At 35.5% G+C, this 72,089-nt stretch overlaps 1 protein-coding gene across 1 annotated transcript; it reads right to left on the bottom strand.

Moving 5' to 3' along the window:
- Window positions 1–4,062: 4,062 nt before the first annotated feature.
- Window positions 4,063–14,381, bottom strand: DMRTA1 (DMRT like family A1). The gene is made up of 2 exons (XM_043977153.1): window positions 13,374–14,381; window positions 4,063–5,302 (listed from the first exon to the last, which is right to left on the bottom strand). The coding sequence occupies exons 1-2, from the start codon at window positions 14,008–14,010 to the stop codon at window positions 4,461–4,463; spliced, it is 1,479 nt and encodes a 492-aa protein (XP_043833088.1). The 5' UTR covers window positions 14,011–14,381; the 3' UTR covers window positions 4,063–4,460.
- Between the last annotated feature and the right edge of the window lie 57,708 nt (window positions 14,382–72,089).

Raw genomic sequence — 72,089 nt, forward strand, 5'->3', positions numbered from 1 at the left:
GTTTTTTTGCATTTTTTGTTTTTTGCAGGGCAATGAGGGTTAAGTAACTTGCTCAGGGTCACAGAGATAATAAGTGTTGAGTGTCTGAGGCCAGATTTGAACACATAGAAGGATTTTAATAAACACTACTTGGTTGGTTAGATAGTTTAATTTATTAATTTATTTAATTTCTAAGTTATTATTTTAAAGGGTTAAAATAATTATAATACATGCAATTACATACAAACTTTACAAAAAAGTTTTCACAACAACAACAAAAAAATAGCAGACCCGAAATAGTTATAGATTTGTAGAGTTGGTTGGGAAGGGAGCCAGGTAATATGTTGGATATATCATTGGTCCAAGAGTCAGGATAGACCTGAGTTCAAATTTGAACTCATACACTTACTTGCTATGTGACACTGAACAAGTCACCTCTGCTTACCTCAGTTTCCTCAACCATAAAAACTTTCCAGGGTTGGTTGTGAAGATCAAGTGATATAATATTTGTAAAGCACTTAGCACAGTGCCCAGTATGTGTTTAATAAATGCTTATTTGCTTCCTTTTCTACAAGAACTAGAAAGCAAAAGGTTAGATTGTATTTTAATCTTTTCACTGTTTCATTAGCATTAAACAAAGTATTTCCAAAGAGAGAAAGAGAGAGAGAAAGAGAGAGAGAGAGAGAGAGAGAGAGAGAGAGAGAATCATTATAATCCAAATACTAAAACCATTGAGATAAACAGTAGTATCTACTTTTATTTGGGAATTTTTAAAGCAAAAATTAGAAACTCAAAATGTATGTAAGCAGGTGGCAGTAATTAAAATAATTTAATTTGACTTTTATTGTACCCAGCTGACCTATCTCTAATGCGTGTTAAGATTTTGAATATGAATATAAGGAAATGTTGCATTAGCTATCTATAAAGCAATAAATAACAATTCTTGGGGGGAAATGATGTAACTACCATATGTTCTTGTAGGTAACTGATTATATATGTGAGCTTCAGGTGCAATGTTATGTTATCCCAGTGCCATGTGCAAAGTAGCATTTCTTATATATCTAGAACTAAACTGAAAAATTAATATTTATAATTTGGAAGGAGCTGGAGCTTCCCAAGAGACCTTAGATGTCCTCTAAAAGTCTCTTGCTATTCTAAGTTCTCTGCTAGAACTTGTCTTGTATGCATCTTAAATGATGACTACTTCTGAAGGATTGAAACTTAGTTGGAAGTACCTGGTATAATGGAATAATTATTTGATTGAGAATAAGAAGGGCTGGGTTCCATTCTCAGCTCAGTCACGTGCTCTGAGTCTTCATTTCCTCCTTCTCTGAGTACTCACTCACTCTTTTCTATCCTATGCTTCTTCTATCATCCACTCAAGCCACTTGAGATCTGCTTTGCTCTACCTCATCTAGACTAGCACCCATAGCAATGTACATCCAAAATCCATGCTCCAGTCTATGGAGAAAGTAACCCACTCATCTTTGTAACTCCCTAAAGCCTTGGCATTTTGAATGAGGACTTAGTGAGTGCAAACACACCTAAGTCACCATATCTAGTCAGTTGGGCCTGGCAGATGATACTTCACATTGCATGCTGCCATCTATCCAGGCTCTCCAGCCATCTGCAAAGACTTCAAAGAGATAGATTTCTCCTCAGAATTCACTAACTGTACATATGTTATTACTAAGCTGTATCTTGAAACTAAAATATATTTGAATTTTTATTTTGCAAGATAATTTTTATATAATTATTTTTAACATTTTTTTCAGAATGAAAACAGAGAATGATTAATTTTAGGTGTACTTCTGCCAACAACTAGCAGTGTTACCTAGTTCAAGCCATTTCACTCTCATGGTCCTTTGTTTCCTCATCAAAAACCATATGGATATTGGATTAGGTGATCTCTAAGGTCCTTTTTAGGGATAGCTTAATATTAAATATTAACATAATTCTACCTAGAAGAGGTTAAAATATTGAAATTCTAGAAATCAACCTTCAAAGTTATAACACTGCTCATATGGTCAGTGTTTACAAATCAGGAAGATCTTAGTTAGAAACTGGAACCAAACAGTTACTAGTTATGTGACCGTTGGGCACACCACTTAACCTTCAAGTTTCAGTTTTTTCATCTGTAAAATGGGAAAAATATCACCTACCTCTCAGAGTATTAAAAATGAAATAATATTTGCAACATGCTTAGGATTGTTCCTGACACAAGGTAAGTACTATACTAATGTCAGCCATCATTACTATTATTATCTATATTGAATACATGGTGATAATTATAAGGATGGGATTCATTAACTCCCTCCTTATAATAGGAGCATTATTACTCTAAACTTTGTTGACTTATTCAAAGATTTAACAAGGATGAAAGTTTCTAAATCAATTGTAACAAATTAATATTAAAAGATTTGAATTCCTTTTGCCTAAGATTAACATTCCCAAATACTTTTTGCATATAAGCATATATAAAATCTTATATAAAAACATCAATGGATATAAAGAATACAGTCATTCAACCAGCTACTTGCCAATCAAATGCATTAGAAATATACTTCTCAGGGGGCAGCTAGGTGGCACAGTGGATAGAGTACTGGCCCTGGATTCAGTAGGACCTGAGTTCAAATCCAGCCTCTTATACTTGACGCATACTAGCTGTATGACCCATGGTAAGTCACTTAACCCCAACTGCCTCACTAAAAAAGAAAGGAAGGAAGGAAGAAAGAAAGAAAGAAAAAAAGAAATATACTTCTCACTGAATTCTGTAGAACATCAGTTCCTTGATATCAGGGTGTGTGCTATTTTTTTAACTTTCCATCCTCAGTGCCTAACACAATATCTAGCAAATTATAAATGCTTAATGTGTTTATTTGGGGTTTTTGTGCTAAAAATAACAAATAAATTCTCAATTCTGCGACACCTAACTGGGTTAAGACCATACTTGGGAAATACTCATTTAGTCTTTTGGCTCAGTTCTCATTCAACAAATGAAGATCAGAGGATGAAACAGTTATCTGTTAAAACCAATTAACAAGATATGAAAAAACATAAAATCACTGAAACAAAATCCTTTTTACAAATAAATGACTAGCAGAGAACACACAAGATTTTTCAAAAATCTGTTGGGGTGGAAGAATCTCCTGCACAAATTAGAGAAAGTTATGTTATAGAGTTTTATGTGTATTTTATATGTGTGTATGTATTTTAATTTCTTCAGAGGAGGGTTTCTTAACCTGCAATTTGTGAATAGATTTCAGAGGGTCTATGAATTTAGATGTGAAAAAAGTCATGTCTTAATTTTGACTAACCTATAAGTGAAATTTAATGTTTCCTTCAATTATGGATGTGGTACACAAAACATTCTGAGAAGAGATCCATTGGCTTCATCAGACTGCCAAAGAGGTTCATGAAACAAACAACCAAAAAAAAAGGTTAAGAACCCTATTCTTTTATTCTTATTCTCAATGGTTATGTCTACTGTTAAACAAAAGTAGCCCTGAGAAGTCATTCTTAATGTTTTCAATAGTCAGTTCTATTTTTCCATTATATGGAATCATTCCTGTCAAAAGTAAAGTGATTCTGTCAGCCTTAACACATACTTTAGTTACAAATAAAAAAAAATACAAATTAAAGTTCTAAGTAACTTGCCATAAAGTAGTTTTCTTGTAAAATGGATAAGTTTTTAAACTCCTGATTTCATAAAGCTATTTTTTGTCTAATACCAGAGTTGTAATAAAGGATAGTGGCCAGGAGATGGTGCCCTCTTACCTGTCATGATCAACCTTGGGTCTTGAAACCTGGAAAGCTTAAATTGAAAGAGAAGTATAAAAAAGTACATGAAAAATTATGCCTCTAATGTCCCAAATAAATTGTTGGTATGAATGGAAAATAATCAACTTATAAACTATTGATGCTGAGAGAATTAATTTTTTTCTCATGGTCCTGAATAAATTACTTTTTAGCATGGAAATAGAACTTTTGAAACACTAAAGTATACCACTTAGTAGAAAAAATGAAAGAGAGGTAAAAAAGTTAAAAAATAGTTATAATTCCTTAGAATAACCTTAACAATTATCGATCTCACAGTGAACATTTAACTTGCAACAATTTACCATACACTGGATAGATTTTCAACTACAAAAGTTTTTTAAAGACAAATAAAACTACCTTTCACCAAAATAAATTTCAGTTTTACAGTTGTTATTTTTGTCAAAGCAACTTTTTAACAGAAAATCATTTAGAAAGTAAGATAAACAGCTTTACATAGTTATTGCTAATAGGTGGTTTTCAATATTTCACTTTAGAAATATAACATTTCTTAATACAGGTTCATTCAAGGCACACATCATTGTCAAATGCTTCTTTAGGGAAGTAATTTAATGTTTGAAGAAAAAAATATTTTTGAGGACAGATGTCACAACACTGGCAACACTTGCATGATCCCCAAAATATTCCATGAAAAGGGACAAAAATTACTGATTTTCCTGATTTAATCTGGAATATAGTCCACTACTGGTCACTGAGTCTTTGCTGGTAAAGTAAGAAGCATCCCTGATCATTCCTGAAAATGAATAGTCTATAGTTGGCCGGAAAGGCAAAGCTGGAACCAGCCCAGTTGTTAGGTAGGGTGACATAAAACTAGACAGTGCTCTTCCTGGAGAGGAATATGATAGACGTAATGGACTGATACCTAGCCTAGGATTTAGGCTATAGAGATTTGGATCACCCCCAAATGGAGTGGAACTAGTATGCAAAGGAGAAAAGGCTGATTTATTCCCTAGCGTTCCTTTCCCTAGCCCAGCTAAGCTAAAATTAGTTCTTTGCAAAGCTGTCAATTCGGCTCCCACTGAGTTTACAAAGTCTGCAGTGTCTTGTTTGTGTTCTTTTCCATTCAGGACTTCTTCTATGGCTTGGACTACATCTCCTTTGCAGTACTGCAGAATACTTTCTAGTCGGCTGCGTTTGTAACTTGGGAAAACCTTAGTAAGAATATCAAGTGGGTCTCTTGATCTGGAGGAAACTGTGGGAAGATTGGACCTAGGAGCAGCAAAGTCTTTGGCCAATTCACTTTCATTTCCTGATTCCATATCAGAGGATGACAAAGATCTAGGACTCTCTGTACCTTCTGACTGCTCCTCAGGGTGAGGGGATTGAATGCTCTCTTCCTTGTCTGAGTTTTCTGACCCAGATGGCTTCTCTTCATCATCTCCATTAGCACCAATAGACTCAGGAGATCTCAAGGAAAGCTGAAGTGAGGTGGTTATTGGACTATCTAGACTACTGTGGTATGAGCCAACTTTCTGAACCTTTGAATCTGAAAGAAAGGAAAAAAAGCAATTAAGTGTAAACTATTCCAGTCAGTATTCAAACTAGCTAGTTAGTAATAATCATACTTAAACCAACATATATCCATACATTGCATATTTGCAGTATTTCTTTACTGTAAGTAGTTTCATTCATATCTCACTTTAATGGACTTTTTGAAGGGAAAAAAAGGAAAAGAAAACTATTTTTAAAAACTTCTTAAGTTTTTTTGGCTTATAAGATCAAACGTTTCATAATTCACATTAACAAAATGATTATTTATGATTCAAAATGTATAAAGTTTGCTATGACTTGAGATATTTTTCTTCTATTTATGGTTTTGAATAGTAATAAAAAATCATTGAAGTTGGCAGAGAAAGATTCTTTATTATCACAAAATGAAATTATTAAAATTGGTCACAAGCAAGAAGAAGCTACTTTTTTTGGCTTGAGAAAAACTGCCTACTAAATTTAAAATTTCAATAATTAGTGCGTATCCTCAAATTTCAGTTTGTATTTATTTTTATAAGACTTGGAATTTCATTAGTGTGGGAAACTCCTGGCAAGGGAGGGCCTATGCTAATGCAGCTCTGTACCTTCTCTTCAATTTATAATCTTGGAAAGTTCACTTGAACACAAAGAGTTTGAATAAATTGCCCAAGGTTACATAGTATGTGGAAGAGACAAAACCTACACCCAAATAAGAACAGCTCTCTATCCTCCATGCCATGCTTCCCTTCATGCAATGTACATGGGAATAAACAAGAAAATGATGTGGGAAAATGGGAATATACAACTACACTTGAGCAATGAACTTTTAAGACATTGATCAAAGATGTAATGGATCTTGAGTACTAGAAATATTGATGAGTATGTACAATCTATTTTTCTAAGAGCTAATTTTCTCTAATATATTTTTGAAACATAAATAAGTTTACAAATATCATCCAAGAAATTTATAACAAAATGGCACCACTGATTTTAAATGGCAGTACCCTGAGCCTTCAAAGCTTTTTTTTTTTTTTAGATCAAAACACATTACCTAGGTGTTTGTTTTACAAAACAAAACAAAACAAAAACATTCATTTGGTTAATAATAAAACGTGGTGTTTTTTTTCTGCCACAAGTTGAAAGTTAATACCATGAATACTTAGAAATTAATAGTACCAAAATAATTCTATGAATGCAGAAATAATTGAGAAACAGCAACAAAAAACTGTATTATTTAGCTATATTAAATTATTGTTTTAATTTTTAATTAATCTAAAAATGTATCAGTCATATTTTCATGCAAAAGGACAAAATAATAGAATTATTTAGGATGCATATTTGGTGTGCTGCCCTGAAAATTATATGATTTAATCTTGCCTGGCTTATGAATACTATGTACAGAAATTCCATCACTGTCTAAAGCTATGATTCCTAGTCTTAGTTTTGAAACAGCCCAAATGACTCAAATTTATTCAGAGACATTCCCAATTTATATATATATATATATATATATATGTACATATGTAAATACACAGATATACACAGATATATGTGTATACATATATATATATAATTAAAAGTTTTTAAAATGTCTAGGATATGGGTGAAGTTTAACAAGCAATTGAAAAAAAGACTATATGGTATTTTGACTCCAAAAATATCTCAGAACTGCATTGAATACAATACCTACAATTTTACTTAAAATAATAAGCTTTTAAAGTGATTCATATGGTGAAATGTTAACATTATTCTGTGCTGCATACTTTGTATAATGAGATTGACCAAATATGCATCCAATAAAAAAATTGAAAATGTTAATATCTTATGCTTATAATAATTGATTTTGTATAAAAATATCTTAAAGTAATTGTTTTCAGCCATTTATGAAATATATTTCTTTTAAATTACAGGTGAAGGGGCAGCTAGGTGGCACAGTGGATAGAGCACCGGCCCTGGAGTCAGGAGTACCTGAGTTCAAATCCGGCCTCAGACACTTAACACTTACTAGCTGTGTGACCCTGGGCAAGTCACTTAACCCCAATTGCCTCACTAAAAAAACCCCACAAAAAAACCCACAAAAATAAATTACAGGTGAAAATTGGTACGGGTTTGTTTACATTTTATAATTATGATTAGTAGGCCTTACTCCTTTGAATGTTTTCACTCTTCTAATAATAAGTACCATGTGTTACCTTGTATTAGTTATTTGTATATGTGTCCTCTTGCCTATTTCATTATAAAATTGAGAGCAAATGTAATATTTTATTCATCTTTTTTACTTTCCCAGAGCACCTAGTTCAGTACATTGTACTGAGTACTTTGTAGGTCCTCAATAATAGATAACTAATATAAAGTACCTGGACAAAAGAAAAGTAGTTAACCAATACAAAAACCCTCATAGCTTATTCTTTTCTTTAAAAGTTGGCTTTTAAAAGCAAATTGAGGTTGCACCAAATATCTAATTACATAGAACAACCAAACACAACTCTGGTTCATTAAAGCATTGGTCTATAAAGTAGGAGCCCCTTGTAGGTTTTCTGTAATCCTATGGACTTTGTTATACATTTTAAAAACTTTATCCTTAGAAGGGATCTATAGGTGTCACTAGACTGCCAAAAGAGTCCAAAGTAAGGGGGGGGGGAGAGACAGACAGACAGACAGACAGAAAGAAAGAAAGAAAGGAAGGAAGGAAGGAAGGAAGGAAGGAAGGAAGGAAGGAAGGAAGGAAGGAAGAAAGAAAGAAAGAAAGAAAGAAAGAAAGAAAGAAAGAAAGAAAGAAAGAAAGAAAGAAAGAAAGAAAGAAAGAAAGAAAGAAAGAAAGAAAAGAAAAGAAAAGAAAAGAAAAGAAAAGAAAAGAAAAGAAAAGAAAAGAAAAGAAAAGAAAGAGAAACCATGCTCTCAGTGATGGGTAAAATAATGAGCTAGAATATAATCCTAGGGCCTCACTCATCCCAACAAGGCTAGTTTCTAGGCAGGACCTCTCTCTGGCTATCAATTGTAGGAAAAGGATAGGCCATCTGTTTTTCCCTCTCCTCACCTCCCTCTAAGGGCTAGGAAGTGGTGGTAGTGAGGATAGATGCATGCTAAATAACAGGTGGGAGCCAGGCCAGGCAGCTGGGGATTGCAGCATCCCATCTGGAGAGAATTTGTTAGGCCTAGCCCTGGAGCCTGAACCAGTATTGGCAATAGCCAAAAGAAGCAGAGATGATAAGAGTCATAAGCAATACCCTTTAGAAGGCTGGCACCAGATTGGCTTTACAGGCCCAAGAGTTGGCAGGTGACCTTGGGGCCACTGGCCATTTCCCTTCTCCCTCCTCATGTTCCTCCAAGTTCTAGCCATTTATTGTGGCTAGGACAATTGAAAGCTGAGGAAAGGTGCTGTGTAGAATGTTGGCAGAAAGGAAAGCAGTAGTGGGCTGATAGGCAACAATCAGCAAGCATTTGCAAATTACCTACCAAGTCTCAGGCACTGAACTAGGTACAGAGGATACAATGACAAACCTGAAAAACCCATGCCCTCAAGGATCTAACTTTTTCACAGAGGAGATAATGGGTAAATATATAGGCATAGACAAAAAAATATATATGTAAGATAATTTGGGGAAAAAGCACTAGCATCTGGGTTGATCAAGAAAGGCCTCATATAGAAGTGGCTACTTAATCTAAATCTTGAAAGGAAACCAGAGATTCAAAGAAGAATTCCAGGCCTGAAGGATAGTCATTGAAAAGGACAAGAGATGGAAGATGGGTGTCCTGTTGAGGAAACAATTAGAAGTGTGGTGGGAAAAGTGTGTGAAAGTGAATAATAAGGCTAAAAAGATAAATTGGTTAAGACCAAGTTGGGAAGGGCTTTAAATACCAAAGAGAGGACAATGATGTAGATAGAACTTTATAAAGAAGGAAATAATGAAAGGAGAAACCCCCACAGAAAAATTATTGAAATTCATTATTAAGATTTTTTTAAAAATCAAACAATTCTTGCACGCCAAACCCAGCAATGTGCCAAAAGCCAAATAGAGATGACACAAATATAGGTCTTCCCTTTGACATATGGTGTTTATATCATGAAACCTGGTAATGGACTAGGAGAATACTAGAGCAATTCTTTTTTTCTAACTGTGTTGGGTATCAAGTTATTGAGAAAGAGAAAGAAGATGATGGTTTAAAAAATTAACCATTGAGGGGGCAGATATTAATGCCCTGCTTAGCTTTTCCAGTGACTCTTCAAAGTTGCATTTTGAGGAGAAAATGAATGGAATACTACAGATTCATCTCCTATGTTGATCTCAGCCCTCTGGACTATGAGTACTGGAATAAGCATAATTCGACTGCAGCAAACCAAAAAAAAAAAAAAATAGAAGTTATCAAGGAAATGGTTCCACAAATGACTGGAATATATGAGGAAGAATTAGTAGTAGGTCTGGTCTGAGGGCTTGCTGAACTCTGTTCAGGGCTGCTCATCTATCTCTGGTGTACATCTCTCACCTAACTCTCACTTATGGCATCAAAAAGCTGTAGCTTGTACAGCCTTTACACCTTCTCAACAAACAGGCTAAACAAGGTTGAGGTCTCAGAAGGTCTCAAACCCATTGGTAAGTGAGAGAGTGAGTGATCAAGCCCAAGCATGTGAAGACTTCTTCCCAGGCAGAATGGGCAAATGAGAAAATGTTCCAATGGCCTTGGCCATGAAAGCAGCAGAAGCAGATGCTGTGGAATGCTTAGAGCTTGATCAGACTACAAAAACTCCAAGATCATTCACTACATTCACCTTGACTTTTGTCTTTCCACTAGACTTTAATGATTCTGGAAGACAGAGTGTGGCTCATGACTTTGTGTAACTCTGCCTCACTTAAATCCAATTCCTGCACAAGTCAAGATGTAACCCCATGATGCTATTGGTTCTCTTTGAAAACAAAGAAAAAACAACAACAAACATGATCTGGTCCTTAGAGGGAAGGGGGAAGGGGGGCAGCATGGGGGAGTATATACTGAGTGATCATTATATTCTATTCACTGTACTAAGCACTTTACAAATACTATCTCATTTCCTTACAACCACCCTGGGAGGTAAGTGCTATTGTTATCCCCATTTTACAATTGAGGAAACTGAGGCAGACAGGGATTAAATAACTTGTCTAAGGTCACACAGCTAGTTAAGTGTTTGAAGTCAAATTTGAACTCAGGTTTTCTAACTCCAGGCCCAGTACTCTATCTACTGTACCAACTAGCTACCTAATCTCTAATGTAATACTTAATGCTGCCAGTTATGTAGTACCCCAATAAAGACAGACTTTGTAGCACTTTGTAGGCTTGTCAGAAAATGGCTCCTCCACTGCAGCCAACTGGGGACCATTTGGATGAAGAACTGCTATGAAATTTTGATACTTCATAAAGGAGGAAGGTTATAACACTCTGAGAACTTAGATATCTCAGGAACCCAAAACTAAGAAAGAGAGGAATGTGGTCCAACAGAAAACCATTCCTGGAAAAGTTTCTATGACTGATGCAAAGATTTAAAATCTAAACCACCATCAAGTACAGAGGAAGAGCTTGATGACTGGATGAATAGCTTGCTTTCCTAAAGGGGAAAAAAAATGTCTGAGTTATCACAACTGACTTGGTACTTATGGATTCATTAAAGAGGGAGATACAGTACAAGATGATTGTCTAGGAAGATCTATCTATAACCACAACAATGCTCCAGCATAGTTATTTCCATTTACTTACTTTGATATTACAGACAACAATGGATAGAATAAAATCAAGAGGCTCATTCCAATCAATCATTCTTTTTAGCCTAGAATTCTAATAATATGACTTTCTTAACAATGTTGGCCCCACACACTCTATACTCCCCACCTGTCAATAGTAAGATTCAGATTCCAGCCAGTCTTCAGTGTTTTATGGCAAATCAGGTGCTACAAAACGAGGTATAATTATTAAGGTATCCCTTGGGAAGGTGACTATAAATGATGGCAAAAATTAAATTAAAAATACAAAAATGAATTATGTAATATATCAATTGACACTGATTCTCTTACTTGAACCATATGCCATATGGTTAGTCAGCTCTAATATATAATGTACAAAGTAGCTTTAAGGAAAAGTGTGAGATTTTTAACACAAAAGAGTTAACAGAGGAGTTCTCAATTGATTATTGTGACACATTCCACATATTAAGACATATTCCTGTGTCAGAGCATATTATACCAATTTCTTTAAACACAATAAAGCTTATTCAATAACAGCTCTAGGATTGTTTTTGATAACATTTTACAGCAAAAAAGGATTTTGAACCATTAATAAATAAATTTTAAAATATGCTTATTTCAGTTTTAATCCTTAAAATATAAATTGCCCAGTTTAATAATATATGTAACAAAACAGCACAGTAGTACACTGAAGAAATTTTTTTCTCACAGATTATGCAATTATAAAAGTTTGGAAGTCACTGCACCAGAAAATTATTTAACAGGTTTTAGGTTAACACAATAGGTTAATGAAATTCAATTCATATGCCTCACATTGTTAACTTTCTCTAATAACTTCATTTGATAACCTTCCAAAAGAAAGGTAGTAAAGTCTCGATTGTATGTTTTAATTGAATAAACTTGGAATTTTGTAATGGATAACATATTTAAATACGTGTGTACATATACATAGATATACTTCATTTAATTCCCTTTTCATAAGTAGTAATTATTTGCCTATAAGGGTGTATGTCACCAAGGATTGTTGTATGTCACCAAGAATCCAAGAATTGCCCATAAGCAATTATAAGAACTGTAATTTTTCTGGTGAATAACATTAAATTGTTGTTGGTGGTGGGGTTTTTTTAGTTTGATATTATTTGTCTTTCTGCTATGTTAAAATACTAAAATATACATTTTCACCACTTCTAGGTCCTAGTTACAGAAAATTTCACTGAAAACAATTTTAATTTTAATAGCTTTCCATTTGTTTTAAGAGGTAATTGTAGATTTTTTTCAAAAATCATTATTTTGCCTACATATTAAAACTAACTAGATTATCAACTGCAAAGTGGTTTATTTACTATGCTATTGAAACAACAACATCTAGAAAACACTTTAGGGAAGAATTAATGTGGTTTTTTAAATGATTTCCAGAGTTCAGAGTGTCCTAAAGACTTAGTTGTATTATTATGGAGGAGTGGGGACTACTAAAACTTTTCACTCTTCAGAGGCAAACAACAAATACAGAGCTCAAAATCAAAAGAATGACCAAAAGACTTTACAAAGAAAGCAACATGATGTATCTCATAGTTTTTCCATGTACTTGCTAAATCCCCAAGTTAAGATCTGGTTTGCTTGCTAGGGTACTTAAATTTTGATGAGATGAGTTTGCACTCATTACTATGTATAATTCTGGGAAAGTCACTTCCACTTTCTGGATTAAGTTAATTCAACTATAAAATAAAAGGATTAAACAAAGTAATCTCTAAAGGCCCTATATATAAAAATATATATAAAGAAATATGAATAAAGATCCTGTCCATGAGTTGGATCCTGACATAGGATTACAATAGAATCAAAAAGGCAATTCTACAGTTTTCCAACTCGACAATATCAGAAAGAAGGATTTGATAGTTGATTCAAAACCTACTTTTTACTTAAATCAACCCTTCCGAACCCCATTGCACCCTTGACTTGCAGGTTTTGCTACCTCAGTGTGCCAAGATAATTATACATTCCTAAAAAAGATGCGAACCAATTAACGGTAGGAGAGTAACAATTCCTAAGGGGTCACTTTGGGCCCTCAGGTTTTAACGCCATTTTTTCGTCCCTTCAGTCTCTTATGGACAAATAAACATCCCACAAAACAAAGCTATCCCCCGGTAGATTAGCACTTTCTTTTCGAAACCTCACTACACTGTTGAGTTACCTAACAGTTGCTAAGTGATTTTTAACAATTTGTTGAAAAATTTTTTTTCACAGCAAATAACTCTTAATTTGCCCCCAAATCAGCATCTCATACCCCGAAAGAGGATATCCTTAAGTATACCTCTAGCTTTTGGTGTATGTCACATACATAGTTTCATCTGGTCGTGAAAAAGGAGGTAACCAACTCACCTCTTTTATCTTCCCGGTAATCTGGGTAGAAAATATCGAAAGGAGCAGCCCGCCGACTCCCTAGACACCCAGTTCCCAGGTTCAGCCCCTCTGCAACCCCCACTCCACCCCCTGCTGCTGGGGAAAGTTCTGAGTTCACGCAGCCTCCAGCTCCCCGACTACCAGCGGCCTGTCCCGGGTAGAGGAGTCTTTGCAGCCCGCGGACCTCGCTCTCCTCCTGAGCCTGTTGCCGTCGGAGTGCAACCTGCGCGGCCATCACTCGCTGGCGCTCGGCGATCAGGGTGCACTTGGCGCAGGCACAGTCCCGCCAGCGACAGAAACGCTTGTGGCCCTTGAGCGCGGACACCACCCCGTGGTTGCGGCAGCGGGCGCACTTGGGTGTCCGTGGGTAGCCCCCACAGCCCAAGGCGCCAACCCCCCTCTCCAGCCCTGCAGCAGAGGGACAAGCTCCATTCCCGGCGGCCGCCACTGCTGCTGCCCTCAAGAACAGGGTAGGGGGCCGAAGGAAAGCTGGAGGGATGGTTACCCCGGAGGTCGTAGACAATGAAGAGGAAGCGGCCGCTGTAGATGGGGCCGCCGGCCCTGAGGACGAGGCCTGTCTGCTCGAGTCACTACTGCTCCGGTTGGCAGCCTCCATCCCCGGGACGCTAAGGTGGGGCAGTTTACAAGAAGTCAGGAAGCTCAACCTTCTTTGTGCTGCCCACAACCAGCCGCTGCTAGAGTTGAAGAGGGGGATTAGGGTCAGGCACTTAGCAGGGTTATCCCTGATCCAGCCAGAAACAAAGTTGTCCGCTCTTTGCGTAATGAAGTCTGGGACAGCAGCTTCAGAAACTGGGAAGTGGAATAACTACAGCTTCCAGGGCCGCCTCCTTTTGCCTTGTGCGCTCTTTCGCCTTCTGGTGCACGCACTTAATGCCACAACGGACCCAAGTGGAAGCTACAGCCTCTGTGGATGAGGGCACCACGCCCACCAATCACCTGGAAAAGCTGAGACCAAAAGAGAGCTTAGGGCTGAAAGGGAAGACCAAAGTGGGTTGGGGGTGGTACTGGAGAGGGAACTGGAAGTGGGTATCTTGGTATCTTTGCTTTTGGTTGTCATTTCAGGAATGTCTAAAAGATTCTTTTGTAACATGACTACACGCCTGCCTACACTACCACCCCTAACTCACCCTAATGCATATATTCATATAGAGGCTCCTTTTTGTTGTGTAAGAGCTTCTCCAATCGCATGAGTTACCCAGAGCAAGTTTGCATGATTTCATTTTCTTTGATACTACTCTTTATTTCCATTACATTTGAGTATCTCCTTTGCTCAGGTTAAACAAGTACTATCCTTAATTGCTAGGTAAGAAAGATTATTTTGATCTTTAACTCCTGCCAAGATATGCATATACCCACACAAAAAGTTTAATAACAATGAAGTCATAGATATGGAGATAGGTAGATTGATAGATGGCAGATGAAAGATACAGATATTGATGCAAATATACATACAGATATTGATATATGTGTGTATATATATATATATACATATATATACACACATATATAATGATTTTAAAGTTTGAAAATTTCTTTACATTATCTCTTTTGAGCCCTGTATGGCAAGTCCAAGATACACCCATTTTACAGATAAGGAGAGCTATTAAGCTCATTACCCACAGTCATAAAACTTAGTTTCAAATGGGTGAATTCAAACCAAGACTTTTGATTTCAAGTCCACACGGTCTACTCTGCCACACTGCCTCTGAATTTGCCAGGAGTAGGGGAGGGAGTGAATATGTCTAGCTGGAACCTGAACATTCTAAAATGAGATGGAGTTTCCAAATGCATTAGTCTTGTTAAGGACAGGAGGCATTTGGTTTTAGTCCTGAATTTGCCACTAAATATGTGACTTTGGGCAAATCATCTCAGATAGGATCCTTTCATTTTCTTTATCTATGAAATAAGGAGATTGAACAGATCTCAGTTTTATTATTAGATGTAAATTGCTTTTGGAACGAATGTTTGGTAGTTATCATGAATTACTAATAAACAAATTGCAAAATTACTGATCTGGCATATTTATGCAAATTTCCATCTTTTTTATTACTAAAGTACAAGGGAACATGAAAAAGCTTGCCAGTTAATATTTTCTCTTTAAAATAAAATATTAATATTAAATAATGCATATGTCTAACATTCTTGTGGATTCAATCAGCTTTTTTTTAACAATAAAATGCTTATTTTGTTCCCAAGTTCTCCTAATCTTCCTTCATCCCTAGGGTATTCCAAAACCCCATATGGACCAATAAGAAAAGAATATGTTAATAAATACTAAGGCTAGAAGTGTCCCATGGTCAATAAGTGGAAAATGCTGATCTAGTCCAGTTCTCTCCTTAATATAGATTAAGAATTAAAGATGTGAAACAGAAAAGGGAAGAAGAATGTTAAAATGGGGACAGATATCTCATAAAGCGGAAGTTTTGTTTCCCTTATGTTAAATTTAATATATACTTTAAAAACACTCTACATAGAGGGCAGCTAGGTGGCTTAGTGGATAAAGCACCTGCCCTGGATTCAGGAGGACCTGAGTTCACACCCTGCCAGACATTGAACATTTACTAGCTGTGTGACCTTGGGCAAGTCACTTAACCCTCATTGCCCAGAAAAAATAAATTAAAAAAATAAAAACACTCTATGTAGTAATAATTCAATTTCATATGATGAAATCTTAACTTCTTTGTCTACTATTTTTATGCACAAAAATCTTTGCATTTGCTGATGTTTGTTAAATTAGTAGCAAAAATTAAAATTATTTTAAAAATGAAACTACATTCCTACGGTTACATTGATAGCTGGTATCAAAGTTAGGTCTCTCTCTCTCTCTCTCTCTCTCACACACACACACACACACACACACACACACATCTCCTGACTCACGGTAAAACCTTCTTTCCACAACATTACAATGTCATTAAAAAAAACTGATACAAACATGATTATTCTAACTACTTTTCTAATGGTTTAATCTCTTAAATTTAGTACAATATGGCTTATTCTCATGAGAATATTTAGTGCTGGCATGTTTTACCTAGCAATTAGTTATAACTTTCTCTTGTATGCAATATAGACTCCTTCCTTTTGAATTGAGGATGATTACAACAGGTTTATTTGGACAAGTTATGCTGTGGATTAGATTTAAACTGATAAAAGGATAACACATACCCTCTTTTTAAAAAAAAGACCTTCATATAGTATGGTTGGAGAGAGTTGAAACAAATCATTATAAATGTTTTAGTCACTGTAATACACTCTAATGACTTCTTGAGTAATTTACACAGTCTATTGTGTAACTGCTAATTTAAACAATTCTTTTTAAAGGAGTGGTGTTGATTTAAATGACCTTAAGGGGAGACCATGGTGCTATTGTGTTTAATTGCATAAATGTACTAGGTGCATTTAACACATTTACAAAAAAGCATATCTTTGGTTCATCTTACTTTAATGAATCATGGTAGAGTTACATCTGCATGTCAATATGCATTCAGTACATGCAAATTTTGTATTGTTATATTTAATCTGTTGTATAGTTAAGGTAAAGTTATGCTGTTGGACTGAGATAAATTTTTTGAGTTGTAGTTGTCCTGACAACTCTCCTCCTGAAATAATTGGACATTATATTTTAAAAAAAGAAAGAAATACAGGCCTATAAGAAACATATCTAAATATAGAGTGAGCATGAGTTATTATAATAAATTATTTCAGCCTGAATAAAATACGTCAAACTTTGAAGTTAAATTATTATTAATTAATTTTGTCCATAAATATTTTATTCATATAACTGTGGATATAAATGGAAAAAGAACAAGAACCAATTAATAAATGTTATTTAAAATGTCCTGATCACATTAAAAATATACAGTTACAGATACAGATATATGCATATAATGCATAAGGTAACATTGTTTATCACTATGTGTAAAGTACCTTCAACTACATAAATATAAGCACTAAAAAGCCTATGCCTGTAGAACAGGTAGGAAGCCCCACAATATGAAAACATAAGGAACACCTCTTTCAAATACATAGACACATATATATGAGTATGTATACAAATACTACCTTATATTAGTTTTTTGTAAAACATAATTTTTATATCAGAAAATCCCTCTCACCATAATATAAAACTGTTTATTTTGAGATCAGTCACCTTGTATATGTTGTTATAATGGGGACTTGGAGTGTGGGCAGCTAGGGAGCAGACTCTTTCAATGGACTTGCTCTTTTTTGTCTGCTGCATCCAGAGAGTAAAGATTACACACCATTCACTTACAGAGCTGGTAACAAGCTGAACTGGGAGGAGAGGTTCCTTTCCTCCTCTTATCTTTTTATTATATTTCTAAATATAATAATTCAATATAATAATGTTTAATATAAATATAAGATATCTTGTTATACTTAATATAGTATATAATACATTTAATAATATTTAATTTCTATTTCTTTTCTACTTCATTTGTCTTTCTCAGGAGTAATCCCCACCAAGCTCAAGCCATGTTACACTTGGAGGAGGATGCCAGGTACAATGTTGTAGTCCTGAGAACACAGGATACCTGGAACTTGAGTCCAACCAAGTTTTTGGACTTGGAACTTGAACTGAACTATATAGGATCCAAGGTAAATTGTGAATCTGATCCCCTTTCCCTCCCCAAAATCTAAAGTGGTATGACAGCAAGAAAGAAATTATACTGCTCATGTGTTGTACAGATAGACAGACAGACAGACAGACGTAGAAATATTCTCCTATATCTTTGAAGTAAAAGGTGTACTTTATAAAAGCTAGACAGACTTAGCAACTACATGGCACTGGAATGCAGGGGATCCATCCTATATTTGAGAAAATCATTAGTGGGGGCTGGAGCCATTAGTAGAAAACCTATTTAGCCCTATTCTCCTTTGAGAATACTAGAGAATCCTGGCAAAAGGGTGAAATATAAGATACCTGGTCAGCAGGCATTGAAGGCTGGTCTAGTGGGTGTTACATTTTAATAAAATTTCAAAGCTTCTAAATAGTACCGCAACCATATAATACCATCTGGACCTGAGGTGTTGATAATTGCAAGTGAGTGGAAGGAGTTTGTGACAGTTAACAAAAGTACAATTTTTTTGTATCTTGTCCAGAGTTCATATATGTCTTGATTTTCCTTGGATGTCCAAGTACATGCCTTAACCAGTATTTTCAATATTGTCTCCAAATTCTAGAACATCTTTATTTCATTGTCTACTCCCCAGCAGGCTCATGAAGAAGCATTATGGCTAAGCATATAGCACAGAGGTGTACCATAAAATCAGAAAGCAATATAATTGAGATAGTCTCAGCTCAAGATAGTAAACAGTAGTATGTGTAACGATTGGAATGACGCCACCTGCTGGATACTTACTGTAGAAGAGTTCTGCCCATGAAGGGAAGGTCTTTGAGGGCAAGACCAGGAGTCAGGAAGTGACGCGGGCTAGTGGGAGGAGGAAGGAAGAGACTGGCGTTCAGTCTCGCTCTCTTTCCTGAGGACGCTGGCGGAGAAGGGAGCTAGAAATGTGCTCTCCCTTTAATAGATAGGAATCTAGGCCTTTCTCTCTCTCTTTACCAAATTCTTATTCTCCTTAATAAATGCTTAAAGTCTAACTCTTGCTAAAGCTTGTAATTGATTGGCGACCACTCATTAGATATTTTAGACAGACTAGCTAGAATTTTAGCCCTTGACATATGATAGAATATGTTCAGGATAAAATTATTTACCATTATGCTACAGATATTTGAATAGTCATGGTACATCGAGAATAATAATGAAAAATGTGAGATTAGGGAGACTTTCAGGAAAATTATATGAGAAGTTAGAATTATGATCAGTCAAGACAATGATGAAGAGAATGGGACTGATCATCATATATAGAGGGCATTCTTGGCAGCACAATTACTTTTTGGGTATTTATAAGTGATACTTTTAGATTGGCATAGACAGTGAAGCTATTCATTTATTCATCTATTATTTGTCTAGTATATGCAATGCATTATGTTAGGCACTAGGAGAGAAACAAAAAGCAAAAACAATTTAGTAAGCACCTACTATGTATTAGGCACTGGGGTAAGCTCTGGAGATACAATTAGTAACAAAAAGCAAGTCCTTGCTTTCAAGTAGCTTATATTTTGGTGATGAAAAAAAAAAAACATACAAAAGGGATCTGAAAAGAGAAGGTGGAGGAGGAAGGTACCTGTAATAGAGACATGGATTTCAAGTCCTGAGGTCCAGAAAGTAAGATGCAGAACCAGGAGACAAATTAAGTCAGATTAAACTCCTCCCCAAAATGGAAACCCTGATAGGAATTCATCAATGAATGTTCCAGAGCTAGAACACTATAGGTCCTGAGTGAAGTTATAATGTGAGACAGCAGCTGAGAAGAGATTTGGCAAAGTCCAGAAAGTCAGAAGCATAACTGGGAGGTAAACCAACAAATGGAGGGAAAAAATGAAGTTAAGAATGACTGTAAAGATTCTAGGGCAACATTAAAGTTCTAGATTGGATAATAATTATTGGATAAGTAAGATGCCAGATCAAACACAACTAGAGAAGGGAATAAAATTATCTACTTTATCTATTTTTGCTTCATTGATTTTTATTGCTAATCAACATTTGACAAGTTCAAACTGGTCATTGATAGGTACTTCATTTCTTTCTCATTTCCCCCTCCTTAGCTTTTTTCCATGGTAGTGAGTTATTTCATGTGAATTAGAATTGTAGTCTTTCATTCTCAAACTACTTCTTAGCCAGAAGTAGTGAAGGCAGTGGGTGGGGAGAAGTTCCTATGCTTTCTCCTCTGATTTTCCTGTCCCTTTAAATTCCAACCATACCCCAAAACACTCTCTCCTCTTCACAGATTCTCTGTGGAGAAGTTCCCAGAGGATGTGTACAAGAGTCACAAGGGATGAAAAGTGCAGGTAGTTTGTAATCTGCATCATTATAGAAATTATACTCATTGATGAGATCACAAATACAACAAAGCATTTTTGATTTCTTCATTTGAACCTATATTGAAATTATTATAATTTTAATACTCAAAGAAGAGATGCTTTCTGCAACAGGTGGAAATCATCTGTGATATTTTGCAATAAGATGGCCAACTCTCTACAATTTAAATCATTTTAAAGGTTAAAACTAAACTAAAATAACATTTTGCACATACTTCTAAAGAAAATCTTGACTTCTACTTGCTACCAAAAATAATGCATCTTTTTGCAATGGTAAAAACTAGCAAATCGTTGCTCTTGGTAGCAATATCCAAACTGCACTAGTTTTCATTTTTTGAAGCACTCCATGTGAAATAACATTCATTTAGTAGTAGTGATGACTAGAATGCCATACAATTATATTTACAACACATTTCAGTGACATTATCTTTAAATGGAGTTTTTTATACACACATATAAAATTCAAATGAAATCACCACAAAGATGTTGACAAATATATCAATTTGTGCAAAATACAAAATGCAAAACTACTCCAAAAAGAAAAAGGCAAGGCAGCAAGTGTGGCTAGCTTATGAAATTGCAAAGACTAGTTTCTTACATAGGAGATGTTATGCACAAAAGCAAAAAGACAAGGGGCTTGGACTTTGATATAAACAGTAAATTGTGGTTCATAGTTAACAAAAATATACAATCTGATTTTTAAGCTACTGCTGAACATAAACTCTCATGTTATCTGTTCCTCTTTATGCCACTCCACAAATTCATCCAACAAAACCTGTTTATATGCAGACTTCATCACAGCTGCTGTGATGAGGTTCTGCTAAATTCTACTGCATTGCACCATCAGTCTTCATTTATGACTTTATATATTGGTTGTGCTAGAAATTCGCAGTATGCAGGGAAAGAGTCCAGGATTTTCAGAATCATATGCAGTTGGATGCATATTTTTCACTCTTTCCAAAGGTTTAACATTGAGAAGCTCTCCCTTCACCAAGGTTATTGTCACACAGCCTTGATACTGAAGGTTGGGAAACTTATGATAATGAACTTTGTAAAAACAAAAGCTTTGTCCCTGACAAGCACTCTTTGTAACCAAAAATGGAAAGCCCAGGAGATATATTTCTCCTTAATTATACCTCTTATTATGTTCAGTGCTTATGGAAATAAATGAAAGCTAAATATGCTCATCAATGAGGGACTCTTTCCTCAAATGGACCCAGATTCTTAGCTCTCTCTTCCCATACACCTGCTATTTGGATTTAGGAAACAACTGTTCTCTAATCACTTGTGGTATAAACTGATAGAGAATGAGTTTGTAAAGCATCAGTGGGTTTCCCTTTCACCCTACCCACACCCCTGTCTTTTCCATTGACTTAAATTCCTTCTGCCAGTCTCTCCTCTGGAGCCTTCATTAGGATTGTTCCAATTAAAAGAGATGTGCAATCAGAAAATGGTATACATTCACAAGTAGAGCTTTGAATAGGGGGCAAAGTCAATTCCTCTTTGGCTATTTGCCATTCACATCTTTTGGTTTTGTGTTGTCTTTGAAATACATTTCTTTTGTGAGCATTAGGTTGTTGTTATGAGGTGTTGTTAGGCCTTTGACAGAGTTATTGTGTGTGGTAGAAGGTGGTAGTTTTTGATCAATGTCTTCAAAGTCAAAGCTTGCAAAATAATAGTTGCACATCAAAACTGAATGCCATAAACTAGTTCATATTTGGCCTAGTATGAAATCTGTTGGGCAAGACTAAATTCTCTTATTTAGCCTTATTGTAATTAATCAATTATAATCCTCTCTAGTACTTATATTTAATATTTAAATAAACATTAAGATTTGTCTGCTTAGATTCACACAAGGAATTTTAAAACAATCATACCCAAATCAAATAACCTTACCTGATAATTATGATTGCTATTGACAGATCAGTTCTAATTATTTTGTTATGTTAATTTTAAAACATTGCAGCTTTGTTATAAGACAGTAACAATTTAATCTAATTTCAGAGGCCACTTGTGTAATTATCCCATGAAAGTTTAGCATTAGAGATTTCAGTGATGGTGATGACAGTTAATCATTTTTTGCTAATGCTTTTCTAGGAAAGCATTGATGTTTGCAGTTATTTTAAAATAATACTTCTGAAGTTGCTGGGACTTTTTTCCCTGCCATTGTCCTTCAGTAGCTAAATGTGATCACTAAGATGGAATAAGAGGGTAAACGTACCTTAAATGGATAATCAGATACTTAATTATGACTATGTCACTTCTTATCTCATATCAAGACAATGGAAAGGTGCTGCAAAGTTAGCAGAGAAAAAATAAAACATCAGAACAAGTTAAATGATATTCACGATTAAGGGTTAAATGTGCCATATGTTCTCCTAAGGCTGAGTAACAATGGGGTGTATTAAGAGACTCATTAAATAGATGGAAAAAGCAGCTGAGCTGTACCAGGCTGTCTGCTCTCTTTATTCCTGTGATAGAACTGAAAAGAACTGGCCACAAACTGTTTCTGCCTAGTCTGAATGTTAGAACATAGGTATGCCCATACCTGCTACTACATTATTTTTACTCCTATGATCTCATTTTATAAACTGCATTTATTGTTACCAACTGTTGGAGAGAGATAATTCTCAACTTTGTATTTTTTTTTTGTGATAACATAACAACCTTCACAAATACTTAGGTACTCTAAAATTATGGAAGATTAATAAATATACATATAGCCTTGAATTTCAAAAGCTATTAAGCAAAATTCATGCCAAGTTATATATTGCTTTGACCCCCCCTCCCCCCCCGCCAAAGATTTTTAGTTTTTGCAGAAAACATGAAAGGTAGGCAATGAAAATGTTTTGAATAAGGAAAATTAAACTCACGAAGGTTAAGTGGCAGGGAAAGGGATCAAAACCAACCCATTTTATATTGAACTTAGTTTTCCAAAATGAATGTCAAAATAATAATAATTCATTGTGCAAAGGACATTATCTTTAGGAATGAAGAGGCCTTGTTTCAGTCAGATAACATTTCAGAGCCTCAGTTTCCTCATATATAACATAAAATGGCTATATTGGATGAATTCTAGAAAACCTTCCAGCTCTAAAATCCTACCATTCTGTTGTTTAATAAATAGAATATAAAAATGCATACACATATAATCAAATATGAGCATGTTTTAGCCATCCAAATACAAATATAATCTTTTTATATTGCAAACATTATGGAATTCCAACACAGAATATAAGCAAAACAATATAACTTGGGGAATTAGAGAATTTAGAAATTATCATGACTCTGTTGTTAGGGCATGGTTTATAAACATCATATTGATACCTCTTGCTTCTAACAAAAACAAAAATCCACAAAACAAAATGGGAGGGGAGCATAAAAAATAAAATTCACATATTTTTATAATAATAGTGATTCATATTCAATAGGCTTCCTCTTATCATTTTGTATTCAGAATTCTTGCTGAGATGGGACTGTGTGTGACAACCACAGGGACAAGACCAATTATGTTTCCCCTACTTCATAGTTACCACATTCCTCATTTATAATCCTCAAAGAGTATTCAATTTTTCATGCCTCAATAATGAATTCAAAAATACAAGACTAAAAATTCTACAGATAAAATCCACTGTAAGGCCAGTAATAGATTCAGTTATTTCACATCATGGACGCCTGTGTCTAAAGACTTAAAAAACTATTTTTCTTAGTGAACTTTTGTTTGTTTTGGGTTGTTTTGCTTTGAAACTTCTCTGAATGGTTATAGAGCAATTTGGAGAATTTTAGCATTTTTTTCTTCCTGTTATTAGAAAAATTCCTGTTTTGTTAAAATTATTGCCTCCTTCTTCTCCAGTCTTATGGCTCACTACACTTTACTTCCTGCATCAAAAAGCAAAATGATATAGGGCTTTTCATGTTATCTTAGCAATCCACATCTCCATCTACCTAATACTCTTCATCCTCTCCATGATCTCCAAATCCTCAACCCTTTAGGTCTTTCCCTAGGCATCAGCATTCTACTAGCTACATTCTCTTGACTTCCCCATTTTGACCTGTTGGTGAATAAGTACAACTCTACACTAGCCTTCAATTACTTTCCCTCTTACCCTATAATTTATCTTACCCTGTAAAGTCTCAGCCTTGGATTACTACTCACTATTGTGGGGACCAATTTTTAATTGGGAAGTGTCAGCTAAGTGGCTCGTCACAATACTGGGGCAAGGAAGGAGACCGGCAGCCTCCCCAAAACACAGCAGGATTTATTTAACAAGAATGAACTTACAGGAAAAAAAAAAACACAAACAGGATCAGTAGGATCAAGGGAAAGGAAATAAAATGGGGAAAGGGAAATTATAGAACCTGAATAACACCACCGCCCAGGAATCAGCTGAGAATATACAGCAGCTTCCTGTTGCCTTCCAGCTTCCCGCTAGAATGGCAAATCTCCTTCTTCACAGCAGACCCCAGACAGCCCCCAGCCAATTGGCTAGCCACTCTGACAGTCACATGACTGCCCTCACTAGGCTTCTGATCATTATAATTTTGCCAGGCCCATGTAAGTGTCGGTGAGTGGTGATGATGTGAGGTGTCAGCACCATGGTGATGGCTACAACCAGTGGGTGGAGCACTGTGCTGTTTGCAGAGCCCCAGAGGCCAGTGTGGATGTTGAGGTGGGTTTTTTTTGTTGTTGTTGTTTTTAATTCTAGCCAAAAGATGGAGTCACAAGAACCTCAAATGACAATTAATTCTTTACACTATGTTTCTTCTTCACTCCCACTAACGTGTAGTTGAAGGAAGTTGGAGAAAATAATAAAACTGCTGAATCCACTACAAATTTATATTACATAATCTCAACTGACCTTCACTTCTTCAAGGCAATACTTTTACATCTCCTGAATATATTCACTCTACCAATCACAACAATGGATTTTCCAAAACTTTCCATTCCTCCACAAATCTACCATGGCTCCCTCTCTTCCCAACCTCTCAAGCAAAAAATTTGCCTCATTTCATTTAAAAAATTGAGAACATTAGCCAAGAATTTCATCTTCTCCCCACCTACCCATCTTACATTGCTCAGATACATTTTGGCACAATCTCCTCCTTTATGCTTTTCCCAGAAAAAGAGGTGGCCCTTCTTTTGCCAAAGCAAACATCTCTATATGCACAATCAATCCCATTCAATCTTTCTCCTCTAGCTTACTGCACCATCTATCATTTTTAACCCTTTTATTTATCTTCAATCTTGCCCTGCTAAAAGACTCCTTTACCTACCTAAAAATGTTCATGTCTACAATAACAAAAATCACTCTTAAAATGTCTGTCTTTGGGGCAGCTGGTGGCACAATGGATAGAGCACCAGCCCTGGATTCAAGAGTACCTGAGTTCAAATCCAGCCTCAGACACTTAACACTAGCCATGTGACCCTGAGCAAGTCACTTAATTCCAATTGCCCTGCAAAAAAAAAAAGTCTATCTTCATCAGAGATTGTCCCATAACTATCTACCCTTTTGTCACTAAATTCATTGAAAAGACCATCCACAATCATTGTCTGCACTTACTTTCTTCTTACTCTTTTCTTAATTCTCAACAGTCTAGTTTCCAACATTCAAATGAAATTGATGTCTCCAAAGCAACCAATGAACTCTTATCTGACAATTGTAAAGGTCTCCTCTTAGTCCTTATTATTCTTAATATCTCTGCAACTTTTGGCAGTGTGGACTACTCTCTTCTTCTTGATTTACTGTTCTTACTAGGTTTCCATGAAACTACTCTCCTGGAATTTCCGGGGTGGAGTCAAGATGGCAGAGGAAAGGCAGTAAACTCTAGGAAGTCATGCCATGATAGCTCCAAAAAACTTCCAAATAATGTCATAGGACAATTCCTGGAGCAGCAAAACCCAGAAAAGAACAGGCTGAGATAATTTTCCATCCAAAGACAGTTTAGAAGGTTGGAAGGTGAGGGCTGCTGTGCTGAGCAGTAGTAGAGTCCAACCCCACAGTCATGCTGACAGAGCTCCAATCCCAGGCAGGCCAAGCCAGGGAAAGAGACCCCCAGAGGCTCTGAATCAGCTGCAGCACTATGTTGTCTGGAATTAAGTTCACAGTCTGGTGAGAGGGCCGAGTGGTTGGTTGGGAGGAGATTACAGGGGTCTCTGCTGGAGCTGAGGCAGAACTTGGGTGTTTCACCCCTGCTGGGAACCAAGAAGTAGGCTTGAGTGCCAGTGGCCCAGGTGGGGGAGGGGCACAGGGGGCTTTGGAGCTAACAACCAAAGCACACAAAGTTTAGCTGCCTGGTTAATTAGCAATTTGGCTGGGGGTTATCTACAGACCAGATAACAGGCCAGGAGAGTGAAGAACTTTCCCTTCCTTAAATCATACCACCTGGGATGCCCTGAAGCTTAGGACAGTGCAGCCTGTTAATAATGCCCCACTTTAAGGAGTTAAAAGTCAAGTAAAAGATGAGTAGATGGAAAAAAGGTGAGGACTATAGAAAGGTTCTTTAATGACAAGGAAGATTGAGGTATACCCTCTGAAGAGGATAGCAACATCAGGGCTCCTACATCCAAAGCTTTTAAGAAAAATATGAATTGCTCTCAGGCCATAGAAGCACTCAAAAAGGACTTTGAAGATAAAGTAAGAGAGGTAGAGGAAAAAATGGAAAGAGAAATGAGAGTGATGCAGGAAGTTCATGAAAAAAAAGTCAGCAGCTTGAAAAGCCAAATTGACCAAATGGAAAAGGAGGCACAAAAACTCTCCGAAGGAAACAATTGCTTAAAATTTAAGATTGAGCAAATGGAAGCTAATGACTTTGTGAGAAATCAAGGCACAATAAATCAAATCCAAATGAATAAAAAAATAGAGGGTAATGTGAAATATCTCCTTGGAAAAACAGCTGACCTGGAAAATAGATCCAGGAGAGATGATTTAAAAATTATTGGACTACTTGAAAACCATGATCAAGGAAATATCTTAGACATCATCTTCCAGGAAATTTTCAGGGGAAATTGCCCTGATATTCTAGAAGCAGAAGGTAAAATAGAAATTGAAACTTCTTTCTGGTTCTCCATCTGCCTGTCTGATCACTCTCACTATCTATTGCTGGATCTTAATCCAGATCATGTCCATTAATTGTGAGTGGCCCAGAGAGCTCAGTCCTGGGCCCTATTCTCTTCTCCTATGCTATTTCACTTGATTTCAGCAACTCCCATGAATTCCATTGTCTTTTCTATGATGTTGAGCTCTAATCTTCCATCTCCCCCACCTTTCAGACATCTTAAATTAGATGCTCCATAGACATCTGAAAATCAACATGTCCAACACTGAATTCATTATCTTCCCCCTCAAAACTCTCCCCTCTTTTTAACTTTTTAAAAGTTATTGTTGAGGGTACCACTGTCCTCCTAGTAACCAAGGCTCACAACTTGGTCATCATCCTCAATTCTTTGCTCTCATTCTCCATTCCAAATCAGCTTCCACCTCCTGTCATTTTTACTTTCATACTAGCTGATAATTACTTTGGGGAAAACTCAAAGCAATATGGAAAAATTGGGTTTAGTCCAAGTTCTAATATATTTACTGTAATACTTTTCAAAGGGATACATGACTAAGATATAAAAAATTTACATTATAACCAAGTTTGAGGAGCAACAAAAATGTTTTAGAACTATAAATAGGCAAATGTTTTATAATCAGACAATGAATAGAAAAGTTTATAGATAATAAAATAGACAATTTTGATTCCATAAAATTGAAAATGTTTTGCAAAAATAAAATCAGTGCAGTTAAAATTAGAAGGAAAATTGTTCATCTGACAAGTAAATTATTCCTTCCTCTTTTAATTTGCCTGGAGTATCACCCTTTACATCTAAATCATTTTGACTTTACTTTAGTAGATGAAGTAAGATGTTGGTCTATGCCTAATTTCTGCCATACTACTTTCTAGTTTTTTTCTCAGATAATGAGTTGTTATCCTGAGAGCTGGAGTCTTTGGGTAGAATTGTCATTTTTATTATATTAGCTTGGCCTACCCGATCGCAATTGATATTTTTTTCCCATTTGTTTAGATCTGATTTCATTTGTGTGAAAAGTATTTTGTAATTGTATTCATATAGTTCCTTGGTTTGCCTTGGCAGGTAGACTCCCAAATATTTTATATATTGTCTACAGTTATTTTTAATGAAATTTCTCTTTCTATCTTTTCCTGCTCTGCTTTGTTGGTCATAGATGGAAATGCTGATGGTTTATATGGGCTTATTTTATATCTTGCAGTTTTGCTAAAGTTCTTAATTGTTTCAAGTAATTTTTAAATTGACTCTTTAGGATGCTCTAAATATACCATCATATCATCTGCAAACAGTGATGATTAACAAACATTATTTTTTTTAAATAAAATTCTTCCTTATCTTTACCTTTTAGAATTCTTATTGTAATGTTGTTGGGACATATCAAGGAATTTGGAAATATTAAAGTTTAATATGGCCCACTAGTTAAAGGATGAACACACCTTGAGAAGTACGACAGATAAGCCCATTTGGTGTGCCTGATGCCTGATTGGTGTCAGGGGACAGAGATAAGTCCAGAAGTCCTCTTGTTCAAGCCTTCACCCAAGCTTTCCCCACCCCCAAAGGGAACTTTGCATTGTCAGGTGGTTACCCCATCTAATCACCCATCTACCATCTCTAAAAGCTGTTGCCTTTCTCCTTTTGGAGGAGATAGGTATCTCAGAGAATGTCTCTGAATGATCTCCCCTTGAGAGAAGTCCTTGACTTCTTTCTTGGTCTCCTTTCTCTAATGCCTAAATAAAAGAATATTTTATTCTAATGAGATTTGTGTGCAAGAGGTGTAATTCTTTAAAAAGAAATATCTAAGAGGGGCAGCTAGGTGGCACAGTGGATAAAGCACCGGCCTGGGATTCAGGAGGACCTGAGTTCAAATCCAGCCTCAGACACTTGACCCTTACTGGCTGTGTGACCCTGGGCAGGTCACTTGACCCCAATTGCCTCAACAGAAAAAAAGGAATACCTAAGGACCCCCACCACCAATTTTTCCCCATTTCATTATCTTCTAGCTTATTTCAGATGAAACTTTATATCAAAGTCTTCCCTATCTCCCAAACTCTTCAACTCTGACCCTGTTTTTGGACCTCTCTCCTCTTTTGAAATAATTTGTTTTTGCTTATACATGTCCTATTCTTGCAACAGAGTATATAAACATCCTATATGTGACTTTAAATTTTTGTGTTTTTATCCTCAAGCATATAGCATAGTTCCTTACACATAATAGTAAATAAATGTTTGTTGAATTGAATTGTTGCCAAAACTTTGAAATTTATATTTTAGTCAACTCAGGAAATTTTGCCCACATCAAGTTCTAATTTTTCCATCATATTCAAAGCAATATCATCAAAGGTACAGAATAGTTTTCACTTCATCTATATTAAAATTCAACCAAAATGTAATTAAAACTACGTATTTGTGTATATACATATATGTACATGTATGTGTGTATTCATATATGTATGTATTAAGATAGAGAACCTAGCATGTAAAAGACACTATAATATTTGGCTTTTTTTAGGGGAGAGTGGTGCTACAAAGACAAATGTCACAGTACTACCTCTCAAAGACCTTGCAATCCAGTAAGATGAATTAGAATGTGCAGAAATGCCTATAAGTTGGAGGACTGGCTCATGTAGACCCAATTCTTGGAAAATGCAGAATCTTCTTTGCCTGCTGGAAATCTAAGTAGAAGCTTGGTTAAGAGGTATTTTATGGAAATGGCTCATAAGGAAGGGGTCCTGCCCTCAAGTCACAGTATGCAGAAGGTATCTCCACCATTTCATATTGTCTTGTTAAGAGGTTAAACTATTGTTGGTAGTGGTGATGGTGGTAGTCCTTTGAAAAAGCTTTTAAATAACTGTTGAAACAAAATTGAGAATGTATATAAAGGCCTTCAATGGAACAACCCAAACTCTCCCTGAGGAGTTTCCAGTGAGGAGAAAGATATATTTTAAGCTTCCAGATGGGGAAAGAGGTGAGAGCAGCTGCCTTATCTCCTGATAGGGACCAGTCTGTGTCCATGAACAGAAGGTGTCTATAATTCAGAAGAATTATATGATCAGAATTACCAGAAGATTGTGTTTTGTGCATTCTTTCCTGCACTTAGGTGAATAATTATTGAAAATGGATGAAGTCAGTTCTCATCTTGGGATCTCTTTGAAGTCATAAGAATCACAAGAGGTCTAGAAACAGAATGCCATAGAAGAGTAACCTATAAATTACACTAGCCAAGACCAGTGAGGAAACAACCCTGAGGAGTGACCTGTATTAATCTAGTCTGGCAGTGAATGGACCTGGAAGCTGACACACCATGTTGTTTAAGTACATTAGAAAACTGGTCCTTTGGCTATACCACATCCAGTAGTGAATTTGGTGCGGACATTTTTTAGCAACAGCCACTTTAAGTTTGAATCCACTTTATCCAGGTAACAAGTGGTAGAGGGGGTGTGTTTCCAGATTTTCAGATTATTGTACTTCACATATTGCCATGGCTTCTCAGTAAATGCCTGCATTGTAAAGTCTAATTAGTCATAATTGATTAATTAATCCTACAGAGAGATCACTGTGTGTACTGATGTAGGAGTACTAATAACTGGTTAAATGGCATTGAAGAGATTTCAACTGATTAATAAATATTGGAGGTAACATGCTGGATGGGGACTCATGAACTATAAAAATTAGAGGAAGATACGTCCACATTACCCAAATAATTCAAAGGGGAATTTATCTAAACTCTGCAGAACTGACTACTCCATGAAAATAGGGTTGGGACAGTAAGCCCCAGGATATCTTCATTGAAAGACTTTATTCTGATTTTCTCCTTTTCTCTATCCCCAAAAGAATATGTAGATTTTTGAAAATAATCAAATCAAATGGATTATTATCAGAGTAAGCTCTTCAAATTAATTATTTTTTTATGTTAGCCTTACTTTCCCTTCCCATGTCCATTGCTGCTAACCAGAATTATGTGTATGTAAGAGCCAGTCAATTTCTTGCTTATAGCTCATCAACATTGACCCATCTCTGTGGCATGTACTTTTATGAATTAGATCAAGGGTTCCAGAGTCTCAAATCACAGAGTTTCAAATCACTGTCTCTCTGTTTGCTCCTCAATTGCCCATAGACGTTCAAGTCTAACAAGATTCTTTGCTTCCTCTGAAGGCTGCCCCTCCTTTACTCTCCCTTTGTTTCCCCCTCTTCCAAATCTTCCCCACCTCTTCTCACTTGATGACAGACTGACAGGCAAAACTAAGCCACCTTGTTTAAACATATGATTTATTACTTTTGAATGGCTGCTAATCACCAGAGAGTTTCTTTTCTCCCTTATCTTCCACTAAGGTATTCAAATGGTCTAATTAGGCAACTGTACAACAAGGGAAACCTGACAGAATTTTAGTTCCTTTAAAGAGCACCAGGAATTCTTCGGCTAATGTATCACACAACTTTGAGCCATGAGAATGCTGTGTATTTAGGTGCCTCCACAAATCAAACATGCACTTAAGAGAGGAATCCCAATTCATTCACCCAAAGATTAATTTCCTTTTGGAAATAATGGAATAAAGAAGCATTTTGCCTTTAAACACTTTTGAAGCATATTTGAATTATTTGTTGCGGTTGTATGATTGAATGACTTTTGAAAATAAGAAATATTTGTGAGTGTGAAGTAAAATCCAGAACAAGGAGAGAAAAGAAGCTCCAAAATATAATTCATAGTATAAGAATAATGTGCATATTATTCTTTGGTCTGAATTTCTTATTTCATTAGTGTATATAATGCATGGTATAGAAACCCCATTTTTTGACAGAGATACAAATCTCATTTCTAATTTATATATGAGACATTAAATGGGTAATGCTAATTTAAGTCAAGGGAAGAGAACACTAGGTCTGAAACCCAAGCCATTCTGATTCCTTAGTCAGCTTGCTAGATAATACATCATGTTGTCTGTCTGTCTGTCTATCTATCTATCATCTATCATTTATAGATCTGTCAACCTATATGTATATAAATATGTATGTATGCATAAACATATATGTATATGTGTGTTTAGACACACACACATGCATGGATAGTTGACTGGGCCTGGGGGCCTGGAGTCAGGAAGACCTAGTTTGAAATCCAACCTCAGACCTTTTTAGCTGTGTGACCCTAGGCTTAACCACTTATTGCCTGACAATAATGGACCCACTAGATCTACTAGAGAAGGTAATGGCAAATCATTACAGTATCTTTGCCAAGAAAAACCTAAATCGGGTCCCAATAGGTGAAACACAATGGAAAAACAACATATTTATGTATCTATCTACACACATATACATACACATACATGTATGTATATGCGTATATACATATATACATACACCTAACACATATCCCCTCTTGATATATGTATAATGATGTTTGCTAAAATATTCCTCTCATTTCTCACTGTGGTATGTGAAGATAAACCTAAAATCTTCAAAGCTATAACAACATAGCACAAGATCTGACAATTGTTATGCAAGTTGATTTAGCATGTACCCAGTGGTGTACTATACACCCCTCATCTAAGGACACACCTGGCTAAGTTTGGTGGGACTTGTAATGAGAGAATTGAAGGGATTTCTTTTTAATGAATACCATCTTCAAAGACATGGAGGAGTTTATGATAATTTTAAATGGAGGTATTATCTATGCTACTATGTCACGGATCTTAAGTTTTTAAGAAAATATAGTAATGAATGGTTGTTATTTCCATGAATTGATAGATGTAGAATTTCTAGGTGTGTCCCAGGTTACTATATAGTAAATGCTCAGACAAATGATTGTTGAATGAATTTAGGAATACATAATGGAGTACATTCCATTGGACTTCATGTTTATTACACTGTTCTAAAGTAGGGTTCATTATTCATGGCAGGTCCTAGCATGAAACTAAGTAGTTATTAGATACTAGAACTACTGAGTTAGGCATGGACTAAGTAACATATAATGTAGTTTTAGTGCAGTTATTATACAAATATATATCATATGAATCTATTGTCCATTATCCTAATGTAACTTCCAAAAACATGCTGTTCTATATATTCAATCTCCCCTGGCATTAGCTCCCCTTTATTCTACCTGGCACTGATCTTCTTTAGAAAGATCCTAGCTCTGATAACAACCAGAAATCTTCTGAAATAAACAAAGTAAATGAAAGATCATATGACACCTTTTTGATAGCTTATATGTCTGCCATATTTTCTATAAGTGCAGCAGGGATAATTTATGGCATAGACATTTGAAGTTGTGTCAGGATATTTGTGGGTTGTTAAGTCATTTTAGCATTTTAGTCATGTCCAACTCTTCATGACCTTGTGTGGGGTTTTCTTGGCAGATACATTTGTAGATGGAAAAAATTAATGAATTAAAGATATCTCCATTTATTAATTCTTATTTAGGTTTCTAATAATAAAAGTAGGCTTTTAATCAAAAAAGCACTTATTTGTTACTCCCATAAGATAATGTACAAAGTGGACAATATAAGAACAAGGAATTTACTGCCTACACACTACTGGAAAACTGCTGGTATAACAAAAAGGGACTCATAGTAAAACATAAAGTATATTGCTACCACGATATTGGGAAACTCTTTGTATAAGGATGTGCTACAATGGAATAATTGTACCTCCCACTGGATATTAAAAGGATACCCCCTAGGAAATTTATAAGGTAAATGTTAACTTTTCTGGGGTGACTGTGGGTATCTCTCAAAATCGTTAGCTGAAAATTCCTGCAGAGCAGTTCTTAAATTTAGCTCACCTATATGTGGAGATGCAGTAATCTTTGGATCAGTGCGGATTCAAACTTGGTCATCTCAGAAATCCTTTTCTAACATTGCATTTTTCTCATCGGTTAATACATTTCAACCAGATATGGAAAATCCTTATTTGGGCAGTGCCATTTTGTCAGCCACATGAATTCCCGGGACCATATTATAATCAAGATTAAGGAACTAATCCCCATCTGGAATTCCTCCTCTGGGCAAACTAAGATTTGATTGTTTCAAGAACTGCAGCAATAAATTGTAAATTTACAATTTACTTATAATTTTTGTTGTGGTCATGACAGTAGAGCTGTTTCTAAAGGAATGCAGCTCCCAACAGGAAAATACTTCCTTTTTTATTACTCTGACTTGTAACTTTTTAGAGTTAATGAAGTGCTATACATTTTCTAGTTCCTAGTGAAATAGTAACAAGTCCATTGACTTAATCAATGTATATGTAACCTAAAGTAGAATGAGCAATTTATTTTTAAATGCTCTCTATTTTTCTGTAGTTTGGGCTTCATTTATTCCATCATTCCACTATAAAAAACATCAAACAAAAAACATTAAATAGAATTTAAATAGACTATGGCAATACATTTAGGAAATAATTATGAACAAGTTAGATTCATACCAGAGATGTAAGGAGAGTTAAACATGAGGAGGAAAATAAAATAATGAATAATAAAAACACCAAAAACATGATGGTTTTAATAAATACAGAAAAATATTTTTGCAAAATAGAGGAGCATTGTCTTGTATTTAATTTGCATGTGTTATACTTTAATATGATTAAAGTGCTAATGTTATTCTTTTAAAATGTAAGCTTCTGGGACAGCTAGGTGGTGCAGTGGATAAAGCACTGGCCTAGGATTCAGGAGGACCTGAGTTTAGGTCTCAGACATTTGACACTTACTAGCTGTGTAACCCTGGGCAAGTCACTTAATCCTCATTGCTCCACAAAATTTTTTTTAAAAATGTAAGCTTCTTGTGACTATATATTGTTTTATTATTTATAATATTATCCCAAGTACCTAGCACATGGTTTGTCATACTTGTTGCCTAATAAATGTTTGTTGATTGATTAATTAATTCACTTGTAGTGAATTAACATTAGAGGCATTCCAAATACAAACAAGAGTAAACCAAAAATTCTCTCTTTTTTCATTATGACTTAAAGCAGTTCCAGAAAATCATCAATTGCTTTAAGACAAGATAATAAAATACAAAAACATTGTCAAGGAGGAGACAAAATGATCCCTATCTCAAAATGATATGATGGTATCAGTTTTCACAAAGTAGCAGGAAATGAAATAAATATGGAAAAATCATCAACATTCCTATATAGTAATAACATTATCCAGGAAAAGAATGATAAGAGGAATTACACTGAGAATAGCTACATATGCTTAAAGACTTCAATTAGAATTCCTTCTCTGACACTCACCAGTTGTTACCCTGGACAAATAATCTCTCTCAGCCTCAGTTTCCTAATATGCAATATGAGATTAATAACAGCATTTACCTTTCAGGGTCGTTGTGAGGATCAAATTAGATAACATACGTAAACCATTTTCCCAACCTGAAAGTGTTATAAATACAAGCTATTTCTATTATTAAGGTTCAGACACCTGTCTAATGGGTATATTACAACTAATTACCCAGATCACCCATTGCATTTCCTCCTCTTCATGCACTTAATTTACAAGCATGCATCATAAAGCAACAATGATTAATTGTAGCATTTTGTTCCTCAGAGTAAAACAATTCAGTCATACTTTGAGTTCTTTAAAAATAAATTGAAAGGAGACGCAATAATGTAACCAAGATTACAAGGGAAGTAGAAAACTGGGAAAGAATTTTTGAAATGAATATCTCTGATGAAAGCCTCTTTTCTCAAATATATAGAGAACAGTAAGATTTATAAAAAACATAAGTCATTCTCCAGTTGATAAATCATCAAAGGATACAGGCACTTTTCAGATAAAGAAATCAAAACTATCTATAATCATATGAAAAAATGCTCTAGATCACTATTGATCAGAGAAATGCAAATTAAAACAACTCTGAGGTATCATCTCACACCTATCAGAGTGGCAAATACAACAAAAATGAAAAATTATCGGATGTTGGAGGGGATATGGGCAAGCTGGGACACTAATCCACTGTTGGTGGATTTGTGAAAAGATCCAACTATTCTGGAGAGCAATTTGGAACTATGTCCTAAGGGCTATAGAACTTGCATACCCTTTGATCCAGCAACACCATTGCTACTTTTACATCCCTAAGACATTCCCCCCAAAGAGAAAAAAGACCTACTTGTACAAAAATATTTATAGCAGCTCTTTTTGTGGTGGCTAAGAATTGGAAATCAAAAGGAGGAATGTCCATTAATTGGGGAATGGCTAAACAAACTGTGGTTTATAATGGTGATGGAATATTATTGTGGTATAAGAAATGACAAGCAGGATGACTTCAGGAAGGTCTGGAAAGACATGTATGAAATGATGTTTAGTGAAGTGAGCAAAAACAAGAGTTGTGCACAGAGACAGCAATATTGTTTGATGAAGAACTGTGAATGACTTGACTATTCTCAACCATACAGGACTATTGATGAATCATACTATACACCTCCTAAGAAGTAACTGATATTAATGGAACAGACTGAAGTATTATATTTTTCATTCATTTTTTCCTTTTAATCACGTTTACTTGTACAAAATGACAAATATGGTAATGTTTTACTTAATCATATATGTATAACCCATATCTGATTGCTTGCCACCTCAGGGAGGGGGCTTAGGAAGGAGGGATAAAAATTGGAACCTCAAACTATAGATAAAAATGTTTATTATATTTTTAAAAAGCACAAAAGGAGAATCAAAGTAAAACCTTAGCTTCATCAGCACCCCAGTATTGTTTAATATCCAAAGCATCCATTATCATTCCAAATTTAGTATATCTCTTGTCACAGTGATAATTTTTTTTTTCAATTGTAAAAGGATGGGAGAAAGGGAGGAAGAAAGAATTGGAAGAAGAGAGGAGAAGGAAGGGAGAAAGGGAGAGAGGGAGAAAAGGGAAAGAGGAAGGATAGAAGGGAGATCCAATATGTCAGAACTCCTTCCTTATCTCAGAGACACTCAGTCCTTCCCAGTATTGGGAGAGAACATTGATTCAACTCCCAGAATTCACAGTTACATTTCAGAACATGTACCCTCATCCACAAGGAAACAATATGAAACTTGATTACAAATTACTCCACAAATTATCAACAATAGCCATTCAACAGCAATACACTTGGATGTAATTTTTCGGGGTTAAGTGATCCAAACTCATTAAGGGCAAGTATGTACTATACTACAGTCTCCAGTTATGTTGGGTTTCAGTTTCCTCATAATTATTTCTGTTCTTTCTTTATATCATTTATAAAGAAACAGAAATAAAATAATAACTGAGTAGTTCTGCTTACTCTTTGCAACATTTTACCATTTATCATCCAACCCAAACAACATTATCTTTCCCTTGTGCTTCTTTCCAACAGCAGCTAAAAGGTCCTTTTTGTCATTTTTAGGATTTTCTTTATTTGTATTCAGTTATGAGATTTTAAAAAATTTTCTTCACCATAGAAACTGTGTAAGTTTAAAGGAGAAATAGGAACATATAAACAACATAGAAGAGCCCATTATGCTCATTAGGATCCCTTGAAAAGTAAGTAAAAAAGTAAGTTAGTAAATAAGTGAATACAAAAATAAATATATAATGAAATAAAGACCTTTTCACTGAAGAAGTACTTTCATTGACTTTGGACTAGGAAAATGTGAGCAAACCAGAGACGTGTGATAGAGAATTGACAATGCCCATGTTGTCTGATTCTTCATGGCATTAATTTTGTCTTCCAGAAGAAGGATCCCCTTTAGTCAGTTGTGTTCTCCTCTGAGAAAAATATTGAGGAAGTTTTCTCATCCTCTCCCCTTAGATGGCTGGTGTGTCTAATCTTTCAACACGGGAACTTTTGAACTTGGAAATTACCCATTAAGAAATTCCAAGACTGCAAATTCACTTCTCAGAATGGAAAAGTGGCATCAGAATCATACCAACTCTTTTATCCTTTATGTATTTTGTGTGTGTTTCCTGAGGTCTCAAAAAAATTAGACAAAGTATGAAAAGTCCTGGAAAGCTATTGGATGAACTGCAGTGATATTGCATAAGAAATCTATTCTGATTGGAGGTTGTCTTTGGTGATTCCCTGTGGTATTGGTATAAAACCAGGCAGCCAGAAATTTAAGAGATTAAAGCAATTCAGCAGGAGAGTTCTAGATAAACCTTTGAGAAGGAAAATTTGCATAGGTGTAGGATTAATTAGATCTGTGGCTCCAGTCTTGGTCTTTATCCCCATATCCTTGACTAGAGGAAAACTACATTCAGAAGTTCAAAGGGCTTCCCATCTTCTCATCATTTTCCTAGTAGCATCCCTCAACCAGTTGCTGGCAGTATCTAAATCGGGAACTAAGGACGGAGTGTCTACAGATTTAAGACTCTCTAAGGAGCCTAGAAGAAAGCTAATTTATATCCAAGGAGAACATCTTAAGCATTCCATCTGTGAGTTACCTCTTTTACATATGTGATCTCTAAGCCTGAACCTTCTTTCCTAGTAGTAGTTCTCAAAGTCTGGTTCAAGGATGAGTGTTCCCAATATCCTTTCTTTTTTTGTTGTTTGTTTTTTGCTGGGCAATGAGGGTTAAGTGACTTGCCCAGGGTCACACAGCTAGTAATTGTCAAGTGTCTGAGGTCAGATTTGAACTCAGGTCCTCTTGAATCCAGGACCGGTTCTTTATCCACTAACCCACCTAGCGGCGCTCCAATATCCTTTCAATGAATATATGAGGTCAAAACCATTTTTGAGATCAGAAAGTTTGAAAACTACTTCCTTATATATTGGATTTACTTGTGGTAAAGTATGTCTTGGGGAATAGATGAGGAAAAAAAGTATGTCTTGGAGAATAATAGGTGGGGAATGGTATTTTATTCCAATTTTCTTATTCTGATACCTTCTTAAATACTTCTTTCTAAAATTACTAACAACTAATTAAGTCTGGCTGTATAATTAGTAATGACCCATAACCAAGACTAGAAGCATACTGGGGAGAGCTTATAAGCCCTTGTATTAGAAAAACACCTGTGGAACTTCAGTGCTCCCCTTAAAACCCTGAGGTAACATGTTAGCTATATTCTGGTGATTCAATATGCTAGTACAAGTGTGGAAAGGGACAGCATTCCTGGAGCTTGTGTTGCATTTGGTCATAGACCTGAATTCAGAAAATGAAACAGAGAGTCAAAAGGAAGTGTCTGGGATTTGGAGGACTCGATATGACAGTTTCAGGCCTTGTGCAAGCATCATATTATCCTTAGCATTTTGGGAAGTCTGAGAACATTCTTGGATTTAGCTTTTAAATCATTATTGTCACGGCACCACCTCTTTTTCTGAAACCCCACCCACATTTAGATACCCTCTCATATCTTAGCATGTCCTTGGTTTTAATTTCAGTTTAGGGATAGTAAAAAGAGGACTAGATTTGGCCTGGGGATAGTCATTCAATATCTCCGGGCTTCAGTGTCCCAATAGGTAAAATGAGTCAGACAGACTAGGTAGCTTCTGCCATTCTTTTAAGCTCTAAGGCTATAATCCCATAATGAGCTCCCTGTGAAACCACAGTGATCTCTTAGATTCTTTCTCCTTTCATTCTTCTTTGGAGTTCTTTAATTATGTCTGATTCTTTGTGACCCTATTTGGGGTTTTCTTGGCAAAGATACTTGAGTGGTTTGCCATTTCCTTCTCCAACTCATTTTATAGATGAGGAAACTCAGGCAAACAGGTTTAAGTGACTTGCGCAGGGTGACACATTAGTAAGGATCTGAAGCCAGATTTCAACTCATGAAGATGAGTCTTCTTAACTCCAGGGCTGGCTCTCTATCCATTGTGCCACCTAGCTGCCCTATATTATCCTATATAGCTTACTTTTGCAATATTAAATTTGTTTATTTTTTTAATTAAATAAACATTTTTATTTATACTTTGGTGTTCAAATTTTTATCCCTCTTTCCCTCCCTCCTATACCTCTTCCCTGAGGTGGCAAGCAATCAGATATGGGTTATACATGTATGATTATGTAAAACATTACCATATTTGTTATTTTGTACAACACCACTTGCTTAAAAGAAAAAAAAAATAAAGAAGGTGGAAAATAGCATGCTTCACTCTGTTCCATCAAAATCAGTTTCGTTTGGGATTGTTTTGGATCATTGTATTATTGAGAATAGTCAAGTCATTCACAGTTCTTCATCAAACAATATTGCTGTCTCTGTGCACAATGTTCCCTTGTTTCTGCTCACTTCACTATACATCATTTCATACATGTCTTTCCCAACCTTCCTGAAGTCATCCTGCTTATCGTTTCTTATAGCACAATGATATTCCATCACAATCATATACCACAGTTTGTTTAGCCATTGCCCAGTGGATAGACATTCTGTCCTTTGATTTACAATTCTTAGCCACCACAAAAAAGAGTTGCTATAAATATTTTTGCATAAATAGGTCTTTTTTTCTTTTTGGAGATGTCTATGAGATGTAAACTTAGCAGTGGTATTGCTGGATCAAAGGGTATGCACAGTTTTATAAAATGATATAACCCTTTAAAATATTGTTGACAATTCACCAAATTCAGATCAAATGAGTAGGATGAAAATAGCTATTTACAAAAACTTGGACTAGATTGGACCTTTTTTAAGTCTATTTGAGAGGGTAGTTAATAGAACCTTGAAATAAAATGCATCTCTTCTTTGTATGGAGGCTATTGTAAATAGAAACCAGTTGTGAAAAAGAACAAAGTAGCTTCATTCAAAATCTTCCATTTAGAAGACTGGTTTGAACTGATACAGAGGGAAGAAAAAAATCCAAAATGTCAATTTGCACAATGTAACCAGTTTAATTAGCCTCTCTCATAGATGCAAGATTTTGTTAGTGCATCTTTAAAAGAGAAAGGACAGAATATTGGGAAATGACAGTACCATCTTTATTACCCAGATAAGCACAAACAAGGTCATGAAGTTACAATTCACTTGTAGGGGTTCCACTCCCCTTGACAAAGAAAAAAAAATACATGGTGATGCTTTTTGCAACCCTTCATTTTTCTATAACACCTTTGGGATGATTTTGATTACTTAGACATCTTGTCAATATTCCTTTAAAGTGGTTTTTAGTTTTCACTGTTTCTCTTGCTTTTTGAATGATACTACTTATACTCCTCTTTATCCTTTTTTAAAGATTTTATAAATAAGTTTATATGTGAAAGTAATATTGCTTTAGGCAGTCATTTCTCCTGCTTGGCAAAAGAAGTCAGATGTTTTCATACTAAACTGCTTTCTGGACTTTTTTGGTCTCCCTGTGGTAGTAATTAATTTACATTGGCTAAACTTCTGAAAAAAATTATTGTGGTGGTTGCTGATGTCTTTTCTATGTTCTATATATTGCTTAAATAGTTCAAAATTAAGTTGTTTCAATTGTTACTATTATGTGTGTCTATATTTTTGGCCAAATATTTTTAGTTTAGCTTTGAGTTGCTGGTGTATCCAGGCAGTTGACTCAGTGGTAAATCACACATTTATAAAAAAGTTTTTTCCCCTGTTGGTCAGGATAGGAATGCACCAATATTAGTTCCTAAGGATGAAAAGGTAGAGAAATAAATGAATCCTTCTAAATTAAAAATAACATGTACACTGATGCTGGGCAATTTAAATGCAAAGGAGAGAAAATGTGAAGGGGGGAGGGATATATAGAAAAGCATGATTTAGGGGCAGCTAGGTGGTGCAATGGATAAAGCACCAGCCCCGGATTCAGGAGGACCTGAGTTCAAATCCCATCTCAGACCCTTGATACTTACTAGCTGTGTGACCCTGGGCAAGACATTTAACCCTCATTGCCCTGAAAAACAAAACAAAACAAGAAAAAAAAAAAGAAAAGCATGATTCATAAAGAAGGACTGAGAAAGACCCAAGACTTGTAGGTTTCCCAGAAGGCCTATATTTTATGTCATATATACTTTCTTCAAGAAAAGAAGTGATTGGTGCTGGATATTTTAAGCATGAAAAATAACCCCCAAATGAAAGAAGTATATCACAGCTAATATACTATTAAATACACACATATATTTTTACATTATCTATTACTGGTAATACATTATAGAGCTAGTAATTTTGATTTATGATTAATAATAACAGCTGGGGGCAGCTAGGTGGTACAGTGGATAAAGCACTAGCCCTGGATTCAGCAGGACCTGAGTTCAAATCCAGCTTCAGACACTTGACACTAGGTAAGTGACCCTGGGCAAGTCACTTAACGCTAATTGCCCTGCAAAAATAAAAAATCATAATAACAGCTAACATTTATGTAATAATTACTATTTATCAGAAACTCTGCAAAGCACTTCACAAATATTTTCTCATTAGATACTCACAACAGCCCTAGGAAGTGGAGGGATATTATCCCTGCTTTAGAGTTGAGGAAATGAGGCAGGCAGAGCTTAAGTCACTTGCTATTAAATGTTTGAGAGCAGATTTGAACTCAGGCCTTCCTGACTATGATGATAATTTTGATACTCTGTATTTAAATAAATCAATATTTACTCAGTTTATTGTGATTTGATGGGTATCAGTGATTTTGTTAGTGAATTAAGCAGAATAGGATTAAGTTTAAGTTAGTTACATATGTTAATGCTGTTAGGATAAGAGTTATATAAGTTATGACCAAATAACGTCTTATGTATTAGTGATATTGACATTATATGTTAATGATATAATTGTAAATTATAGGATAAGATCATATGACTGTCTCTTACATTACATTAACCCTGGAACTTGTTATTGCAGCATCAATACCCTTCACTCATATGAATCACTGTTTCTGCTTCAATTGTGACCTTTCTTTTCACCCACTACTTCCTTATTTCCTAGGATATTGTTGACCAAAACAACAGATGTTTGATTTCCTATGAAAACCTCTACTAAAGTGGCAGGTGGAATGCCTTGACCAGGAAGAACCTGCAGTATAGACTTCAAAGCCTGCTGACAAAGTGGTAATGATTGATGGACATGCCCCTCAACCAATCATAGCATTTTCTCTGCTTCTGGAGTTAACCAATCATGAAACTATACTGTCTTATGGGAAAATAGATTTATGTAGAACCTTATGGCTATGGTCTCTAATCTCTAAGTCAAAAGGAAAAATGACAAATGAACAACTTTATTTTCTGATTCATCTAAAATGGTTTTAATTTCTAGTCTTTAAGGGAGAATTATCGGAGGTAAAAAAGCAGCTTCATTAAAAAGCAAACAAACAAATCTTCCTGGGACAATACCAGGACAGACCTTTAAGATCAAAGGAGAAAATGGAATATTTAAAGTAGAAAATGAAAAAAGCACATGTTTAATTTCTTGGATCAATCCCCACTCTTCTAGAATTTAAAGTAATATTGCTAAAATTTTAAAAAATGTTTGAAATGAAAAAAAAACAATAAAAGTACTTGAGTAATGGCTTTTCAATAACCTAGAATTGCCTTTAAAAACATACCTGTGGTTTTTAAAGTTAAGTACTAGAGAAGAAAAAACTTCTAAAATGCCTTATTGATTGAAGAAAAAAAATGAAGATTTTTGATCCAAAGGGGGTAAAAGTCATTTTTGAGGTAGAAAAGGAAAACATAATATCATTATGAAGTTGTCTAAATTATCAGCAACCAGGAGCTGGAGCTGATAAAATCTTAAATAAGGCTTTGTAGAATAACAGAAAGGACTGGAAGAAACCTTAAAGATCATTTATTCCAAAACCAGTTAGGTGATTGCTCAGATCTTATAGCTAGTTAATGGAAGAATGAGGATAAGAATTCAATTCTCTCAACCCTTATTTCAATATTCCTTCCATTACATCAGGTTACTAGCAGGAGAAAAATGAAATATTTGTAATGGAATAAGGTCCATGATTTATTTCTACAAATACCATATTTGTGGTTTCTAGCTCCATACAGTTAACTGCAATTATATTTCTCTTCTTAATCCTTGAAACAGTTTTAAAAAATCATTAAACAACTTAGTTTCCATAGCCAAGTTACTAAGTGCTAAGAAAGACAGCTATGCTGTTACACTGGAGAAAAGATCCACTTTGAATAGCTGTAAGAATTTAATTTATGAGGCTTCATGCTAGAAAATTAATTTGTCACAGGATTGGATTGGAAAAAACAAACCTACTAGGTAAATCACTAAATTGACTACAAATTAATATTATTCAATTAATGCCAATTTGAAAGATTGAAATATGAGTGAAAAGCTTAGCCACATATGCAAAATAATTAATAACTGTTTAAAATAACATTTGTTGTAACTCTCATCCTTGGGAAAAACAGAAGAACCCTTAATCTTTCTAAATTATTCACTATCATTCGGAAATGTGCATTCCATGAACCTATATTCATTTTACACATGACTAGCTCTTTCTAGTTAAACCATTTAAGGTACAGAACTGCGTTTTAAAAAGAGAAAGGGAAGTGTTTAATATTATCTGTTATTCATCCTTCATTTTTGAAGAGGAACACTGACATCAGAAGGGTGATATCTAAATTTGTGCATAAATTGGATTTAAGTGGGGCAGAGTTGCACCAAGTCATCAGCTTCACTTACTCTTCCATAATTATTGAACTCCAGTGACAAAGACAAAAGTAAAGATGACTGCCTATGGCCTAGGATGTAGTGGATGACCTTTGCATCTTCAATGTAGAACCAAGCACTAAGTGTTTCACAGTGCTGGCTTCAGCCACATTAATGACCACTAGAACAAATTGTTCTTTCCTACCTATTCTGCCAAGGAAAGTTGTCACATGCTTGGGGCAGACATTCCCCTGAGTCTCTGATGGGTTTGGGACCTGTTGGTTACCCTCAACTTAGTTTAGCTTGTCTGCCAAAACAGCATTACTGGGATGTGGCCACTGTGCATGCTACAACTTCTGGAGCCACAGGTGAACGTTGAGTGAAAACTGGACATCAACAATGGATGAGCAGCCCTGAAAAGGGCTCAACAAGTCTTCACACCAGCAGTATGAGGCCTCCCTAAATACCCTATAAACCATTGATTCAAAGTATCTTATCCCATAAAAGGATTCTTTTGTGGAGAAAGGGTGGCTCAGCCACTTCAAGCAGGGAGTTTTATCAAAAATATGTTCAATTATGGCCAAGATGGCAGAGAGAAGCTAGGAACTTTCCTGAGCCTTCCTGTATTTCCCTCAAAAACAACATTAAATCAAGCCTCTAAACAGATTCTGGAACTACAGAACCAACAAAAAGAGAGACAAAATCCTGTTATGTGAGGTAATTTATAAGACTTCAGTAAAGGTCTATCTCATCTGGGTGAAAGGAGAGGGCGGCTCAGCACTACTCATCTGAGCTGGGAGCTCACCTCAGCAAAGGTCAGCTCAGTGGGCAACTCTCTCAGCATAGGTTGGCTCAGTGGGCAGCTCAACGCTGTTGCAACTCGACACAGCTGAGAGTGGGGCAGCTGAGAGCTGTAAGAAGCTTGCAATTGAGAACCCTGTGCCCCAGGAGCAGACTTCAACTTGATAAGTTTAAAAATAGCCTACAACATGAGCAAGAAACAAAAATGACATTTACCATTGACAACTACTATGGTGAAAGGGAAGACCAAAATTCAAACACAAATGAGGTGGTCAAAACACCCACAAGTGAAGACTCAAGAGGGAAGATAATCTTGTCTCAAGACCAAAAAGCCTTCTTTGAAGAACTCAAAAAGGCTTTGAAAAACAAAATAAGAGAGGTAGAAGAAAAAATGGAAAAAGAAATAAGAGAAATGAGAGTTACACTGCAAAAAGAAGCACAAAGAATGACTGAGGAAAACAATTCCTTAAAAAATACAATTGGCAAAATGAGAGAAAAATTGGCCAAACAGAAAAAGAAGTGCAAAAGCTTGCTGTGGAAAATATGGCCTTAAAAATTAAAATTGAGCAGATGGAAGCTGACAACTCCATGAGACAACAAAAATCTGATGAGCAGAATCAAAAGACTGAAAAAATAGAAGAAAATGTGAAATACCACGTTGGAAAAACAACTGACCTGGAAAATAGGTCCAGGAGAGATAATCTGAGAATTACTGGACTACCTGAAAGCCATGATAAAGAAAATAGTCTAGACACCATATTCCAGGAAATTATTAAAGAGAACTGCCCTGAAATTGTAGAATCAAAAGATAAAATCATCATTGAAAGAATCCATCGAACACTTCCTGAAAGAGACCCCAAAAGGAACACTTCAAGGAATATTGTAGTCAAACTCTAGAATTATCAGGTGAAGGAGAAAATAATCCAAGCATCCAGAAAGAAACCATTTAAATATCATAGAGCCACAGTCAGGATTGCACAGGACCTGGCAGCTTCAACAATAAAGGATTGCAGGGTTTGGAATATGATATACAGGAAGGCAAAGGGGCCTGGATTACAACCCACAATCCAGGAAAACTGATCATTCTATTTCAGAGGAAAAGATGGACATTCAATGAACTAGGGGGCTTCCAAAGCTTCCTGAGAAAAAGACCAGAACTGAACAGAAAATTTGATCTCCAAATACAAGATTCTAGAGAAATATAAAGAGGTAAACAAGGGGGAGAAAAGGGTTCTTCAATGATGTTAAACTGCTTGAGTCCATATGAGGGAGGATAATACTTTTAACTCTTGAGATCTGTATATCTGCAAAGGTATTGTTATTAAATCAACTTTGATGTGATAATATAAAGAAACTTAAGGGGCAGAATAAAAGAAGACTGGGGGAGGAGAGGAAGGGAGAGGTGGATTTGGGTTAATTATATCATAGGAAGAGGCACAAAAAGAACCCATTATAACAGAGGGAAAGAAGGGAAGGATGGGCACTGTTGCAACCTTACTCTCATCAGACTTAGTTCAGGGAGGGAATAAAATACACTCTCATTTGTATAAATAAACTTAGCTTACTCTGAAAGAAAACAAAAGGGGAAGGGGGAAAAGGGTGATATTGATAGAAGGGAGGGCAAAAGTGGGGGAAAAGGGGCAAGAAAAAGAAGGGCAGCTGATAAAAGGGAGGGCAGATTGAGGGAGGCAGTGGTCAGAAGCAAAACACTAGTCAAGTGGAATAGGGAGAAAGAAGGGAAAAAAAGAGTACAAAGGGGAAAAGAAGATGGAAGGAAATAAACAGTCAATAATTTTAACTGTGAATGTAAATGGGATCAATTCTCCCATAAAACGGAAGTGAATTGCAGAGTGAATTAAAAACCAGAATCCTACCATATGCTGTTTACAAGAAGCATATTTGAAGCACAGAGATACACACAGAGTAAAGGTAAAAGGCTGGAGGAAAATATATTATGCTTCAGCTAAAGTCAAAAAAGCAGGGGTAGCAATCCTAACCTCAGACAAAGCAAAGGTAAAATTAGATCTAATTAAAAGACATAAGGAAGGAAACTACATCTTGCTAAAAGATACTATAGATAATGAAGTAATATCAATATTAAACATGTATGTGCCAAGTGGCATAGCATCCAAATTCTTAGAGGAGAAGTTAAATGAGTTATAAGAAGAAATAGACAGTAATACTATACTAGTGGGGGATCTGAATCTTCCCTTCTCAAAATTAGATAAATCTAGCCACAAAATAAATAAGAAAGAGGTGAAAGAGGTGAATACAATATTAGAAAAGTTAGACATGATAGCTGTCTGGAGAAAATTGAATGGGGATAGAAAGGAATATACCTTTTTCTCAGCAGTACATGGCACATTTTAAAAAATTGACCATGTATTAGGACACAAAAAGATCATAGTCAAATGTAGAAAGGCAGAAATAGTAAGTGCATCCTTCTCAGATCATGATGTAATAAAAATTACATGTAATAAAGAGCCATGGAAAGGTAGACTGAAAATAAATTGGAAACTAAATAATTTCATTCTAAAAAATGAGTAGGGCAAACAACAAATCATAGAAACAATCAATAACTTTATCGAAGAGAATGATGACATACCAAATGGGACAACATACCAAAATCTATGAGATACACCTAAAGCAGTGCTTAGGAGAAATTTTATAGCTCTAACTGCTTACATGAATAAAAAGGAGAAAGAGGAGATCAATGAATTGGGCATGCAACTTAAAAAGCTAGAAAAAGAACAAGTTAGAAATCCCAAATTAAAAACTAAATTAGAAAACCTGAAAATTAAAGGAGGAATTAATAAAATTGAAAGCAAGAAAACTATAGAATTAATCAATAAAACTAAGAGCTGGTTTTATGAAAAAAATAATGAAATAGATAAAATATTGCTTAATTTGATTACAAAAAAGAAAGAAGAAAACCAAATTACCAGTATCAAAAATGAAAAGGGTGATCTTACTACCAATGAAGTGGAAATTAAAGCAATAATTAGGAAATATTTTGCCCAACTGTATGCCAAAAATTTAACAATCTAAATGAAATGGATAAAAATTTACAAAAATACAAACTGCCCAGGTTAAGTGAAGAGGAAATAAAATCCTTAAATAAGCCCATATTAGAAAAAGAAATTGAACAAGCCATTAATGAACTCCCTAAGAAAAAGTCCCCAGGGCCAGATGGGTTTACAGGTGAATTCTACCAAACATTTAAAGAACAAGTAATTCCAATATTATACTAATTATTTGGAAAAATTGGTGAAGAAGGAGTTCTACCAAATTTGTTTTATGACACAAATATGGTGGTGATACCAAAACCAGGCAGAGCAAAAACAGAGAAAGAAAATTATAGACCAATTTCCCTAATGAATATTGATGCTAAAGTCTTAAATAAGATATTAGCAAGGAGATTATAGCAAGTGATCACCAGGATAATACACTATGACCAGGTGGGATTTATACCAGGAATGCAGGGCTGGTTCAACATTAGGAAAACTATTAACATAATTAACCACATCAGTAAGAAAACTAACCAAAATCATATGATTGGCTCAATAGATGCAGAGAAAGCTTTTGACAAAGTACAGCACCTATTCCTAATAAAAACAGTAGAGAGCTTAGGAATAAGTGGAACTTTCCTTAAAATAATAAGCAGTATCTTCTTAAAACCATCAGCAAGCATTATATGTAATGGAGATAAGTTAGAGGCCTTCCCAATAAGATCAGGGGTGAAGGGGGCAGCTAGGTAGCTCAGTGGATAGAGCACCAGCCCTGGAATCAGGAGTACCTGAGTTCAAATCCGGCCTCAGACACTTAACACTTACTAGCTATGTGACCCTGGGCAAGTCACTTAACCCCAATTGCCTCACTAAAAAAAAAAAAAAAGATCAGGGGTGAAACAGGGATGTCCATTATCACCTCTATTATTCAATACTGTACTAGAAATGTTAGCTTTAGCAATCAGAGAACAAAAAGGAATCAAAGAAATTAAAATAGGCAAAGCGGAAAAAAACTATCACTCTTTGCAGATGATATGATAGTATACTTAGAGAATCCTAGAGAATCAACTCAAAAATTACTTGAAACAATTAACAACTTTAGCAAAGTAGCAGGATATAAAATAAATCCACATAAATCATCAGCATTTCTATATATGACCAACAAAGTCCAGCAGCAAGAGAAAGAAAGAGAAATTCATTTAAAGTAACTGTAGATAATATAAAATACTTGGGATTCTACTTGCCAAGACAAATCCTGGAACTCTATGAACACAATTACAAAACACTTCACACAAATCAAATCAGATCTAAAAAATTGGAAATATATCAATTGCTCATGGATAGGCCAAGCTAATATAGTAAAAATGACAATTCTACCTAAATTAATTTACTTATTCAGTGCCATAACAATTAGTCTATCTAAAAATTATTTTATAGAGCTAGAAAAAATAATAACAAAATTCATCTGAAAAACAAAAAGTCAAGAATATCAAGGGAAATAATGAAAAGAAATGCACAGAAAGGTGGGTTAGCGGTACCAAATCTAGAGCTCTACTATAAAGCGGCAGTCATCAAAACTATCTGGTACTGGCTAAGAAATAGAGTGGTAGATCAATGGAATAGACTAGGCACAGGAGACACAGTAGTAAATGACATTAGTAATGAACTGTTTGATAAACCCAAAGATCCCAGCATTTGGAATAGGAATTCAGTATTTGACAAAAACTGCTGGGAAAACTGGAAGATAGTATGGCAGAAATTAGGCATAGACCAACATCTGACACATTATACTAAAATAAAATCAAAATGGGTACATGATTTAGTCATAAGAGGTGATACCATAGGTAAATTAGGAGAAGAAGGAATAGTCTACCTTTCAGATCTTTGGAAAGGAGAGCACTTTATGACCAAACAAGAGATCAAGGATATTATGAAATGCAAAATGGATGATTTTGATTACATTAAATTAAAAAGGCTTTGTACAAACAGAAGCAATGCATCCAAAATTAGAAGAGCTGAAGAAAGCTGGGAAACAAGTTTCATGGCCAATACTTTTGATAAAGGCCTCATTTCTAAAATATATAGGGAACTAAATCAAATTTATATGTATCCAAGTCATTCCCCAATTGAGAAATGGTCAAAGGATATGAACAGGCAATTTTCAGATGAAGAAATCGGGGCAGCTAGGTATTGCAGTGGATAGAGCACCGGCCCTGGAGTCAGGAGTACCTGAGTTCAAATCCGGATTCAGACACTTAACACTTACTAGCTGTGTGACCCTGGGCAAGTCACTTAACCCCAATTGCCTCACTAAAAAAACAAAAAAAAGAAAAGAAATCAAAGCTATCTATTGCCATATGAAAAAATACTCTAAATCACTATTGATTAGAGATGTAAATTAAAACAACTCTGAGGTACCACCTGACACCTGTCAGATCGGCTAATATGACAAAAAAGGAAAATAACAAATGTTGGAGAAGCTGTGGGAAAATTGGAAAATTAATGCATTGTTGGTGGAGTTGTGAACTGATCCAACCATTCTGGATAGCAATTTGGAATTATGCCCAAAGGGCTATAAAGCTGTGCATACCCTTTGACCCAGCAATACCACTCTTTGGTCTTTTCCCCAAAGAGATCATAAAAAAGGGAAAAGGACCCACATGTACAAAAATGTTTATAGCTGCTCTTTTTTGTGGTGGCAAGGAATTGGAAATTGAGGGGATGTCCATCAACTGGGGAATGGCTGAACAATTGTGGTATATGAATATAATCGAATTCTTTTGTGCTGTAAGAAATGATGAGCAGGTAGAGTTCAGAGAAACCTGGAAGGACTTGCATGAACTGATGATGAGTGAGATGAGCAGAACCAGAAGAACATTATACACAGTATCAAGAACATTATGTGTTGATCAACTGTGATAGACTAGATTCTACTCACCAATCCAATGGTACAAGAAATTTCTATAGGACTCATGATGGAAAAGGCTCTCCAAATCCAGGAAAAAAAAGGAACTGTGGAATACAGATGCTGATTGGACCAAACTCTCTTTTGTTTTTGGTGCTGTTGTTTTTCTATTTTGGGGTTTTTTCTCTTTGCTCTGATTCTTCTCTTATAACATGACTAATGCAGAAATATGTTTAATGTCATTATGTATATATAACCTATATTGGATTGCCTGCTGTCTAGCTGAGGAGGGGAGGGAGAAAAATTCAAAATTGGAAATCTTATGTAAACAAATGTTGAAAACTTTTTCTACATGCAACTGGAAAATAATAAAATACTTTTATTTGAAAAAATATGTCCAACATACTTTCTACCAATTGAAAGTTTATTTGCTATAATATGTTCCTCTTTTGAGATACCATTATAATGGGGGAGCTTCATTGGCTACTAACACATTGAGGTCAGTGCCTCTAATCATGGAATCTCTGATTCCTATAGGTGAAGGGACATTAAAGTTCATTTATCTCAAGTCTAGAATCTAACAAATGAAGAAACTGAGTCTCAAAGGCAAAATGATTTGATCGAGTTCACCTGGCAGATTATTTGCTATGGCTGAGCATTTGTAAACTGATCTTCCTGCTTCATTACATTTTTCCTCATAATAACAGACTTCTGATGAGTTGGATAGAAGTTAATATGTAGGAGAGAACTAAAGAGAGAAGGTGAAGGAGTTAGAGAAGATATGCCAGTAGGTCAGTGGGCCAACAAAGGAGAAACAAACATTTTAATTTATTGCTATTATGTGCCAGGAACTGTTTTAAGTGCTGAGAATACAAATACAAGTAGAAAGACAGCTTCTACCCTCATAGAGCTTACATTATAATGGGCAGAAGACAATACAAAAAAGGAAGCTAAAAAGTGGATGGGGAGGAAACAAAGCTACCAGGGATAGACAAAGTACAGAGAGTAGCTTGGAGTGGAAATGTGACTTGGTTGGCCTGGCTTCTCTCCTTAAATGGAGGTTCTGGGATGCGCCAATCTAACCAGAGGGAAAAATCACAGGAGCAGAGGGTCACTCCTAATATGTGGACTCCTGGCTTGGAGTGAGGCTCACTTCAGTATGAAAAACTGTAGCATGGTATAGATTTCCAGAGTGAAGCCAGGAATTTACAATTGTGATTATTAAAAATTAGAGAGACAAAGTTTCTGGGTAATTTAATCATTTTATTAATAAGGCAAGCAGGTTATTAATAAAAGGATTGTCATTTGGATATCTTTCTCAGACCAAAGACAATCATTGCTGTGGGATTCATAATTTTTATATCCTTGAAACAGTAGGTGGTCAATGGGGCCAAGAGTTGGCCCCTGCACAGAGAGATTATCTCCATTCTGATCACACCCAGCCTTGGGTTATTAATTCAAAGAATGTATCCCCTCTTCAAACATGTTGTGGGGGGAGGACTCATGACACCTTCCCATGGAAGAAACTTCTACTATATTGGCAAAAGGATCTGTCTCCACCCAAGTTTGAGGTGGACACAATAAGTTTCCTACCCTAGATTAAATTCCTTGCAAGGTTGGGTGGGTTCTTACCAAGATTAAGGGGAGTTAATACAATCTCATTCAGTAATGTCCTCCAGGAAAAAAGACTTTTTAAAAATGCAGAATATTGAAGAAGGGGAGAGCCTCTGAATCTCCCCAAGATATTGGTTATTAATAATCATTTCTCACACTACTAATGTCAGATGGACCTGCTCACCTTTTTGGTCCCAACCTAATTCCTTCTTATCAATCTTTAATCATAGATTTAGCATTGGAAAGAACTTCAGAAGTCATCCAGAAAAAAATTTTTTTTTAAATAAAAGTAATTCAGCACAATTTATATCTGGTCAGGAATCTTGCCCACAATATACAAAATAAGACTTCCACTAAAAGGAAACTCATAAGTTACTTGCAGTTCACTAGAATCACTGAGTCATTTTTCCCATGAATTGATTTCTAGTGAAATTTCCCCCATCCCATGTTTGAGAAATTTTCACATTTTGACATGTTTATTTGTTAAATCACATTTTATCAGCTTTAGGTGTTCTAGCTTATTGACATCTTACTTTAATCTATTATGTAACACATTTAATTAGTTAATCTAATTTAATTAAGTAATTTAATCTGATTAATTTAATTATTTAATCTGTTATGGAACATATTAGTTTTCCCTCTTACCTTCACATTGTCTGCAAATTTGATAAACATGCCATCTATGTTTCCAATCAAGTCATTGAATAAAAAAATGTTGAATAGAATGGTATAAACAAATTAGTTAACAAGTCATTAGCAAGCATTTATTAAGGCTTACTATGTGCTAGGCATTTACTAAGTAATGGGGATAAAAACAAAAGTAAAAAGTATCCCTGAACCAGATACAAGAGCAGAGCCCTTGGCACTCCAATAGAGAATTTGCTTCTAGTGAACCTTTTTTCATTAAGCAATATATTTCAGGTCTGTTAAGAACCAATTCTGAACACACCTCACTATGTTATGGGTACTTGCAGATTACCTCTAGAAACTGAACCCTTCAAATACCTAAAACATCTTGAACCCATAGGATTGATTCATTGTTTAGGAGTTAGAAACCTCTTTATTAGCATCAGGAAAAAAAAAAAAAAGGATGATTTCTTTCCACGCCTCTCCTTTATACGTAGTGTTGCCATCTAAAGGACAATCCTCAATTTATACCAGGTAGTTACAAAGGGTAAGAGAGCACTAGAATACAAAAGCTTATTTCTAATAAGGTCACTCTAATTATTTTATAATTCAATATAGTAGTTTAGTGAGCCTACTCATGCATTACTGGTTGTGAGTATCTACATTGAATTTCTGTTTATAGGAAGGACTAACATCTAGAAGAAAAAGCAGAAAAAATGTTTTGTCTGTAGGCATGCAAGTAACACAAAGATGACAAAAAGATCAGTATTAATATTTTGTTGTGTCCTATTGCAAAGGTAATATAGAAATGCAACTTGGTTTATTATCAAACTTTAGAGTAGATCTTTGAAATCCATAAAGAACTATCCTGTCATTTTAAAGATAAGGAAACTGTGTTTCAGGAAGATTAAGTGACTTGCTCAACTCCTCTCCGCTAATTAGTGGCCAACTGAGACTATCACTCAGGTTTCAGTTCAATTGAGAAAACATTTAAGTAGCTATCATGTGCAAAGCACATGGAGGATGCCAAGCATGGAGAATACAAAAACAGAAACATCATTGTTCCTTAATTCAAAAAATTTATCTAACAATATGAATCCAGATAAGTACATACAAGATAATTTGGGGAAGCTGAGATTGGTGAACCAAGAGAAGATTTTCAAGAGGAGGTCACCCCTTGAAAGAAAATAAGGACTCTAAGAGGAAAAGGTAAGGAGTGTGCATTCAAGTAACCCTATGGTTCCTTGTGCAAATGAAGAAAAGCAAGAGATGGAATATGTTACATTAAAGGAACAGCTTAATAGCCAAGTTTGACTGGGATGTGTAAATTGTGAAGGGAAGTAATATGGAAAAAAATGTTGTAAAGGCAGGTGGAAGTTAAATTGTAGAGATAATTAAACGATATTTTTTCCCCATACAGGTAAAAGGAAACCACAGAATTTTTTTGAGGGAGGCAATGGCAAGGTCAGACTTTTGCTTTAGGAAGATTCATTGGGCAGCTCTATAGAGAACCAATTGGAAAGGAACTTGCAGTAACAGAGACTAATTAGGAAACTATAACAAATGTACATTAAAGAGGTGATGAGGGCCTCAACTAGGGTTGTAGTTTTGTTTACTCATTCTTTCAGCCTTACCAAATTGAGATTTCATATTAGACCCAGGCTCTGTCCACTTCTGAAGTTAATTTCAGGGTCTTGAAGGGTAGTGACCTAAAATCTCTGGGGTCCTGCTGCCTGTCTTGTATAGGTATTAAATATTAGGCTCACCATAGACTTCAATGGTGGCTGAGGTTGGGGACCAACAAGCTTCAATGTGCACTAAGTAATCCAATTGAAGGGAAGGCCTAATCCTTACTTTCCTGAGCTGAGCTTTGTAAACTGACCCTGTTAGCTAGTTTATGGCTCTGCAATTTCAAAGTGATAGGACTGTGGTTTAAAAAGGTTAAGATACATAGTTCCTGGGTAATTAATCACTTTATTAACAATGCTAGCATATTAGCAATAAAATGAGTCAGTGACACTCTCAGATGCCAAAAATGAATCATGGTAGTAGCCTTTGGAAGAGAGGGTGCTCCTGAGGTTGGCAATTGACTCTGATTGCCAGTAATGAGAGACAATTAATATTATAATGAGAGGGGGACCTATTCTAATGAGGGGCTCGGGGGAATATGACTTTGATCATGACATTTACTTCTAAATAACCCCCAGCCTTGGGAAATCTAGACAAAGGATCTAACCTCCTGTCCAAATCTGCCTGAGTGGAACACAATGGACGAGGGATTCACCTTAGATTAAATTCTTTGTAAGGTTTTAACTTGGGTGAGGCAACAACTCCACCTTGATAAGAATTTGTTATTTAATAATCATTTCTCTCAAGGAGAAGTATGAGGAAGAGAGTTAAGGGTGTATAAGGATATCATTTTGCAGATGAAGAAACTGAGGATAATCAAGGTTTAGTGACTTGTTCAAGGTAACATAGCTAATAAGTTTCTAAAGTGCATTGTGAGCCTGTCATCCTGGCTTCAGCTCCAGTGTCCTATCCACTATACCATGCAATTTCTCAAGCAGATTATCCCAACTGCCTCTTCTAATCACAATCTCTTTTGACATCATCTATAGCATGTCACTCTACTCACTTCCCTCTGTAGCTGCTAGCAGGCAGCACTTAATATTTTCCTCTTTGCAAGATCCTCTTGTATATATGACACCACCTTCAGTCCTTAGCTCTCAGCTCTGGGAATCAGTTATCTCCTTTCTCTTAGAATTAATTTTCTGTCATAGACTCATAAGAAAAGACCATTTTAGAATCCTTGTCTCAATATAATACATTAGTTTTGACCAGGATGCTCCAATTGTCAGATTTCTTTGTACCACACATCTGTGGCCTTTCACCTCACTGAAGCTTTCTTATCTGTTAGGAACCCTTTCAGCCCCACAGTTCCCATTGAATCCCTGTCATATATATCAAATTGATTCAAGGCAAATTGCAACCAAATGTGTCCTCTTCCTGAGCAATTGGGTGATCCAGCTTTTTCCCCTCTCAGTATCTCCTGTAGGTCTAATGGTTAAGAAAGGAATTTTAATACCTCCTCAATTGCCTTTTAGTCTTCAGTATTGTCCCTGTGCAGCTGGTAGCACCACATATAAAGTACCAGGCCTGGATTCAGGAAGACGCATTTTCATGCATTCAAAACTGGCCTCAGACACTTACTAGCTGTATGACCCTAGGGAAGTCACATAACTCTGTTTTCCCATTTATTCACCTACAAGATGATTTGTAAAGGAAATGGCAAACCACTCCAGTATCTTTATTAAGAAAATTCTATTCCAAAAGCTTTCTCTCAACCTCTTCCACGTGGAAGATTGTATCAGATGAGCATGCTGATGTCTACTCAAAGTTTCTCTGTTAGATTTGCATTATGTAGCACTTGATATCACAAAGAATTATCAATTAAGTCTGTTTCCCTTGATTGCTGTGGTCTCAAGAAAGTGTTACTATTTACCACAGATTTTTAGACTTCAATGTAATCCCCTTGACTTGATTTATCACAAAACCTATGTGCTACAAAAGGTAATATTTTCTGATAAAACATATAAATACGCATTTATGAAAAGCCATGCCCTTCATTCTCTCCCATTACATATTGTATCCGTAGCAGCTTCTTTTCCATTAAGCATATTTCTGCCTAGCAATTTCTCATCTCCCCTCTGAGATCTAATTGACACAGACTAGTCAAGGCCTACCAGGCTTCCTATCTCTCTAGAGAAAAAAATTCTTTGGAACCCATACTCTCCCTAGGACCGTGTTTGAGGGACTAACTTAAAGTAATATGTACTGAGTCATATTAGTAGGCAACTTGGTAGATGCTACAAAGGTAACTTTATCCAGTGTCACTACATAAGAACAGTGTCCTCCTGAAATTATAACTATCTAACATTTAAATTTTCGTGTATGCTCACTGATTAACTAACAACTAATTCCACCATCCACATGCTGTTAGTTTGGTGTGTTCTGTCTAGACACTTGCTCTTTCTAGACACCACATCTAGGATAACCAGGTCCTCTTGTAGTTCATTGGTAGTCATGGTAGCATACTCCTGAGCCCCAGAATATCTTTGCTTCTGTCAGACACAGCATAAACCCTAACCTTCTGTGCTTACTTTATCCTATGTTCAGATGCTAACATTAAAGAATAGTGACCTTAGTATGATTTTTACTCAAAGGGAGAAAAAATGACATATCAGGAAAATTCTGAGGAAGTTGGGCCTTGTTTACCAGTCAAATAATAGAATCTAGGATGGAAGAGAAATCAGAAGTAATTCGGTACAATTTGTTAAGATAAAAAAGTTATCTTACTAGTGCTCTGAACAAGTCTTATTCTAGCTAAATCTTTATTTGAGTATTTCTCCTGTATCTCTGATTTCTTTTTTTCACATTTATTCTGTGCCATGATTTCAATAACATAATTTCAGAGATTTCTACTGCCCATTTCTCAATTATTCATAGGAAATGTTCTCTAAATGGATGGTTTCATGATGTTATCAACACTCCACTAAAATGATAATATAACCCAGAACATAAATTTGTAACTAAGTAGTTATTCTTAAAGGATAAAATATAGTCAGCCATGTCCCAAGATGATAGCAAAAGATATTGGCATACTCCTGTTCAGCCATTTTTTTTAAGACTGCGGTGAATATTCATGTTTTTACACTGACATTGAACTTTCTTGTGGAGCAATGAAACTTTAGCAATACTAAGATCTGAAATTGGATGGCTTCGGCAGACTATGTCAAAGTTTCATTTCAGATCACCTGATTTGATTCCCAAGTAAAATTTCATCTCTGATAAAGACCTTGGAGGTTTGGGATGGGGGCTATTGATTATTCAGGTCATTGATTGAGCTTGTCAATAATCTTCCTGAAATGAGGTATTTGATAAATGGTACTTATATCAGATTAAACAGCCTGATCAGTGAACTGTTCTGTTATTCAGTCATGTCCAACTATTTGTGGCCCCATTAAGTTTTCTTAGCAAAGATACTGGAGTGGTTTGCCATTTCCTTCGCCTTTTCATTTTACAGATGAGGCACTGAGGCAAATAGATTTAAGTGAATAGTTCAGGAACACACAGCTAATAAGTATCTGAGGCTGGATCTGAACTCAGGAAGATGAGTCTTCCTGACTCCAGGCCAGGCACTCTATCCAATATACCACCTAGCTGCCCAATCAATGAATTACTATAAAAATATTTGTGAAGAAGCAACTGTTATCTTAGAGAGGGGGTGGTACAGAATTTGCAGAGTAACCCTAAAAAATATATTGTTGAAACCTAAATAGGCAAGCTAAGAGATTATAAGTTATTATGATATACGTCTCAAAGCATGATTAACTCAATGCAAAATCAGAGAAGGTTACACTACATTAAGCTTATAAATATTTCATATGTTTGGAGGGGAATTTACCAAAATGCAGGTTACAAAGGGAGATATATCAAAAATAAGAAATAAATGAATCATATTCTATTCAGGAACTTGAGACATCATTTAGTCTACAAGAAGGAATATTTACAACATTGGCATTTTAAATTTGACATGAACTATAGCAGTTCCATAAGACATAGGATAAGAAAAAGATCACTCACAACAGTGTGATCTAAAATTCCTTTCCTTTAACTCCCTCTTTTACTTTATTTTGTAGCTCCAGCTGAAAAATGGCTTGATACTGGATCTCAGAGTTATTCATGGCAAATAGTCAGAACCACTCATATGCTCTATCTTGGTTGGTCTTTGTCTTATCTATATGAAGAGATTTCATGCATATTCATAGACAGGTGGAAGCAAGCAAGAAGAATATTTGAAACGTCATGCCCTGGTGGCCAGGTCTGCTCCTAAAAAATAAACTAAAACAAAACAAAAAAAAAAAACACCAATAAAAGGTCAACTATATCTGTTAATTCATTTTCTTTCTTTCTTTTTTGAAGGGAGCAATGAGGGTTAAGTGACTTGCCCTGACACAGCTAGTAAGTGTCAGGTGTCCAAGGCTGGATTTGAACTCAGGTCCTCCTGAAATCAGGACCATTGCTCTATCCACTGTGCCACCCAGCTGCCCCTCAATTCATTTTCAAGATGGTATGTTTTCTCTGTGATAGCACAGCTTTGTAGTAAGAATTCTGCAAGAATAATAATTTTTATCACATCAAATAAATCAGAACCAAGATTAAAAATAGTCTTGCAACTAGGTTTGTGCCTTTAAAAAGAAGATATAAATGCTAAGTTCCAGTTCAATGACTGAAAAGTCTCCATTCCTTTCTTCTGTGTGCATAAATATAAAATGCTTCTATCTCTTAGAAATTTTGAATCTCAGAGCATGAAATGTCAGATTTTTTATAGAATCTTAGGTGTCTTGAGTTGTCATCTGATAGTCCTAGGAAAAGTCAGTGATGGAGTGAAATGTATCAATGGAAATGCTATCATTTAACTGAGAATAGAAGACTGGGTTTAAAAAATAACTTTACCCCATGTTCAACTCCATCAGATTTTCAAAGCACTTTATATTGTACTGATAATTTAGTTATCTATGTCACATAACAAATTTTTGATTTAGCAAGATGACTATGCTTGAGGAGAAATATTACTACAGTGTCATAATTGGAATACTACAATTTCTCAAAATAACACCTCACTGAACATTCAGGAAAGTGGGATGAGGCTTCCATGAGGTATTTTGCCATAAGGTATTTTACTTTATTCACAGGCAGGAAATTTCAGAAAATCAGGATGCAACATAATTTTCACAATATCTCTCATTCGTTTTTTGAAAATGCTTGCAAGTGAGGAATGAAATATCTTAGCCCTCCCTTGTTGAGTGCAAAATTATATGAATGAATATTCTCTTTTTGCTTGGCAAGCTCTCTATACTCCTGACCTGCTACCAAAATTATGATAGGATAAGCAATGAAACTCATATTCTCATAGACAAAACAACCATAATAATGTTGATGTTGATGAATCACCATTAATATAAGTGGCAACAATAAACATGTATAGAACTCTTGCCTTGTGTAAGCATTATTCTAAGCATGGAGTGGGGAGCAGTAATAAGCACATATTAAACACCTACAATGTACCAGGCTCTGTACTAAGTGCTTTACAAATATTATTTGGGGATACAAAGTAGTATCCTGGTAGTGTCTACCCTGAGGATTCTATATAATCTAACCGAGGCATCTACTCAATACTTGATAAGATAGCTAACATTATGAGGCTTAATGATGCCTTAGGTGCATGGTACACACAGAATTATGGAATTTTGAAGATAGGAAGGATTCAGAGACCATCATACCAAATATATACACAAATTAGAATTACCTTTGAAACACATCTGAAAGTATTCATCTATGTTGAAGACATGCAGTGAAAAGGAACTGACTACTACCTAAGAAGACTCATTTTACTTTGGGATAGCTCTAGTCAATAGGAAATTTTCCTTACAGGAAGCCTAAATCCAGCTCTCTATAACTTTTACCCCTTTCTGCTAGTTCTGGCCTCTAGACCAAAGCATAATAAATCTAAGTTCTCTTCCACTTGACAACCACATATGTATATTTAACTTGTGTGTAGACCTATAAAAAGTTAGTCCTGTCTATGTAAGATATAGAATATAAGAAGGACATGAAGATGAGCTCCCGTGCATATGTGGATAATAGATTACAAAGACAAAGACAGAGATAGATGTAGATATATAGATACAGATACAGATATAGGCATAGTCATAGACTCAGACGTATATAGATTTAGTTCTCTGCAGATGTAAACTGAATTCTACATAGTCAGAAAAAAATAGAAGTTCCTACTTGTAAGAAAAATATTGAATAGAAGGAATGGAATCTCACATGTAAAAGAAGTTTGAACTAAGTCTCACCCATTCACTGACTAGGAAGAAAGAATCAATCTATATTAAGTATCTAGCTATGAATTCGGGCCCTGTTCTGCTTGTTTATAGTGAAAGAAAAAAAAATTGCCTGAGGAAGAACATAGATAAGGTTATAGTTAATATGGCAAATTGCAATGCTTCTTTACACAATAGGCCCAAGCTGGTCTCTTTCCAGTTGGCAACAGCATCAGCAGTGGCTTAAGAATCACATTCCTTCTCCTTGACCAAATACAAATCTCCTTGTATAATCTATCACTTTTTTTCTTTAGTTGTTATATAACTGTTTAGGAGTATGGGGTAAAAAACTGATACAGCATTTATTTTTTCTTCTTAATTACCAGGAAGATAGGAAAGAAAGAAACTACAACTAAATATTTGTCTACTACAATCAAACAATTGTCAATAAACATTTATTAAGTACCTTAAATGTGTCAGACACCATGATGACCACATGTTCTGAAGTACTGTAATTAAGAACTTATAAACTTCCAAGCTTTGCCTATATTTAAGAGGAAGTTCGCTTAATATTATTAGATTATTGCTTATGAAAATTATGAAATTATTAACTAATTATGAGATTGTTATTTGGAGCTATTATCTTAATCAAGTATTTACAGAGTTACTTTTTTTTTTTGAGGGGCAGGGCAATGAGGGTTAAGTGACTTGCCCAGGGTCACACAGCTAGTAAGCGTCAAGTGTCTGAGGCTGGATTTGAACTCAGGTCCTCCTGAATCCAGGACTGGTGCTTTATCCACTGCACCACCTAGCTGCCCCCAGTATTTCTCTTTCTTAAAAAACAACATAGGGTGAAGCTAGGTGGCGCAGTGGATAAAGCACCAGTCCCGGATTCAGGAGGACCTGAGTTCAAATCCAGCCTCAGACACTTGACGCCTACTAGCTGTGTGACCCTGGGCAAGTCACTTAACCTTCAATGTCCTACAAAAAAACAAACAAACAAACACAAAATACTTAAGGGACAATGAGGTGGTGCAGTGAATAAAGCACCAGTCCTGGATTTAGGAGGACCTGAGTTCAAATTTGGCCTCAGACAAAGTGTCAAGGACACTTATTAGCTGTGTCACCCTGGGCAAGTCATTTAACCTTCATTGCCCTGCAAAAATAAATAGATAGGTAGGTAGGTAGGTAGGTAGATAGATAGATAGATAGATAGATAGATAGATAGATAGATAGATAGATAGATAGATAGATAGATAAATTTTAAAAATGGGTAAATTCACTACCAATTAAGAAAAAATCAAAACAATAGTTAGGAGCTATTTTGCCCAACTGCATGATAATAAATGTAATAATCTAAGTGAAATGGATGAATATTTACAAAAATATAAATTGAAGAAGAGCAAATAAAATCCTTAAATAAGCCCATTTAAGAAAAGAAAGTTGACCAAGCTGTCAGTGAACTCCCTAAGGGCCAGATGGATTTACTAGTGAATTCTATCAAACATTTAAAGAACATTAATTCCAATACTATATAAAGTATGTGGAAAAATAGTCAAATAAAAAATCCTACAAAATTCTTTTTATGACACAAATATGGTGCTGATACCTAAACCTAGAAGAGCCAAAACCAAAAGTGAAAATTATAGACCAATTTTCCTAATGATCTTGATGCAAACTTTTAAATAAAATATTAACAAAGAGTTTACAGCAATTTATAACCAGGATAATACATTATGACCAGGTGGTATTTATACAAAGAACAAATGGTTGGTTCAATATTAGGAAACCCATCAGCATAATTGACCACATCAATAATAAAATTAACAGAAATCATAAGATTATCTCAATAGATGGAGAAAATCTTTTAACAAAATACAGGACCCTTTCCTCTAAATAACACTAGGGATAAATGGTATCTACCTAAAACCATCAGTAAGCATTATATGTAATGGGAATGAGCTAGAAACATTCCCAATAATATCAGGGATGAAACAAGGATATACATTATCATGACTGTTATTCAATATTGTACTAGAAATGTTAGCTTTAGCAATAAGAGAAGAAAAAAATGAGGAAATTAGAATAGGTAAGGGGAAAATAAAACTCTCTCTCTTTGCAGGTGGTAAACTTAGAGAATCCTGGAGAATCAACTAAAGTTATTTGAAACAATTAACAACTTCAACAAAGTTGTATGATATAAAGTAAATCCATATAAATAATGAATATTTCAACATATGACCAACAAAGCCCAATAGCAAGAAATAGAGAGATAAATTCCATTTAAAATAACTGTAGATGATATAAAAATAATTGGGGAAATTACCTGCCAAAGCAAACCCAAGAACTATATGAAAACAATTACAAAAGTTTTCACACAAATAAAATCATATCTAAGCAATTGGGAAATTATCAATTGCTCATGGTAGGCTAAGCTAATATAATAAAAGTTACAATTCTACCTAAATTAATTTACTTATTCAATGTCATGCTGATCAAACTACCAAAATATTTTATGGAGCTAGAAAAAATAATAACAAAATTCTTCTCATGTTTCTTTCATTATTCTTACCTGATATCAGTGTTCCTCCAGGAATTTGAAGGAAATACATTACACCAAGATTAGAATTCATGGGATATTTGTGGACTCTGAAGTAAGAGTTGGCAAGAAGTAACTTCCTGAATTCACAGCCTGAATATTCATAAGACTTATTTTACTTCAAATGACTGAGGCAGGTAATTTCCTTAAAAAAAAAAATATGGGCTTAAATATTGAAAAAACATGCTTAGCCAATGTACTGCACTGGGTTGCTAATAGTGGAACTTCTAAATTTCCTTCTCCAATCGACATCAGCACCTTTTTGGATAAAGATAGATGGATTTGATTTTCTTATTAATAGTAGAGTGAACTGATTACCTTGTAGAGGAAAATTATCTTTGTGATACCAGCAGCCCCTTGAGCACTGAAATCAAGAAACATATTAAATTTGCTCTATCCCAGGACTACTTTCAAAGAAAGAAGTTGACCATCAATTGAAAAACTGCAAAAAAAAAAAAAAAAGAAAAAGAAAGAAAGAAAAAGAAAAAAAGAAAACATCATTAGTCCAAGTCAAGTCTCCATATGGAATATTCTTGATGGCCACACAATACGTCTAATCCTCCCTCTGCAATATCTCCAACCCTGAAACAAGTTAATGGCATTGGAAACAGAAAGGAGATAATAGATGTATTAGAGCATGTTCCTGATACCCTTCCATACAATTTATATGATCATTTTGACTCAGAAAAAAAATATGACCATATGATACTTATACCAAAAAGTTTAAGGCCTAAATTTTATAGATTTTGAGAATAACCCTGTTGAGTCAGAATGAAGTGGCTGAATCCAACTTTGTTCGAGCATATTTTTGAATCCACAATGAAAAGCACGTTTTTGCTGTACAGGTCACAGATAATATGAGGATCCCAGAAATCATTAATTTTCTCAAAAATATAGCATAAGGATCAGAAGAATTAGAAGAGAAGATGCTCAAGAATTTCTCTTGACTGAGGGAGGTGAGAAAAATTGATAGGGAATTGAGAATTGGGACATAAACTTTCCAGTGTTAAGAAGAGACTGACAGCATTGAAAAATGCCAAAAAAGAGAAAAAATTGCCCACTTTATCCATTCCTATGTACTGACTTTTCCTTAGACCTGGAATGTACTCCTTCTTCACCTCTGCTTCATGGAACATCTCTTTTCCTTCAATACTAATCTCAAACATCACCTTCTTTTTAAAGCCCTTCATGATCCTCTTACCTTCTTGTGCTGTCTTTTTCAAACTGCTTTGTATTTAATTATTTGGTATTTCTTATTATTCTTTTATAGTAACCTATTTTCCCCAGATAGAATGTAAGCTCTTTGAGAATAGGTATTGTTTCATTTTTTATATTTATAAATTCAGAACCTAGTACAGTACATGGAACGTAGCAAATATGTAATAAATGCTTTTTAACCTTATTGATTCAGGCAACTCCTCCATTTCTACTAGTCAAGCTTTGCAATGCCTTCCAATTTCATCATCACTGAAGATGAAGATCAGAAAGAATGAAGAGTTTCCTTTTCAGTGCAATCAATGGAAATGGATTGATCCAGAGACAAGTTCCAATTCATTGAATAAGCAGGCATTAAGGAATTACTTTGTATGAAGTATCATGTTTGGAGCTGGGGATAAAAGATAAAATAAGATCAATTCTATTCTCAGAGAGCTCACAATTCAAGAAGGTGACAAGGCATATTCACAATAATCATGACATAAGGGGGCAGCTAGGTGGCACAGTGGATAGAGCAGTGGTCCTGGATTCAGGAGGACCTGAGTTCAAATCTGGCATCAGACACTTACCACTTACTAGCTGTGTGACCCAATTGCCTCACCAAAATAATAATAATGATAATAATAATTATGATATAAGGTATAAATTATTAAGTACAATAGATATATAATAATTTTACTATTACATGGCATTTCATGATTTCATACAAGAAAACCTCTTTACTCATCAAACATTATGACATTAAATAATACAAATATCATTAACTCCATTTCACACATAAGGAAACTGAAGCTCAGAGCATTTAAGGGATTTGTCACAAGTCATACAACGAGTAAAAGTTAATACCAAGCTCTGAACCTAATTTGTGACATTTCTGACTTTTAATTCTTGACCCAAATCCAGTGCTCTTTCCAGTGTATCACGAAGATGGGGAAAACATAGATGGTTTTACAAAGAAAGTTATTTGTAGGCAGAATTATTAACTTTTACCTCACCCTCACCCCACACATGCTAATAATGATCAAGTCCTGTCAATTCTAGTAATAATTACTGGTACAATTATAGTACATTAATGTTTACAAATAATTTTACCTAAATTTTACCTTTGAAACCTAAAAAAAGGAAAAAAAACATAAAGAAGGCAATACAAATGTCATCAGCATTTTCACATAGGGAAACTAAGGCAGAGGGGTTAAATGACTTTTCTGTGGGCCACATAGATAGCAAGAAGTATAGTTTAAGCTCAGGCTATCCTAATGTCTGTACACTATGTCCTGAGCAAGCTGTCTCTATTTATGGCAAATCTCTTGCAAAAGTTTCTTCTACTACTTTTATAAGCAATCCAGGTTAGGTCCTTATAATCCCTCATATGAAGAGTTAAAATTACTTACTAACCATCCTTCCTACTTTTTGTCTGTCTTTGCTCTAGTCCATTCTTTTTTGTTTGTTTTGTTTTTGGTGTGTTTGTTTTGCAGGGCAATGGGGGTTAAGTGACTTGCCCAGGGTCACACAGCTAGTAGGTGTCAAGTGTCTGAGGCCGGATTTGAACTCAGGTACTCCTGAGCTTTATTCACTGCACCACTTAGCCACCCCTCTCTAGTCCATTCTTAATGTGACTTCCTGCATAATGAACCTAATGTAATATTCTGAATATATCACTCCTATAGTCAAACAACTTTAAAGCACAAGAATTCCAGGATTCACAATAATCTAGAACTATGCAGCAATGGATATTTTGGGTGAAAAAAAACCACACAAAATTCTCTCAAGCTGTGCATAGGATGACATGATAGTAATTGATGTATTAGTAATTCTGGAAAGAAGATGATGGATAAAGTGATGGAGTTTGAGAAGCCAAAAGAGGAAATGTATAGGCTGGTATTTCCTTGACTTCACTCAACCCTGACACTTGATCTCTATCTGTTCCTAGGAAGCCACTTAAACCTCAGGATGCATGGAGCACACTTAAGCTCCATTACCAATGTAAAAACTCCTGATTCTAGTATTCAAGGATTGCCACAGTTGTCTCTCTCTGCTTCCCTCCTCATCAATCTACCAGTATAGACTTTTCTCGCACTACTCTCTCTCTTTCTCTCTACCACTCCCTAATTTCTAATCAAACCCCTTCTTCCAGTATTCTAAACTGGTTCTTCCCCACTCTCCCATTGTGCTATCTGGAATCCCTGTTTTTGTTTTTGTTCTTTGTTAGATTGACCTTCATATTACACCTATCCATTATCCTCGGAAAATACTTTGTGTATATTTGGGACATAGGTCCTTAGTGAAAAAAAATGACCTGTGTAACTTAGATTTAGCTTCTATCTCTTTAAATTGAGTGCTGCATTGCAGTTGGCTTTTCCAGAAGAGAGGGTACTTAGAAGTATTTCAGCTTCATCTCCTATTCTGCTTTGGTTTTCCACCTGGCTTTATCCGTATATAGAAATTAACTGCTTTCTCACTATCACTTAACAGCAAATGAAGAACCTAGTGGAGAGTGTATAATCTACCTACAAGTTTCAGTACCCCCAACTCAGTCCCACAGATGGACTTTCAAGCAGACACGAAATCACACAAAGACATTTTTTCATGGTTCACTTGTAAAAATACATATGGGAAAAGGGGAGTGGAAAGAAGACTAAAGCAAAAGAGAAAAAGGAGCTAATTTAGGGATAATGAGTGCAAGAATGACTCAGTAAAGAAGAACAAATGTGGGCCAGTAGATGTAAAGCTTAGCCCTTGGGCAGGATTACACTTACAGGGGCTGCTCCAATTACATGTTTTTGAAGTAGAAGTGAGGAGGGAATGAAGGAGGGGAGAAAAGATTTATTCTTCTAAAACTATGGTAACATCTAGGGGAAATTAACTGTTACTCATACAGACAGATTTTTCTTACCAAATGCAAATACCAAAGCTGAGAATTCCTCCAACACATTCTCCTTTTTCCTAACCTGAACACAATTCCTTACCTAGGCCCTAGAGGTCTTTGGGGATGAGCAAAAAAGCATTTTCCCTGCTTCCTGTATTCTCCCTAGCTTCTGGACATCCACAATGCCTTCTGGAATAAAAATGACACAAAATAGTACCTAATGTGAAGTGACCTGCTTGGAGCATGGGTCAGCTGATGAGAATGTGACTAATTTTGAAACAAGGCCTAATGATAGGTCAGGAAAGCCTGCTGATGAGAAAGACTTGATCCTGGAACAATGCATACGAAGGCCTGCATTAAGAAGAGCTTCCAAAGTCATTCCTTCCTCAGACTATCTCTGAACACTATGGAAAACAGTTGGGGTGGGAGGAGATAATAATAAAGATGATAAAGCAAAAGGGACCATAATAAAAGGTTTACCTCTGAATGAATGAAAACTGTCCCCCTATTTTTCACCCAGATATCAACTCTATTACAACTGATTACCTGGGTAATTGTTGGGTTTTTACAAAAGTAAAGCAGGAGATATTATTTGCACAATTGCCTGCTTTACTGAAGTGTCCAGCTTCCTGAAATCCCCTTTAATAACGATTACTCACATGTAAGTCAGCTTCCTTTCTGATGGCATAACAACTCTTTTCCTTGTAATCTGGCCAAATATAGCCTTTAACTAATGTCAGCAACAGGTATGCACATCCTGCTCACAGGTGACTTTGGCAGTTTCCCATATGTATTGGAATTTTCTGAAAATGATTTAGCTTCATCTATTCCCTTTAACTTTTCTCGCAAATGAAACTGCAGTACAAGAAGAAGGAATTTTTATATATTTAGGGTATTTTAAGTTTCGCTCTGTATTTGGGGAAAGAATGGACTTGATGACCTTTTGAGGAATAGCTTGCTCTTTGAGCTTGCTTCATAAACATGTTTTCCCCAAATCTGATAACAAAGTATAGTCAGAGTTGAGCTGGCACAGAAAATTATGGTAAGTTTAAATTGAAAAGTTTGGAATATCCAGTGAGTCCTTTAAAAAAAAAAAAAAGATGTTCTGTAGTTTAAGAAAGAAGCTACAATAAGGACTGTCACTGTACTTAAAATTCAGAACACCTGAGTTCAAGTCCAATATCTGATATTTACTGGCTTTGTGATTCTAAGAAAATCTTTTAACCTCTGAATGTTCTAGGAAATTCTCTAATGCAGTAAGTTACAGAGGCGTCCCTGACCTGCATAGGAAAAAATAAATCTAATCCTTTTTACTCCTATGTAATGATTTGCTTATAACTATGAAAATTTCAAAAGTAACCTTTCATATTGCTTTTTGACTTGAGGCATCTGATCAATGCAGAAAGCAATCATGATTCCAGAGACCTAATAATGATCTATTCTGCCTACTACCTGACAGAGTAGTAGTAGACACAAGATGATGAATGAGACATATATTTTTGGACATATACAATGTAAGAATTTGTTTTAGGGCAGCTAGGTAGCACAGTGGATAAAGCACCGACCCTGGATTCAGGAGGATCTGAGTCCAAATCCACCCTCAGACACTTGACACTAGCTGTGTGAGCCTGGGCATGACACTTAACCCCCATTGCCCTGCAAAAAAATGAATGTTTTGCTTGACTATGCATGTTCACTACAAAGATTTATGTTTTTATTGGAGATGGGGAAGGAAAAGCATTGCTTGTTAATTGAAAAATAATTATTAAATTAATTTTAAAACTCTAATTTTTAAAAATCCAGTAGGTTCCCAGGTTAGAACTTAATATTCCAGATGAAATGTAATGAGAGCAGAGGTCAGCAGGCCTCTTATTTTCCTGTTCCTGGAAGCCATGCCCTTAATGCTGCCTAAGATTGCATTTGCTTTTCTGGCTGCCACATCACACTATTGACTCAAGGTGAGTGTGTAGTCCATCAATACCCTACATACTTTTTCAAAAAATTGTAGTCTATACATGCTTTCACCATCCAAGTGCAAAACTTTAAATTTATCCAAATATAATTTTGCCTTATAGGATTTAGTTTGGGACTCTAGCTTGTCAAATCCTTTTGGAGACTGACTGTGTCATCAAGGATGATAGCTATTTCTTCCAGCTTCATGTCCTCTGTAAATGTAATGCCCATATTATTTTTCCCTTGTCCAAATCACTGAGAAAAATACTAAAGAGCACAAGGTCGAGCACAGATACCGGGAAACCTCCTACCAGGTTAACTTTGAACCATTAACAATTACTTGTTGAGTCTGGGAATCCAATCAGTGCTGTATTCATTCAGGTACTTTTAGAATATAGTATATACAGCTTCTGTTAAAAATACAGAGTATCATGGAAAGAGAGGGAGAAACAGACAGATAGAAAAAGCAACAGAGGCAGAAAAAGAGAGAGAGAAGAAACGGAGGCAGGGAGAAAGACATAAATACAAAGACAGAGAGCAACATAAATTCAAAGAAAGACAGAAAGAAGCGAATTATTTCAACACAGCTAATGGTTTCATTAGAAAGAGCTTTATTTTAAGTTGTGTTTATTTTAAATTGGGGCAGCTAGATGGCACAGTGGATAGAATACTGGGCCTGGAGACAGGTAGACTCCACTTATTGAGTTCAAAAAAATGGCTTCAGATACTTACTAGCTGCATGACCCTGAGCAAATAATTTAACCTTCTTTGCCTCAATTTTCTCATCTATAAAATGAGCCAAAGAAGGGCAAATCACTCCTGTAATTTTGCTAAGAAAATGCTAAATTCAGTCACAGAGTCAGACATGACTGAAAAAATGACAACACTTATAGTCACAGGAACAAATGATAATTTCTATTTCTGGTCCTGAGAGTATCTCTTTCTCACCTGAATTCTAACATTAGTTAGCCCCATATCTGATGAAGTCAATCTAAAAGAAATTGGAGCCTGTCAATAAATGGGCTTCAGGTTTTATCAACGTGGATATGTATTTCTTAACTGACATTATTCATGCTACATCCACATTCTCTTAGGATGCACATAAGTCAAAATGGGTTAGGCTCTTTCTGAATATGTCATAAGATACAAAGTAGAGAATGTTCTTCATCCAAATGATACAGTGGATAGAAAGCAGGCCTTGGAGTTTAAAAGTTTCTCTGTTGTATACTGGCTATATGATCCTATCTATATAAATTGTTTGACCTCTCAGTGTCCCAGGCAGCCGCACTACACTATAAAGTTGAATAGGGGCATCTAGGAGGCACAGTGATCCTGAAGTGGGGAGGACCTGAGTTCAAATCTCATCTCAGACACTTACTAGCTGTGTGACCCTGGGAAAGTCACTTAACCCCAATTGCCTTCAAATTCCAGGGACATCTCCAGCCATTATATATGTATATATATAAATATAAATATGTATATATACACATACATGCATATATACATATACATGTACATAAACATATACATATACACGTACATAAACATATATATATGTATGTGTGTGTGTGGCTATGCAAAGTCATCAATCTCTCTCTTTGCTCCAGATGCATGTTTTTTTTCTTTTCTTTTTTGCGGGGCAATGGGGGTTAAGTGACTTGCCCAGGGTCACACAGCTAGTAAGTGTCAAGTGTCT

This window comes from Dromiciops gliroides, chromosome 1 (genome assembly GCF_019393635.1).
Source record: "Dromiciops gliroides isolate mDroGli1 chromosome 1, mDroGli1.pri, whole genome shotgun sequence".
Taxonomy (NCBI): Eukaryota; Metazoa; Chordata; class Mammalia; order Microbiotheria; family Microbiotheriidae; genus Dromiciops; species Dromiciops gliroides.

Bases quoted from the DNA above. Each gene is read 5' to 3' on its own strand.
- DMRTA1 (XM_043977153.1), bottom strand. From the start codon at position 14,010: ATGGAGGCTGCCAACCGGAGCAGTAGTGACTCGAGCAGACAGGCCTCG. The intron at 5,303-13,373 runs GTGAGTTGGTTA...CCTTTCTTTCAG, and splicing joins TTACCGGGAAGATAAAAGAG to ATTCAAAGGTTCAGAAAGTT.